The sequence below is a fragment of the Manis pentadactyla genome, chromosome 2 (assembly GCF_030020395.1).
Source record: "Manis pentadactyla isolate mManPen7 chromosome 2, mManPen7.hap1, whole genome shotgun sequence".
NCBI lineage: Eukaryota > Metazoa > Chordata > Mammalia > Pholidota > Manidae > Manis > Manis pentadactyla.
In genome coordinates this window covers 232,625,833-232,697,921 of record NC_080020.1, presented here as the reverse complement: position 1 = coordinate 232,697,921, position 72,089 = coordinate 232,625,833, and positions in this window count along the sequence as shown.

Here is a 72,089-nt window from a genome sequence, read left to right as displayed (position 1 = left end):
CTAATTTGTAAATGGAATCTAAGATCTACATATTTTGCCATAAATTCTCAAATCTGAGGGGATTTTTTTGTTAGCTTTCTAATAAGCACATGAACATTGGGAAGGTACAGTGTGGTCATACTCTTCTACACAAGAAAAAGATGCTAGACAGACCTTTACACTTAGTCACTGAGCCGAGTGTCCACTTTGCAACTTCTGTCACTTGATCTTAAAAGTGATGCTGATGTTCCTGGAAGAGCCTGTGTGTCATTCTTCCATTCCCGCTGAAGACTATGGGTTTCTGCAGAGGGAAGGCTCTCACCCTCCTGGATCTAGAGCCCAGGGTCCAGGTGGACCACAGGCTGCACCAAGTGCTAACCCAGGGGAGGAGGCACCGTCAGAGATGCTATGCATATTGTTCAAGAGCTGCCATAATTTCTCTACGTGAAGCCCAGACTGACCACAAGGAGAGAAAAACCACCTTCGTTTTCAGGGACAGCCTGTGCGCCAGTCGGAGTTGTCACGCTAACCCTGTGTGCCGATCGGAGTCGTCATGCTAGCTGGTGCCTTTGGAGCCTGTGCTCTGTGCCAGGCAGCCCGTGTGTAATGCAGACCATGCCCACCCCAGTCCTGTCCGCAGGACTCACTGCCACGGAAACCGAGGCACGCAGAGGCTGCGTACCTGGCCTCAGCGGGCCGAGTAGGGCCCCGGGAGTCTGGCTCCGGGCCCAGTTCCTTTCCTCAGCGCTGAGCCGAGGTCTGCTCCGTGATGCCTGCTCCGCATCCCTGCAGAACTCTGTGATCCCCGCTGATATTCCTGAACATCCCTTGGGGAGGCTGGGCAGGTACCATCTTCCGTCTGCCGTAGGTGAGAAGACCAAGGAGCAGAGTCCTCCTGGGCCTTGTCCCAGGCCCCTTGGGTTTGGAATCGTGGAATCAGGGTCAGAGTCCCAAACAAGGACATCCTCTGCATGGTCACTGGGAAATAACCGCATGTCTGCCTTTTGCTTGGTGTTTCCCAGCTCACTTCCTGGACTTCCCTCTTCATGCGCTGCAAGCAGGGCTTCAGTCCTCTGATGGAGCAAGTGGTCCAGGCTACGCCCAGGGCTGGCCGTCAGAATGTGACCCGGGGCAGCTGTCCAGAGAAGTCCCAGGCACAGAAACACCCGCATTACTGACACTGTCCAGCGGATTTCACGCCTGAATGCATAATGATTATTTGTTAAGTAAGCAACTGAGCTCCAATTACAGGTGGATGTTAAGGGAGCACAGAGATCAATCTAGGGGCCCCTCTGCAGGAACCCGGTCAGCCAGCCCCACAGAACAGTCCAGCCAGCGCAAGGGGGGTAGGAAGGAGGACGCTGCTGCCCTAGGTGGCCCAGACCCACCGAATCAGCTCCTTTCTGAATGAGAATATGAGGCTCGTGCGTTAGAGCGGACCCAGCCACTGAGAAGATGCTGTGTCGGCTCTGGACCCGGCACCTCTGGTGGGTGAACCCTGAGGCTGGAGGTGGGCAGGCTGACAATACCAGCTCTCTTGTCCTGAAGTCCTTCAATGCAGAAGGCACAAAGTTATCCCCAGAATTGACACCAAAAAAGATTGGTCTTAAAAGCTATTGGTCAAATGCTAAATAACCATGAGGTATTTATCATACACCCACATGCATTTTAGAGTGTTCTGGACACGCAAATGAGATGTGCACCGCTGCTCTTCCCAGGCCCCGGGCGCCGTGGAGCGCTCCCCGCTGGCCAGACAGCCGCGTCCTGCCTAAAGCCGAGGCCGCCAGGGTGTGACTGTGGACTTCGCATCCAGGAGGTCCCACGAGACAGGCGACCTCCCCAGTGGGGCCTGTGAGTCAGGCCGCAGTCTTTCCTCCAGGGGCCCAAAATGTATTTTAAGTTTGTTGTACCATGGTGCACTGATTGAGAATAAGGCCCGTCTATGCCTCTCTCTCTTACTTTGTAACTGCATAAAACGAAGCACATAGAATCTATACGATTCTTTCTGTATTATTTTTGGCTTTAAAAATACACAATGTCACTTGACAAGATTTGCCTAATTACACATTCTTTTGAAGTTAACATTATCTCCAGAGGGAGGTCTATATGTGTGTGTGTGTACCATAAGTATTATGTGTATGTACATATATGTATGTATGCATGCAGACACACACGTATATATGAATATATGTGTAAATACACACACATGTGCATAGATGTGTTATTTAAACCTGGGCAAGTCAGGCAAATCTGGCTTGAGAAAAGTAGTTCTCCCACGTAAAATCCTGTAGTCACTTAGTAAATGGATAATGAGCAACTGAAAGCAATACCTACGGCGTGTCTGAGAATTGAGAATTCAGAACTGGGCAAATATAATAAAGACACTAACACTATTAATACTATAGTCTTACAAACTCATTTCTTCCTTTGACTTACAAGTTACATACTCTTATTGACCTGTGACTTTGGAGCCAACCTCAGATAACGAAAAAGCAGACAGGCAAGCGTCTGCGTCCCGTCCTCAGCCGCCTCTCTCCTGCTGGCTGAACGGCATCCCGTCCACATCGCCAGCCCGGCTGCTCTTGGCATGGTTTCCAGACCCACCTATCAAAACCGAACGAAAGTCCATTTTCCTAACAAGATGGACCCCAGAGTGCTGGACCAGAACCCACTGGGGCCTCAGGTTCTGACCCAGCAACTGAATGTGTCTGTGGGTGTTGCTCTCTCTGCTGGGCGGCCCCCTCCCAGACCCGTGAGCGTCAGCCTGGCCTCTGCCTGTCTGTGTGAGCATGTCTTTCCTGCTCCTTCGTCCCCACGTGCCTCTTCGTGTCGCACGGCCTCCCTTTTGGCTTACATCCAGATGCTGTCCCATGTGCACATCCCTCCCTCCTTTAGCCTCACACCCCCTTGCATGGGCTCCCACCAGGAGGCCGCCTAGGTCTTCACCTTGTCAGGCACTCCCTGCTGGACGCCTCTTGTCTGCTCCCCTGCCCAGAAAACCAGGGCACGGATGCTTGTGCAGCAGCAAGACCCCGCCTGATGCGGCCCAGCTCCCCAGGCCTTGGCCAAGTGCCCCCACCATCACCCCTGCATCCAGACAGCAACTTCTGTGGCTCAGTGTGGAGCAGCTGTGGGATCGGTGAGCATCTTCATGAGCCTTGCTTTGAACCCCTCACCTGGCAGACGGCATATCTCCCCCTCCTTTAGTCCTTTCTCAGAGGTTTTCTCTTGTTCTTTCATTTGGAACACCTTCCTTTGTCTCCTCACTTTGCCAAACTCTCTGGTTGTTTCTCCATGTTAGATGGTTTGCTCAGATGTGCTCTTGAAGAAGAGCACTGGACGGGGCCGCCCTGTCCACCTGCCCCAGGTGCCCCAGGAGTGCACTGTAGTGTGTGGGCTGTAGCTGGTCATGATTGGTGCAGATGCGCTGGCATGCAGGGATGTCTCCTGGTAACTGTCTGTGAGGTCTGGCTGCAGCCTCTCTGGGCACGCGGGTGAGCGGTCTGGTGCCCGGTGCAGCTGGCTGCAAGGCCCGCCTTCAACACCTGTGTGCATCCTGGCAGGTGTGCAGCCTCCTCAGAGCCACATCTCTCAGCCTCACCTCTACCGACCCTGTGGGCGGGGCAATTCTTTTCTCTGGGAGCTGCCCTGCACACGGCGGGCTTGGCAGCAGGACAGCGGGCCTGGCCTCAGCCTGCTGCCACCCCAGCACCGCCCCTCCCCAGCACCGACCACTGACAATGACTCCAGGGGTCCTTGAGGTACAGGAACAGTCCGCCTGAAAACCACCACCGCAGAGGTGTGATTGCTCATCAGCCACAGCACCCTTAACTGAGTAACAGCAATAACAAAGACACTTACTAAACTTGGAAGAAAAGTAGATGCTGGACTGAGACTTTAAAATTATTTTTCTCAGTGTAATATTCACAACAGCTACAGAAGTTAGTTTTTGTTACTATCCCTGTTTTACCAACAAGAAATCTGAAGTGCAGTGAAGTTCAGCAAAGATACAGAGCTAGTGATAAAAAGGTTTGGCCTCAGACACTAGGCTCCTAGTCCAGACTGTGAGCTTTGCCGTGAAGCCTAGCTCCAATAGCATTTTTATTTGTAAAGTAACAAAACGACACTGCAGAATTCCAGTCTTCCAATCTTAGCTCATTTGAAACATGGCATCAGTCTTACGACTCAACTCCATTTTCAAGTAAGAACTTTGCTGCTTAAGTTACAGACCTTTGGGGTGCGAGGGTTGGATGTGTGCTCCGGGTGAGGCAGCGATGGTAGTAGGGCTTCACGTGTAACACTGGGACCAGAACGAGCTTTGTCTTTCTCTCTGCTGAGATTCTACTAACGTTCCTGTGCCAGATGCTACCGTGTACATGAGAGAGCAGAGTTAGGAGGTTCTGGAGTCACTGGATATCCACTTCAAAATGCTCCCGCTCATCACTTCATTATCACTTTTTTTGTTAATATATCGATAATGTTTGTTGACTGAATGGCAGTAGTTCTATTAGCCAGAGGAAATGCAAGACTATTAATACATTTTCCTCACAGTCTGTAAGTGCAGGTGCCAGAACTTTTGCTTATGATAATTACAGGAGTAGAAATCTAATTTAGAGCAAAAACAACAGTGATAATTATGCAAGTTCCTTTTCTGAAGCTCAACACTGCATGAACACATATCTGAACATTAATCACTGAAATATCTTAATTCATCTGAGGGAATAGACTCTTTGATTCATTTTTGTGATTTTAACAAATAAATGATTAAAAAGTTCTCAGTGCATATGACTATTAAATAATGATATATTGTCTATGTTTTTCAAATGACAAAAGTTCATTAGAATGCAACCTGCATTCACAATTTTATACAAAGTGAAAGAAACATCAGTAAGATTTGGTCAGTGAATATCAGTGGATACCTGGACGTGTAGACCCAGACTTCCATACAAGCACTTACCAAGATTTTACAGTGTACATTTAAATACCTCTCTTTATCTGCTTAGCCTCTGTTTAGTGTCTGTATTTAGAACAGTGCCAGCTTTCTAAAACCCAGATTTGATACAACTAAACAAGGCTGTCAGACACTTCTGAACTCCAGTGCCAGGCATTTGAAACTCTAAAGGATATTTACTTTTCTGGTCCTTAGTACCAACTTCTGCTCCTGTCCCCTGCTTCCTTACCCACTGTGTCTTCACAAAAACGAACAAAATACTGAGTTCACAGAACTTTGGCAGGCAATTTAATAATTCCATGTGTTTGTTGAAGTTCTTTCTAGACTTCTGACATACTACCAACTTCCATCCTGACTGTTGAAGAGCTGCTATCCCGTTTTTTAAGAATTATGGACCTGTGTGCCAATGACTGGTCAGACAACAACATTAAGGCTTAATGTGTGGCATCAGCTCATGTATTCTGTTGGTTGTTACTGTGCAGCGTTCCCTGCCTCTGCCTTAGCACCCAGCCAGAGGGTGAACCTTACCATCAATAGGCTCATCCTCCAGGGACTCCCTGAGGTCCAGGGGAAGTTTTACTCATCTCTTCACTCCCAGCATCACATGCCAAGCCTAACTCTTCAAAATTGCTAGTTAAATAGTAATGTCCTGAACTGAATTGAATTCAATTGAATTGAATTGAAACAAAATGGATTAACTGCATATTGTCTTCATAGAGTGGCTGGGAGAATAAAGCGAGTTAATGCATGGAAATTTAAATATCGACTCCATCTCTTATAATCTGCACAGTCTGGGCCAAAATACTGTTCTCATCTCTGCTCAAAGGTTTACATCTGTAAAGAGAAAATACTCATAATCACCTAGCATGGTATTCTGAAGGGCAAAATGAGGATGAGTCTAATAAACAGTCAGTTTCTGGCACATAGTGAATCTTAATATTTAAAGACCTAAAGCATCATGCATCAGGCAGGTAGAGGGCATGACTTACCATTGGATTGGATGTACCTCCGTGTTACCACTAATTTTTTAGGCAATGATCATTGTCTGCCATAAAATGTGCATTCTTGAATGGGGGTTTGGGGTTTAACATAGCATCACGTATAATCGTTTGTAAAAATATATTAACACCATTTGACATGGGAAAATTGTTTTCAAGTTGTCATTTAATTCTTTCATTGCCACAGTTGTTTTTAGTGAATTGAAAATATCCTTCTTGCTGACACAGGGAAATAGTGAAGCATTTAAATCAGAGAGAGACCTTCCTGCTTCAGTTCTGGTATGTAGGGAGACGGGGAGTCATCACTCCATTTTTACGATAAGAAGCAACCTAAGCAAATGGAAAATCAGCACTGTCTCTTAGGCCCTTCGGAGAACTGAGGTTGCAGTATAAGCTGCACTCTGAAATCTGGAGAGAAAGGGGACCACAGACGATCACAGCCAAGATCAGCCCGCCCGGAGCAGAAGCCTCTGGAGCCATTAGCGCGGGAACACGTCTGGCCACGCTGATGAATTGCTGGAGGCAGCGCAGGGCTAGCGCGAGAGTGGGGAGCTGCCGAAGGTGCTGCCTTAAGGGCCGCCCTGCATTCCATGGGTTTTACCGACAGGAACCCCTCCAGTTTCTCAGGGGGGATCAGAGAGTGCCGCGGTCCTAGCTCCAGGGGGCAGAGGACCAGTAACCATGGTGGGGAATGACCCAAGTGTCTCCGTGACAAAGGCCTGCTGTCTCAGGGCCAAGACTCTGCCCGCCTCCTCCCGCCTGGGGAAGCGTGCATCCCCCTGCAAGGCCCTCCAGCCTTCGGGCCCCACCCCACGTGGAGTAAGAGGAACCTAGAAAACACCTGTAAAGTTGCGCTAAATCCTGAGATTGAATCGTAAGGTCGCTCAACCTATGGTTAGAGAACAGTTTCCCTCCCTGGAACCTTCACCCACACCACCTGGCCTCCAGGATAATAATGGTGGATGTCAGCTGAAAAGGTGCAAGATGTGCTCTCAGGGAGGCCAGCAAGCCGCAGCAACAAAGGCGGTGGAGGAACCAGGGCCCACTGGCACCTGCGGGATTAGCAAGCGCCAAACAGAGCCTCGCTCCAAGCCATATGAACACAGAGCCTCACATTAAAGGCATGTTTGCCTTGCTTTTTATTACCTGATATATCATGTCTGCCTTTGAACAACAACAGCGAGATACAAGTCGTGAGAAAAGGCAGGGAAAAATACAGACAGAGGAGACAAAGCGAGTGTCGGGACTTGACTCAGATTCTAGAATTATCATGTAGAAAATTTAAAATAACGGTCATTAATATACCAGGGGCTGTAATGTAAAAACTGGACAGCATGTAGGAACAGATGGGCAATGTAAACAGAGTGACAGAAACTCTAAGAAAGTGTCAGTAGGAAGTGCTAGAAATGCGAACCCCTGTAGTGGAAATGAAGAACCATTCTGGTAGCTCATCAGCAGACTAGACACGTCTGAGGGGGAAAAAATACAGTGAACTTGAGATCAGGCAATAGAAAACTCCCAAACTGAAAAGCAAAGAAAAAATGAATTAAAAAATTGACAGATATGCCCTGTTTTTCACCCCCCTCATTTTATTGAGCATTTTATTCAATTCTATTGCATTTATTCTCTTAGCACAGAAGCAGAGGGATTGCTCCCTAACTCCAACTATGAGGCCAGCATTTCCTTAATGACAAAATAAGATATAGACATTATAGGAATGGAAAACTACAGACCAATACATCCCATGAACAAAGGCGCCAAAATCCTCAACAAAATTTTGGCTAACTGACATATAAGTGAGCAATTGGAATTTGAAATTAAAAACAAAATTACCATTTGCACTAGCACCAAGTAAATGAACAACTTTGGTGTAAATCTAAATATATATATTTATATCTACCTATCTTTTTTTTTATCTACACATAGACACACACAGGATGTATATATAGAAAACTAAAATAGAAGTAAAAGATATAAATAAATGGAGATGTATTCCATGTTCATGGATTGGATGACTCAATATTGTTAGATCAGTTTTTGCCAATTTGATCAGTAGATTCAATTCTCAATCAAAATCATAGTAAGTTAATTTGTAGATATTTATAAACTGATTCCAAAGTTTATTTGAAAAATTTGAAAGGCAAAATCTCCACACAACAATAAGAACAAAGCTGTGTACAGGACTGATAATCTGATTTGAAGAGTTATGATAATGCTATAGTAATTGATGCAGCATGAAAGTTAAAAAAAAAAAAAAGATAAACACAAAGGTAGATGTGATTAAACAGAATAGAGATCCCAGGAATAGATACACACAAATACAGTCACTGATCTTTGACAAAGGGACAATGACAATTCAATGGAGAAAGGATAATCTTTGCAACAAATGATGCTAGAACATTAGGATGTCTATATCTCAACTAATAATAATAACCTAGACATGGACCTATACCTTTCACAAAAATCATCTCCACATTGATTGTAGGCCTCAGTGTAAAACACAAGACTATAAAGAATCTAGAAGAAAAACCCAGGAGAGAAATCTATGTTACTTTGAGCTGACAATCAAACCACAGTGTGATCCATGAAAGAAAGCCTTGATCAGTAATTTTAATTTCTGCTCTATGAAAAATGTGGGGAGAACCAAAAGAACAAACCAGGCTGGAAGAAAATATTTACAAAACACACATCCAATAAAGGACCTGTATCCAAAATATACAAAGAACACTTAGCACCCAAGAATAAAAACAACCCAATTACAAAACATACAAGAGGTATGAACCCACACTGAAGAAGACATACAGAAGGCACATGAACCCCGGAAAGGAGGCTCTCCATCACTGGTCATTATGGAATTAAAACAATGATGAGACACCACTACACACCATTAAGAATTTAAATTTTACACACCATTTTAAATGTAAAATAAGAAATTAACGTGCCAATGGGTGATGCCTATTCAGAGCAATAGGGACTCTGATTCACTGACGGTTGGAATGCAGAGTAATACAATCACTTTTAAAGACAACTTGGAAGTTTTCTACCAGGCCGAACATAGTCTTACCAGTGGTCCACCGACAGTGCCCCCAGATATTTACCAAAACTGATTTGAAAATGTATCTTCCCACAAAATCTGCACCTGAATGTTTATAGCAGCTTAGTCACAATTGCAGAACACTGGAAGCAACCAAGATGTCTTTGAATAGGTGAATTGATAAACAAACTGTAGTAATCCATACATCGGAATATTAACCAGCAATATAAAGAAATGAGCTATGAGGAAAAAGACACAGATGAACTTTAAATGCATTGACTGAGTGAAAGATGCTCAACTAAAGGGCCACCTGCTGCATGACTCCAACTATATGATATTCTGAAACAGGCAAAACTGTAGCAATCGTCAAAAAAAAATCAGTGGTTGCATGGGTCCTGGGGCATGGAGGTGGTTGAATAGGCGAATGAAGCACAGAAGGTGTTTTTAGGTTGTGAAACTATGCTGTGTGATACTTAATAGTGGGTTCATGCCTCTCTGCATTTGTTGGAATGCATGAAACATTACAGCTCACAAGGTGAAGCTTAATGTATGCAAAGTTAAAAATCATTGAAGAGGTCAAGGATTCCTGGATGGAATGCAGGATGTGGCAAAACAATTCAACTGTATGACAAATGATACAACGCATTCACTGCAGGGGATGGGGTGAAAGGTGTTGACCTAAGTAACTTGGGAATAGCAGTGCCTGTAAGACTAAAGGCAAAAGAAACAGCAGGTCAACACTGCATCTCTATGACACAATTGTTTGCCATGGGGCTACATGTTTACAGTTCTGAAGTCACTGTAACTGTATATTGGAATTGAGCAATTAAGTGAATGGCTGGCAGTTGTTGGGAACCAGACTTTCAACACCCAGAGAAGAAAGTTACAGATAAACAAAGGAAAGGGGACTAGAAGAATCCGTGTAATAATGGACTAAAATTGGAGATTAATATGAATGCATATGTAGCTTATATAGACACAGACCATTACATATAAAACTATTTACAGGTATATGTATATACATGGTTTAGTATTCATATGTATATTTTTGGCTGTCAGCTAAAGTGGCCTAGATACAATAACATTTTAGTAGCAACAAGCACTCCAACCCAGAGGACCTTGACTTCTAATATTATTTTGCAGTAGAAGGAAACAGAATTTCCTGCAGAAATGGCTGATTCTATAGCTGGGGCAGCAAATATACAAAATGATCCTGGGCCATCTGACGGTTCCAGAAACAAAGGAAGCATAAAACAAGAACAGAAACAACAACGAAACGCACAATTCTGGATGAACGATAAATAGCCAACTGAAGAAGCTCCTAATGGGTTAAGGCTGGAACTCTGTGGCAGTGCTCCCAGTAGCCCTAACAGATGCTCTGACTTCAAGGCTGTGGAGCACGACTCTGCACCCTCTGGGTTCGCCGTGTAGGGTGACTGCCTTCCCAGGAGCACAGTGTGAAAAACGGGAAGATGTGGCAAACACGCCCAGAGCCAGCAATGAAGGCCAACATCAGCAGTGACAGGGCTGCACCCTTGCTAGCGTGTGAAGAAAATGGTGCTTAGTCTCTGGGGGTTTCCTCCCCAAACCCATGACCCCAGCTGATCATTACAAACGCATCAGAGAAATCCCGAATGAAGGGCATTCCACCAAGTGCCTGACCGTTTACAGTGGACATTCACGGGAGAAGCAGTTTGAACACTTACAAGAGCTTCCTATAGCCTGATTTTACCATTTTCTTATGTCTTCAGAGGCTTAATGGCCAATTTTTACAAACATAGAGGTACAGAGGGACAATGGGTAAGTCACTGAGCATCATGAAGTATGTGAAGGAATGTTGTCATACTGCCTTGAATATCCGCCTGTAACTTCCCCTGAGAGCAGGATAGCAGAGGGTGGCTCTGTGTGGGAGGAAGGTCTCAGGCAGTCGGTTAGAAATGGAAGAGGTAGAGAAGAGGGGAGGCTTGGGGAGAAGCCAGAAACAATCATTTTGGGGACATTACTTGACAGAGAAGGTGGGCTGTAGGACAGAATGCAGGAAGAGATTAATTCCCGGAAGGGCGATGGTGCCTTAGTGGAACCAGTTGGAAAAAGCCCTGGGCTACTGGTGTGAACGTCGGGCCGTCCTGGGCCCTGTGGCTGGGCCAGCCTGCCTGGCCGTCATACTGGCTCCCAAGATGGCCTCAAGAAAGGCCTGCGTGTCGGCTGACTCAGGCTCCAGCACACGGCTTCCTGTGTCTCCCTGTCCACCTCCTTGCCCCCTCCCGTGGTCACCCCGGAGCCTCCCAAGCGTTCCACGCCCTGATCGCCCGCCGTGAGGACCCACCGCTCTCGCGGGGCAAGGTCTGGTCTACCAACTTGTCTTTCTGTGGATCCAGCTCCTGATTTTTGAGGTCACCTGGTAAGAACTTGGGCTTGGTTTTATTTTTTTCTCCCCACGCTTTGGATTTTTGCCACCCTCCACATTCCTTGGCTGGACCAGCGGCTGAGATTTCCAGTCCATCACGGCTCCTCTCCTTACCTTGTTGGAGAGGGTGTGTCCACTTCAGACTGAACACACGGCCCCCAAACTCTCCTCTTAGTTTTTTGACGGCTATTCTTTAGGCATTATATACTTCCTGATGTCTTATTACAATGTCAATCTATTTCTGCTGCATGATTCTAGAACCTTCTCATAAGGAGAGATGAAAAGTTTCAAAGTTTGACAGCCTTTAGTAATGATGAATGGACGCATTTTCATAGCCAGCCATTTCATACCAAAAGAAAGAGACACATGGTTGTGCCAACTTCCTCAGCTCTGCTAAAGAGAACTGTGGGCTGTGAGATCTCCACTGCCCCTCCATGTGGGGCACACGGTGTTGAGCTGCCCATAGAAGCCCCTTGATAAGAACCTAACCCCGGGACTGGTTAGCGTCCGTCCTCATGATGTTGGGTTTGGTGTATGGCCCACTTCTTCAGGCTGTTGCTTCATTAAGTATTTGATGGCACATGTGTTCTGACCCAGGGGTGCATGGTCCTATTGCATAAACTCACTTCCAATTGCTGTTAAAATGCTTGCCACCCCCTTTGTGGTGGGTCCCAGTGCACGAACACATGGATCTCACATATGTCACTAATCTATACTTTGTCACAATATCCCCAAATCACATTTTTTCTTGAAGTTTCCTCTGATTGTTCTTATATGATGAGGTAATAAACAGACAGAAACTACACGGGCTGCTACTTTGCTACATTTATTGACATTTGAAATTACTTCAGGATATTACTGACCAAACCTACTAGACTATTAGACTAACTACCCTACTTTTCCCTCGATGGTTCTTCATTTCTTGCTCTAGTGAAATCCACATGCCTTACTTCGGGGTTGCTGTATATTCCCTGGCAGACATGGTTGAATTTCTTTAAAACACTTAAGCTGGGGACACCAGAGGGAGGGCTAACTCTAGGCAGAGTTAAGCCAGGTTTTCCTGGCTGCATTTGCTTATACTGAACATTCTACTTAACCAAAGATTGCCTCAAGGACCCCCCAGTGCAGGGGTTCTGCCAGTGAGCTCCCGGAGGAAGTCCTGGGAGGGTAGACACGAGTTCCTGTACTTCAAAGGCCTGGTAGAAGTGGAACGTTTGCCTTCCCTGACTCCAGAGAAGCTGTGTCCACAGTCAGATGCCCTGCTTTCTCTCCCTGAGGGTGGTACGTGATCTCTCAGCTTGGCCCCCTGGGAAACGGCTCTCCCAGCAGCACCAGCGACCAGCAGCACCCTCTGGGGTCACCAGCCGTGCCCCTCATGCCTGTGTCAGTCTCCCTCTCCTGATTCCTTCCTGCTCCTTCATTCATGAGGATTTAAAAACCCCAGGCCTGCCTTCTAGGCAGGGCCACTTGGCCTCCTGGATAGGATACCAGGCCTGGGTTTGGACTCCGTGGTGACCCCTCGGGGTTCGTAGTGCCCTTTACCTTGGTTGAGGCCCACCTGGGACCGCCAAGCATCTCACCACCGCCCCGGGGGCGTGGGATTTGGAGTTTCACATGCCGACTAGGCGCTCTGATGGGCACTTCTCTGTGGATTCAAGATTGAATGGGAAAATGAGCTTAAACCACTAGAATGCTATGAAATGATACTGTAGGATATGTTTTCCCAAACATGGGCTCCATGAGAAGGAGAGAAGAATTCTCTTTACTGAGAAAGTAGGAAGCACCGATCCACAACAGCTTCTCCTTTTCGGGGGTCCGAGGACAGAGATTCAGTGACAGGTGGAGCCTCCGCTCCGTGAGCCGCGGCACCGCAACGCTGGGACAGAGAGGCTACACTGCAGCTCTCAGGTCCGACCCCACGAACCGAGCATCATCACTAAACAAAGTGCAGAAAGGCAGAGGGAAAAGTCAAAAATAAACTAAGCAATGAGTCAGTGTATCAGCTGGCTTGTGGACTCAGTCCCTCCTGAGGGAAGAAATTCTGAGTCACCAAGAGGCAGGCCCCCAACCTTCTGGCCTGGCCTGTCGGCCCTGGAGGCAGTGTGAGGCTTGGGGCTGGGGGCTGGGGTGGTCCTGAGACTCTGGCCACCTCTCTTCTGAAGCAACACTGACAATTCAACGGACATCAGTGGGGGCTGGTGCCTCTTCTAGAACAAAACATTTCATAGTACAAAACTGAACGTGATTAAATCTATACTAAAGGGACTTGTGGCATGTCGAGAGCTCCCATATTTTCTCCCCCTGCCTAGGGAAGGGGGCTGTGGTTCTTGCCAGGGGTACGGCTTCGTAGGGCTCTACTGGCAAGGGACAGAGGCAAGGCAGCATGGCCGTCCTTACACCCTGCGAACAGCCAGCCAGGAAGGAGTATCAGGCACAAGTCAAAACACTGGGGGCAAGTCAGTGAGTCAGGAAACATTCAGTAAAGTGGGAAACAGAGTTCAAGCATGAGCCCGTCTGACGTGAGCCTCGCTGCCAAACCAGCCAGGCAGCCAGGGCGGCAGGAGATGTGGACAGAGCTGAAGAGAAGCGAGTCAGGGGGAAGGGGGCACTCACTAGCCTTTGCCGATGCCCAGGGAGGCCAGGAAGGAGCCGGGTAAACAGCAGGTGCTGCTTCACTGAAGCCAGCTGACAGTCACATCTTACCTCACCGATGCAGGACCTGAGGCTCTGAGAGGGTGAGAAAGTCCCTGGGATGGCACAGCTGCTGAGAGGCCAGGAGGGCACCGTTCAGTCACCAAGGTCAATGGAGCCTAAGAGGTGAGTGTGCGGTGGGCAGGACTGAGGGCATCTGATCTTAGGGTCTCTTCTCTTTAGGGTCCAACGGAAAGACGAGACAGACAACAGCCAGACAGGGAGGGGCGGGAACGGCCTTTGATTCTGGCCCTGGCGCTCGGCTGAGCAGGCGCAGTGTCCCCACCGTGGAGAGAGGCTCCAGGCGGCCCCGGCTGAGCGCTGACCCGCACTCTCCAGATTCACTCTGCACGTCAGAGTCCACATCTCCAAGACCTGTGCAACAGTCTTTACAGACTGGAGTGATGCGTACATTTTCAGGTGAAATAAAAATTGGTCTGGAATTGGATCTGGGGCACTCATACATTGCCCACTACGACGCCTTATGCCTTTCACTGTCACCTGTATTACATGGAGAAAGCGAAACCACAGAGAGTGAAGAACTTAACCAGCATCTGACCAGCTGGAAGCAAGAAGGAGCTGTAATTGGAACTGAGGTCTGTCTTACTCTAAAACCCACACTCTTCCCACCATACCTGCTAAGTGTCCATCAGAAAGTCCCTTTGAACCATCCCCTTCGTCCATTCCCATCGTGGACACCTCACCAAGCTCCAAGCACAGGCTGAAACGGGCCAAGAAGGCAAATGCCAGGGTGGTTGCCCACCTGCCGTTTCCTCAGAGTGTCTGTGCTTCTCTGAAGGCATTTTGCATGCATGCTTCGTTGTCTATTTCTTTGAACTTTGAGAACAACAGCAGAGAAACCTCTGGCAGTCTCGTAATTACTTACTTATTTTCCCATAGTCAAGGCAAACTCAATGCTGCTCATTGTCCTGCCTATCGTTTTAGACGTGCCACCAAGGACATCAGACGGGCAGTTGCGGGAACAACTCAGTCGCACCTTGCAGTACGCTTTGCCCGAATTTATTTTTCATGGCTTTGTGATTGTTTTATTTTCCATAAAATTGATCTCCATGTAGACTGCCACGGCGAATTTCACAACGACTAATACAATTACCCCCACATGGAGGAAGTGTAGCCCTCGTCCACCTCACTGTGAGGAAGTGTGCTCTTAGCCTGCACAGTCGGGGGGTGGGGGAGGTTGCACCAGATTCCAGCGTGGTCAGGGGCTCAGAGCTCACGCGTGATGGAGGCGAGAATTATATTGAGTATTCTTAATTAACAGTTGTGTTTGATCAGGGATTTAGAACTTAGCACCTGTGAAAAAGTGAGAATTGAATTCGGGATAGCCTACCTACCTAAGTAGCTGTCATGTTATTGGGTGGAGCTTGAAGCATTTGCTAGGAGATCAGTAGGGAAGCCAACGTGAGAGATGTGAGTCGGAGGCACATGGTTAGGTGTTTGTATTTCTGCAAAAATATTTACACATTGCATAATGTGTTTTTTTCTGCTTTGTGTGCCTGAAGAATCTGAGCACACGCTGGACATCCAATTTTTGTCTTAACTATTACTGTTTACCTACCGCTGAGGCATTTTGACCCACCAGAAGGGCATTACTTCTAGCTGGGCAGCCCAGGGTGTATCTGGCTATCATTTCTGCTGTATGAAATTAAGCCCGGCACTTTATCTCTCAGTTTCCCCATGGGTAAAATGGTGGTTATAATTAACCTAGCAAAGCTGATGAAGAGTCAATCTAATAAGAATCTAATGCATCTAACATAATGTCTAACACATAGGAAAAGCACATGTTTATTTAGTGTTCTTTTCTAAGATCTAGGGCCTTCTGTCCTAGGTAAACTAAATTCCTCATTATTACCTAAATGTGTATCTTGTTAACTTGGCCTCTACACTGAGCTTATAATATAGTTTTCACTTCGATTGCTTCTCTTTTCCTTTCTATCTCTTTAAATATTTCCCTCTTTGGAACATGCTTATAATAAAACTTACCCATTGTTTATCTCAAATTCAAATGTAGCTAAGCACTCTGCATTTTTGTTTGTGAAATCTGGCAGACCTGTGCCCAGAGTTCTTGGATTTCACTGCTTTAGGATTTCAGGGGAAAAGAGCATTTGTGAGTGCACACAGGCACAAGGACAGGGAGAGGGGGGCCCAGGCCTGTGCAGGCGCCACCCGCCCCCAGAAACAGACCCTTCCCTGCACCCCCTCTGGTGCTTCTCTGACTCAGACTTTTCTGACTATTCGAGTCTTGCACGTGAGTGCCACCTTTCAACTGTGCTAGTCTTTGGCTTCAAAATGCCTTTTCTACTAATTTCTCATTTTAGATTATCTGTACAACTTTATAGCAATATTTTGATGCCAATCTACTTCTATCAGTCTTCACCATTCAGTTTATTTTGAATAACTTCACTGTCTCTTTTTTTTGCCTTTAAGCTTTATACATATCTTCAACTCTTCTCAAAAGCAGACTTACCTTCCTCGTGGACTCCACATTCAGATTTAACCTACCTAGAATCTCAAATGCCTCCTCATACTGCCTGTCTTTGGGATTCAAGATCATCAAATATTGTTTATAAAGTTTTCCTAGATTATCTCTGCTCACTATAATCAATCACTTTTTGGAATATCAGGAACACTAAAAAGCTATTCCAGAAAATATGCCACTACTCCTGTTTAGGTATCTCCTATTATTGTTTGAAAATAATAATTAGGTTTTATTAGATTTTTCAGTGTGTGGTTTGCAATCTTAGGCACTTATGTAGGCATTATGCAATCATAGGGAATAGTTACTCTTATTATATCCATTTTACTCACTGAAAAAAGTTATAAGTAGGTTTGAAATCACGTAACAGCCAGTAGTGGAACTGAAGCCTAGTTCTGGCTAGAAAAGTAGCCTAGCCCTCTGCAGAGTCATAACTTAAGTACTTTGTGATGAAAAAGGTGAAAACCCTCTGCAAGGACCCTGATCAGCCATGTTCGCACTTGCTTTATTATGCATTTTCTTTTATTTGTTTGAACTAGATTCTAGCACTCTCGGTTCTTAGTATATTTTAGTCATTATGGTTTGTCAGTAAGAGTTAATTCTCATGGATTTTGTAATTAGGTGCAAAATTTCCCAGAAGAGGACATGCTTATCCCAGTATTTATACTCACTGGCAAATTTCAGTGTCTAGAACCTTAAACTACAGAGTGATTGATTGTTCTTTGTGTGGAGCCAAGATGACCCTAATTAGTGATTTCGCTAATAAACTCTGCTTATAAACAACAACTTGCCAATTAGGCATTCATTTCCATCTGATACAAAATATATAGTCGGAAAGAATCTCTTTTGTTCCTCAAGCTTACTTCCTCATCATTTACTTAGCTGTCCATTCACATGTTATTGATTAGTTATTAATAAGGCGGTCAGGTGGGTCGTCAGTGAGTCAAATACACTGAATGAGCATCTACTCTGTGGCGGGGGCAACCAGGCCTGCAGCAGTTCTGTGGGGAGAGAAATCAGGAAGCAAACCAAACAAAAGAATATGCTCGTGGCGGGTGTCTGTGCGTGTGTGTACACGTACATTTAGATCAGTGCTCTGAAGGGAAGAAATTCAAAGAAAAATTCGTAGGCTCAGTCCTCTTATTCCTGTGGTCTCTTAAAGAATAAGGTGGCTCACATTTTCTCAGAAAAGGTAAGGAAGTTAAGTTCTTATAACTGAGTATTTGAATCGCATGATGGTTATCCCATTCTACCTTATGTAATTGTTACCCGAATCTCTGTGTTGAATGGCCAAGAACCAAGACATGATTGAACAGAGTTGGGTTATGAATATAAAAACATTTTGGTGGCATCTTTGCAGAGCCACAACAATGTCACAGCTCAAAGTTGTACATTCTTCCAGAGCCACTTAGGACTGTAAAGAGTTCCTGTAATGTACACCTCGGGTGCTGTGTTCCACGTGGAGATTTCCATGCCTGCAGGCCGTGTGTGGTTATCTGCTACAGCCCTCTGTGATGTATTCTCCAGGAATTTGCCCCAGTAAAGTGCTGTTACTGAAGGCCTTTTTTGGGCATTCACTATTCTGTTCCAAGGGAGTTACGCTGAGAGCATCTTCTGATTTACATTTTTAAATTTAAATGATAATATGTTTCTCAAATAATTGCAAATAGTTGCCTTTGAGGAGTTAAGAAGTTAAAAATCTAACAAAATGGTAGCATAAAAGCAAATACATGTATTTGTAATAGGTGAAGATATATATATATATATGCATGTACATGTACATACAAATTTGATTTTATGAATTTCCTTATGTAAATTTTTTAAAACAGTATTGCCACCCCCTTTTATTTCTAAGCAGGTAACATTTCAAACTTCTACAATGCTTAGGGGCCAAACTTTAATAATGCCTGGTCTGGACTAGTCAGCTGCTTCTTGGGTCCCTTCTCATTAGGAGAGGGAGTGGAGAAAATCTCTCTGCAAATGTGCAAATAACCACAACTGACTCCACAGATCAATTTCTTCTTCAGGATCCAGGGACAAAGACTCCATAAATCTGAAAATTGAAAGGACCCTGCACTTTATTTAATATTAAATTAACGTAGCATTCCCATTGAATGATAAATGAATTTTAAAAAATAAGTGAATTAGATAATTTAATTTCTGGAATGTGGTAAACAGAGAAATGGCTACTGAAGAATATGCCCACACATACATCAAACACTATATTCCTTTCTTTATTTTAATGTAACAGTTAATCAAATGACACATGACTTTGGCATTTAATGATTTCAATTTGTCATTGGTTTTGTGAATCATGGTAAGTTATTTAATCATTAATATTAAAAATACAGTAATCTTTTAAAATACACAGAAAAAAGAGTAGCATAATAGACTCTGCAAATCACAGCTCCATAAAATACACACCTTTTCCTTAGTGATCTTCAGGGAAGCAAGAGTTGAATGTTATGAACCATTTTGAGATCAGACTTAGGGTGATTAGAGCACAGATGTCAATACTAACATCTGCATATCTGCAAAGCACATCCCTTTTGACTTCAAATACATGATTTTTGTGAAATAATGGAGTCTGTATGGATTTCACAGAAAACCAAGCCAGAAGGGTGCCCACAGCATAGAAGGAAGACGGGCCCAGAGAGTGGGTGCGCAGCCCCTGGGCAGGTGTCCAGACGCTGAGACCAAGGAAAGAGAGAGGCAGCCGAAGGGAAGAGGGTGTGTAGAGGAAGGCACAGAATCTCTTTTGCTACTATGGGCCAGCACACGACGTGGTCATTCTAGGGAAAAGAATCTCTGCTCTCAAGGGTATGGAAACCCAGCCAGGAGATAGATCACTGAAAATGACCTCGGCACTGGATCTGTGCAGAGGTGGCGATGAGCCCACCTCCTCAAATACAGGGACCCTCAAGAGCAAGGGAGGGTGAAGAACAGAGATGAGAGCAAGGAAGCTCTCTTGTGAGGTCCAGGATCAGACAGCTTGGGTGACGCCTGTCCTTCTGTGGCCACATGAAGATAGTTTTGGTAGAACTTGGGTTTTGGTTACTGTCTCCAGTCTGAAAACACTGGTTCAGTTCTCTCCTTCAACATAGAGGACAGAATTAACTCCCCAGTCAATGCAAAAGTTAACCAGAACTTAGCTCCCCAAAGGCAGGGAGTTGTTCTGGCTTACTTCATGTGCCCAGAGGCTTGTACATTATAGGTATTTAATAAACATTTGTCGTTGACTGGCTGATACCCTTGAAGATGGGCCATCGTAGTGGGGGTGACTCATTTCTCCTCCACATGTCATTTGTCCCTAGCCCCAAGAGGCCAGGGAAATGTAGAAAAGCACAAATGTTCCTGGAGGTCTTCCCTGCCCATTGGCCATCTAGGTAATCTTGGCTTACCCCTCACCCCAGCGGGCTGTTGATGAGGCACCAACACCACTTATGCAAATTCCTGTGTTTCCTTATTGAGAAATGGAAGCCAAACAAGAAGCTCTGCCCATTCTCAGGTTTTCACAATGCACACACATAACACATACACATGTGCAAACATGCATACATGATACACATATACATTCACCCAGAGCATCCATGTATTTGGGACATTTATTAGTATGTTTAGGATTGGCTATGGCGAGTGGGGTTGAGGATATATGTCATCAGGCTTCTCCAAGCTGTCTCTGAGTACACATGGCCAATAACAATAATAATAATAACAAACGACTCATGTTTCTGTAGGATGGACCCCTGCTTTCATGGGCTGTGGTATGTTTTACCTGCTATAGCATTAACAGAATTGCCTTCTGTAGCATATTCCCACCAAGAATTGCTGGAGTGCAGGGAGTCTCACCTTGCTCAGCAATCCTTCTCCGACTTCTCTGCCTATTTGCCTTGTGAATGCAGCGTGTCCAGAAAGCAAACCATTTGATCTCTGGGTCTTACCACGGCCACGAGGCCCTGCCCTTCACTGGAAGGCTAGAGCCAAGCCCAGGCTGGTCTGTCATCAGGATGCCTACGCTTCAGGCTTCTGTGAGGTTATCACTGAGCTAAATTACCCTGGAAGGAGTTAAACATTTTCAAGCTTTTTTATTGTTTGGATCAAGCCATTATTATCCAAATATTTTGACTCCTTAACCTTAAAAAAGATAAGGATGGATATTTTGACCCTCCCAGCTTGATACCAAGGATAATATTGACACTACATGTCCATAAATACAAGTTGTTAAATGAAATTTGTACTGACATCATCTGGAAATATTTGCTGAGTGAAGACTGTTAATCTCAGTTAATTTCCCAGATCACTTTTACATATAACATATTTTCTATTTTCTTTCCATTGTGCTTTTATTGAAATGTTAGTAAAATTTGCTATTAAAGGACCCCATATGTAATTTGTAGTGAAGATTTATTAATATTTTTACCCACTACAAACTTACCAATTATAGGTGTGTAATAGACCAAATTGAATTTTTCAAGAAAATTTTACTGATTTTTGCATCTTCCAAGAAAATGTCACAGTTTTATTGCCTTATACACATGTGCATTTTCCTTTGTGTTGATTATTTCAAGCATTTCTAACTTTCTTTAATCAATTTTTGCAGTTCTTAATATTACATTATAAGACATAATGTTTAACCTACTAGGGAAAAAATGTCACAAACTGTGGTCTTTGCCAGTTTCTGTGGTGGAAATATTTCCACCATTGCTGTATTCAAGCCACCAATATAACTGAACTTGGAACTGGAGAAACGCACACTTCACAAGCTGGTGGCATGGGGCCCCAGCCACACCTGGGGGGTTGCTGAATTTCTGAATTACTCAGCACTCTGGGTGCTCATGAGCTGAGAAGTTCAAACAGAGGAATGGAGAATTTCCAGCAGCCGTCTGGAGCGAAACGCTGGCGAGGGGAGGTGCCGGGTAAGGTGATGTGGTCCTTTCGACTCTGGGATGAGCAGTCTAGGCTCAGCTGTACCTGGGACTGGTAAACTATGTGGAAAGAGGAAACCAAGCCTACTAAGCAGGGGAGGTCAATTTTGAAGTTTTAAGTATGTTTCTCAGTTGCATTCAAACTTTTCGTATAAGGATCACATAGGGACTCTTCTTAAAAGTGCATGCTTTCGGTTTTAACCCAAACTGAATGAGTCAGTCCTTGGAGGGAGACCCTTGAGAGATCATATTGCAGAAAATGGTATTGTGATTCTATTGATCAGGCAGGATCGGGAGACACAGAAACTGCACCTTGACTCAGGGTGTAATTATCTGAGGGAAGGAAAGTATAATGGTGTTTTTCAACCCTTACTGAGCACAGAAATACCTGGGGCAGTTTACAAATTCTGTTGCTTAGCCACCCCAGAGATTTAGATTTGATTTTCCTGGGGTGGGGAGGACTGATCATCTGCAGGGAAGAGTGTCCCAGAGACCTGTCTTGTAACCCTGAGAATGCAGATTGACAACAGAACCAGGGGGAAATCAACAATTTCAGCTAAAAATGTAATATCGTGACTGCAGCCTATAGCTTTACGTCTGTCTTTCTCAATAAACTACAACCTCCTCCAGCAAGAGGCGCAGGTCTGCTTCCTTCTGTGTCCCCTGTGTTCAGCCAGCGGTCAGCATATGGCAATCCCGCAATAAACGGTGAGTGAGTGACTGTCCTAATTGGCTTACCTCATTAATAACTGGGTGATCATTTGTTGATTAATGCATTATCTTATTCTGAGTCACATATTTGCATTTCTACAGGACCGTCTGCAGACAATGAGTTAACCAAAGAAATGCATCTCCTGCGAAGCAGGCAGGTGGGGGAGAGATTTCTTTCTGAGTTTTCTGTTTCATACAAATTGTATCATGCAGGCAGCTTGTTCCTGTTAAGTGCTGCTAATATCCTGGTACATTTTATTTTTTTGTGTGTGCTTGAGATATCGACTCTCCAGCTGGAAGGTACAGGAAAAGATTTTGGAATACTTAATTTAGTAAGAGGTATAACATAGATGCTATTTATATATGTAAAAGCAGTTAAAGACATTTTTGGGCTAGATAATGTAAAACTTTCTCAAATGTATCAAAATGACATTTTTCTCATATAAAAAGAAGGCATTTTCCTCACAGGCACAAAAGAATATCCCACAATTATACAAATGAAGGCACTGCAAAAGCATATTTCTCATTCTCAGTGTTCAGCTGAGCACAGCAACTGTCCAGGTGCTCTTCCGGCACCCACGGTCAACGGGTAAAAATGTGTGTGACTCTGCACTGCCCACGGTGAGGGACCCGTGCCATTTCCGCACCGTCTGCTTTTCCCATGTGTCTTACCTGTTCCCATGCTATTCTCTTGATTTTCCCATTGACAAGCAAAACTGTGTCCAATGGGAGTGAAGGAAGGGCTCTTCGCTTACTGTGACTGTGTCTGCTCTGGTCCCTTCCACGGGAACAGCCCTCTGACCTGTGTGCTGGGCCATGCGTTTCCTCGCGGGGCCCAGAGGGGAGACGAACCCCAGCTTTCTCCCCCTGGGCTCTGACGGGAGGCTCTGCCATGGAGGTCTGTCCCTGTATCCTTCTAGATCTGGACCACACATCTCTGGGGTGTCAGCCCGCCTCGTGGATATCTGGACACATTTTCGGTCGTCACGACTCAGTGAGACGGTGTTTCTGGCACCTAGTGGTGGAGGCCAAGGATGCTGAAAAATGCATCGTAAGTAACTCTACAGCCCACTGTGGGGGGCACCCCATCTGAGAGGCTGACGTCTGTCAGGATTCCTCTGGATTCTACGCTTGCCCACTGTGTATTTCTCAGGGTTACACAGACCTCGACAAGACATGCAGTGAGTCGTGTGCATCGCTCTCTCTGCAGCCTTACTGAATTCCTCAAGGACTGAGACAGTGGTCTGTGGTCTCTGTTCTGCCATGTAGCCCAGCACGATCCCTTACACACAGATGCCCTGTGAACGTTTTCTGAAATGAAATCGGAATCCAGCAGACTTCTTCTGTTCTGAGCGTCCCCCCCACTGGCTCTACCATCATGTGTAAAATAATTTCTTTTGTTTGGACCCTTGAAGGCTTCCATAGAAGTGGAAATGATACCTTAGGGGTAGGACGTGGTAATCCAAGCAGCCTGACTTAGGGCTTCCAGTCTGTCCAACCACAGACACAGCCTTGGGCCAGGGAAGGCACTCTCCCACCAAGACCGCACTGAGAACCTCCAGGCCCCTGCCTTTCCCACCCTTCCAACATTCAGTCTGGGCTTCATCAGGCGTGTTTCTCCTCTTCAGCATCTCACGCTGCCTGGCCGCTGGTAGGTGTTCAGTAAACGGAGATGGAGGGCCCTCAGGGCCGGCCCGCCCTGCCCATGCTCCCTCTCCGGCCCCCGGCCTCTGCAGACGCAGGACAGGACTCACCTGCAGGCCCAGGACGCATGTGCCTCTGGACATGGGCACTGGCTGTGTGTTCTGCGAGCGTGTCCACTTTCCTCCTGCTTACTGCCTCTTCGGCACCCCAGCCCCGGGACAGGGCTCAACCCTGTTCCACCTCCTGGCGAGACTGGCCTGCGGTCCTGGGCCTTGGGTGGTGCCTCTGCTGCCAGAGAGCAGTACACACACATCAGTCTCTCCCCCTGGATCCACTGCACCACCCAGCCAGCTGCCCAGGACTGCAGAGAGTGACACGGCTGTGGCATCTGTCATCTCAGTGAGGGACAGAGTGGCCTCAGCAGATTTGATCTGGCCCAAAGAGAAGTCCACACACACACACACACACACACACACACACACACACACACACACACACACACTAAAAACAAAATCTGGCCTGGCTTCTGAAGGCCAGAGACCATATAGGGAAATGAATCCATGGTCTGAATTACATGCAGTTTTTCTGTGGAACCCACCATGGGTCTCTAAGGAAACAGCAATTGTTCATGTATTTGTTAACTACATTTTGTCACACAAGGACACTATTAATCAAGAAGCTGGGAGGCGGAAGGAGGAAGGAAAACTCTTGCCCGACTCTGGGTTGTGATCAAGAGCAGGAATTGTCTGCAGCTCCCACACTAACAGCATCTTGGAAGAACGCTTTGGAAGCCAGAGAGAACCCTCGGATATTGCATGTGGCCCCAACCTTGTAAGAATCCAGTGAGTCAGTCACACCACTTCACAAATGTGGACGAGGTGAGGAGCTGAGAGATGAAGGGAACTCAGAGAGCCTCCTTGGAGAGCCGGGAAAGAAGCCATCCCCTAGCTCAGCCGTGGCCCGCTGGCTGGAGGAGAACCAGCAGCACGTTGGGTGTGAGACTTAGAACATAGGCTGGCTCCACTCCCACGTCACCTCGCCTTCCACCCAGTCCTGGGGTCACTGGGCGCTGTGGCGGCCACATGCTTACATGCGGAGCACCTTTAGAACGCTTCCTGCACTGACCCATGTGAGCTACTGTACTGCTGACCACTATCATTTGATTGCCATGTGAGAATGGAGGAAAGCGTGTTTAAGGCGAAATCTGATAGCAAATCAACGGTTCTTCCTTGGGTGATGTTACCCCCCTGCTCCTCTAGGGGGAACCGGACAAAGTCTGGAGACTTTTCTCATTGTCACAACTGGTGGGTGCACTGGCACCATGTGGGTAGGTGCCCCGGATGCTGCTAAGCCCCAGCCCACAGGATGCCTAGCCCCAAAGGCCAGCAGTGCCAGGGGTCAAGTGGAGCTGGTAACCCAGAGCTTGGCTCCGAGCGGGGGGTGAAAGGTCACAGCCTTGCCCTCCGCCACACCGACATCACATCCCACTGGTCCTGGCCGTTATCACGCCTTGAACGCCACTCTGTTTCTGGCTTTGGGCTGACTTTCAGGGAAACAATGCAATAAAAACCAATTTGATGGCATCAAACTGCTTTCATGGAAAGGCTGTCTGCTGCCTGGCAGCAGGGCTCTGTCTTTCTTTTCCTCCTGCTGCCAAGCCAGCTGGGGAAGCTCAGCCCTCCTGAGAGCAGCTGGGCCCAGGGGGCTGGCCATGTTGGCGCCAGAAGCCGGCAGGGCCCGGTCCCCAGAGGGCCAGCAGCCGTGCCCCGGGGCTGCCAAGTGCAAATAACCTCCAGCGAGGGAGCGCTCCAGGAAATCCTGCTCCTCAGCTCTCGCGGGCCGGGGCAGAGCATCCACACGCCTGTCCTGGCTCCCGGCTCCCCCTCTGCAGGCTTCCTGCGCAGGGCCTGAGGGCTCCATCGCTGGGGAAGGGGAGTAAAGTGCATAAATACGTTAAAAACATCCCGGGTCTCCCACCCTGGAAAGAGGCAGATGTGGCTCAGAAGCACCCGGATGTCGGATGGTGCCCTGCCTCCCAGGGCTCGTTGATGCCACTGTGAGTCCTCCGGGGGTGGGGGGAACACACGGCCCGGCTGCAGGGGATGGTAGCCTGACCTGTAACCTCTCCAAACTTCCGTGTTAAGCTTCCAAGGACATCCCTTCCTGGAAGAACCTGTGAGGCGGACAGGCTTCCTGTTCAGAGACGGTAATGGCGTTGACAACAGTAGTCAGCACTCAGCATGGGCCGCGGGCCTTCTGCACGGACCGGAAAGGTCGCAGCCGCTGCTGAAGTGCGGCTAACGAGCTGGGTGCACTGAGATCTTGAGGTGAACATCCCTTGACGGTCATCTGAGGTCAAAACTAATGGGGAAACTTACAGGAAGTGCAGTTGAGATCGGATTCAAGAGGAAGCTTCTAAAAATCCAGCTGAGAAAGTGATGTTCTAAAAGTGACCCAGGGCTCCAGATTTTTAATTTCGTCAGCTTATATAGAGCCTGCTCTGCACAGTGTCTTACCGTGGTCAGCTGGGGAGAACCAGTTGAAATCGGAGAGAAGTTCAAAGACAGACTTCCTGACGGGCGTCCCCCAGGACTTGGTGAGGTTCCTGCCTGGTGTTGTCTGCAGGCTGGTTTCTGATGACGTGAGAATGATCTGCCCTTAGCCCAGGGTAACAAAAGCCCAGGGCATTTCATGCAAATGCTACTTTAAAAATCTCTGAAGGTAGTTTTATAAAGAATAAATAATTCTCCTATTTATTTGCTCTAAGATATCATGTTCTTTACTCATGAAATCTAGATTTATGGTTAGGAAGAAACCAAATGTTTGAGGGGGCTCCTCAGAACGCCTCCGCAGCCCTTCCTGGCTCCTCCTGCAGTTGTTCCCGTGTCTGCGGAGAACACAAACTGCTCTTTTTTGAGTCATTATTCAAGCAGGGCTCTGCTCTCCTTTATTTTCCGGAGAAAAGAGGCATCCAGCATAGGGTCCCGTGGACAAGATGCCACCAGTAAATATGTACTGGCTTAGGAGTACAAGGCTGAGTGGAAGCGAGGTAAGAAATTACGATTCGGGATTTGAAATTTGCTGCAAAATTGTAACTTCTCAGGAAAGAGGAACATTCAGGATCTGAAGTAGAAATTCAGTGTATATAATGCATGTGAATTGATCACATTTTTCCTCAATGTTCATGTCGAATGAATAAGGTTCAGGTGTTTTTGAATCCTCAAAGAAGCCTGGTGAAATGGGAAGGTTTTCTTTGGCAGGTGAAACCATGCCAGTGATTATGGCCGGTCAGCTCTTACAGTAGTGCCTTGGCCAGTGGGTGCTGTCTGATGTACACTGTGGCTGAAACAAAGTCCCTGTCAGAGTGTCTGAAATGAGACAGTGGCTTACAGCGACGGCCTATGAGCAACAGACATCCAGCACTCCGTCCGCACTGGCTGACTGCCGAGCTTCTAATGTCAAGAGATTCCTTGGATTTCTAACACATATATTCAGTATACTGGCCAGATACTGGGGAAAGGAAAACTTAGTGTCCAGAAGACATAGAATGATATGTTAACTGTGGGATTTTATAGACTTCTAAGTTGCCTGGTTTACAAAATAGTCTGTTAATCCATCTCGTATGAAATATGTCCTCAATTTAAGCATTAAGGTAGTGATACTTAGACCTAAAATTAGGAACATAAATGCAGCCAGGGACATAAAGGAATCACAGAACTTAGGTAGGACAACAGCACGACCAGATGCGGCTGAATGAGCCTATGCATCTATTCTGGGGCTAACACAGCAAGACACCAAAGCTCAGGGGGAGTACTTAGGACACAAATTAAGCTTCCAGCAACTATCGCTGTGTTGCATCAGTTAGCACTCAGGCTGACTCACACAAGCCCTGGGGCAACCGGAGCAGCACATTACAATAACGAGAAGGGTGTTTTGAACACCTGCAAAAAGATCAGGCCTGTGCATTTGAGTCCATCCCCACAAGAGGAACCAGGGTGGGCTGTGGGAGGCGGCAGAAAGCCTAGCGGGCCACTGGAGACCTGGGCTTTGTGGGCCTGGTGCCCTAGGCGATGCCTTGTGCACGCCTTGCCTATAAATTGGGGGCAGGTCTACATCATTGTTGTGATCCCACCAGTCTCCTTAGGCATCAGTTTGAGTCTGCTTGGCACTACATCAAATCATGGAAAATGGAATTAGCTAGAATCCACAAGCCCCTTTGGCACGTGCGAACATACCTGTGGACATCTTGTATCTTCCCGTGTGCGTCTCAGGAAGATCGGCTCAATCCCTTATTGATATTAAGAGTATCAACAAAGTGACAATAAAGATGACACACGGAATCTTTCTGACCAGTAATCCACTGTCTACGGCACATGCAACAGCTGGTAAACCTCACAAATTGGATCATTTAACCTTTACCAAAACTTTAAGAGTTAAATGTGTGCCAAGTATATAAATTAGAAAGCATAGCTTAGAAAAGGGAATAGCTTACCACAGGTCATGATAGTACAATTTAGAATTTTATTTATGTAATTTGTCATCATCCGATTCCAAACTCCACACCATCTCCACCTCCGTGCCATTTAATAAATGCTCATAATATGAAATGGTGTGGAAACATACAGAAGGAAAATAAACAGGGAAGCATGTAAAGGAAGAAGATAAGGAAAGAAACTACCTTCCCCAAGGGAATATAGATTTTTGCAGTTATTAAAGTCTTAAATTTTCAACCAAAAACGCAAAACAAAACAAGTCCTTCTGGCGGGAACATGTTGAGCCCTTTTCTGTACTTTTGCTGAAATACTGGGTACTCCAACTCGGTGGATAGGGCATGGATAGGTCGCCCATCGGCTCCTGCTTCCTTTCTGCTCTTCCTCTTTCACTTCATTCATTCACCCATCTTTTTTCAGTTCCTTTAAGATCATAACTTATTTGGGGAAATGCACTACAGGAAGGGAGGTGGTGGGCAGTGGGTGAGCAGAGTTCAAGAATCACGCAGTCTGGTGGGTAAGCAAACAGGGCAGGGGATCACCATCAGCTCAGCAGGGCGCACCTGCACTCCTGGGGCTCAGACGAGACTCCCAGGCCCTGGGCAGAGCAGCCAGTTTGAACACGGGCTGTCCACAGATGAGCCCAAAGGAAAAGCCGGTCCTTTCCATGGTATTCCATGAAAATAAACTATTCCCAAATAAGGGAACTTGTGCATTTTCCCTCCATTCTGTTTGAATAATGGTGGGGACCGTGAGTTCAGGGACCTTAAGTGACTGCTCATCATGAACTCCCGTCAGTCAGCCAGCTCCTGGATCCAGAGTAGATGCTTAGTACTTATTTAGAGAAGAAAGGAATATTTTTCTTTCTTTCTTTTCAGAAAATATAGTCTGAAAAGAAGCAATCCTTAGGGCATTTGATGGTGAAATGCAGACAAGGGAGGAGAAAATGAAAGTGAACAGAGATGTTAGAGAGATAAAAGCCCAAGCCCGCCTTCTCCCTGGTGTGGCCAGGCCCACCGGTGCTGTCTGAGTAAGTGTGAATGACAGAGGAGGTTAGGTCACCAAGGTCACTCTGGTGGGAAGAGAAGGAGCTGTGGCCGGAGCCCTGAGCTCTGGGATTCTAAAGCCCCTGCCCGGGACCTTATCAAATGCATGTTTGCAAGAGTTTCCCAAGCTTAAGCATCAAGTACATACTAGTGTGGCTGCATCTTGGAAATGTACGTGATGACCAGTAGAAATACTTGCATTTTTAAAGGATGGGAGGTACATACACAGAAGTCTTGCTGACCTTTGTTCATCCCATCCTTTGTCTACTGTTAAGTCTTGCTGACCTGGACCTGGAGGCCTTCCAGAGGAGCTCATCCCTGAACCTGCCCAGGCAGGGCATTCATGTGCTAATGTTCTTCTGGAACCAGTTTCCAGCCTCTCTGTCTGACTCTTGTATCCGCCGCACTCTCACTAGAGCAGGCTCTGATGCCTGGGGCTTCAGCTCGAGGGAAGAAGACACCATTGTGACTACATAAGGAGAACTCCACAAAGGGGGTCAGAGGGACGAGGACGCTGGCGTACGTCATACTAATACCAGGGCATGGGAGCCGAACTTAATGAAGTGGGGCTGCGCGGCATCGCATAACGAAGAACCAGGGGCCTGAGGCAGCCCTTAGTCTGCAGCCTATTCTGTCACTCCCCACCTGGGAGACCAGGTACAAGGGACTCCTCCTCCCTTACTGTCATTATTTATAAAAATGGCGACAGCCATGGTGATAAAGGCAATTCTTATTTCATAGAACTGTGTCGGCACTAAATGGGATGGCTCATACCCAGCTCTAAGTGTGGAATGCACCTTTGTTATCAGGTTTAAGTAAACAAGAGTGTATTGTAATGTTTTCACAACATCTTTATCTGATAATTAAGCTTTTACAGTGGCAGATCTAAAAAATAAGAACAATAAATGGTAGCTTCCCTTCCCTTACACTTGGCCCACTTGGCCCAGGTGCAGATATGTTTCCAAATGGTGAGCAGACCCAGTGGACCCTTTTCTCATGACGAGGTCAGTGATACTAGGCTCATTACACTCCTTGACCTCATGTTTAGAGGACAGGAAGAAGGGTCGGATGTGCTGGGTCTGCAGGGCTGTCCCGCTGTCCCCTGAGAGGGTGTGTCCTCCCTGTCCTGAGGCGCCCGTGGCTTTCTGTTTGGATCTCCTTTCTATATCTTTTCTTTACTCATGTTGACTTGGATTATTTTTTTGAAAGTGCCCCTGTTTTCCTTTTCTTTTCCTCCTTGGACATATCCATCCAAATCATTGGCACCTCTCAAAAGTATCTACCACCAAATTAGTGTTTTGTGAAATGGTCTCTATGGGTTGTTGGGGTTTGGCTGAGGTGCTGGAATTGGACATGAAGATGATGGCCATACCCATGTACCGGTGACCCTCTAGAGAGGGGTGCTCATCCCATCGCCCATAGCAGTACCTGGGGTGCAGCAAGGCTCAAAGGGCTGCTGACATGACAAGGTAAACAGGAAATGGTTGTTTTGACCTTGCACAGGCAGAGCTCAGAGCTGCAAATCAGTGTAGACAACTGGGGGAAGTGGTCCACTTGATCATCTTCTCTGTGCTTCTCTGTGCTTCTCGGGACTTGCTGTGCTAAATTGGGTCAAGTTATTATTTAGATGGTTACCTCTGGAAAGATTTACGATGGAAAAGGTCTCTACTCCCTGTTTCGTAGGGAGACAAAAATAAACCACTTAGAGAATAGACCACTTATGAAATAAGTCAAATGTGACCATTCTATAGGATAATCAAACCCTAATTTTTAATGTCAAAGCAGAAAATATTTCAAGCACTTTTCCTTTATCATATGTCACATTCTTATGTTATAAAAATGGCTTAAAAACAGAATAAGTTGAGCCTATGAAATGGAATCATAAACTCTTTACAAACTTGCATCTCTCTTTGATTGAGTCTAAGGTGCTGAGAAGTCACTTTGTGGTCTTTCTTTCTAGGGAGATATTCAAAGACATCAGATCTTCAGGTGGCCTGCATCTGGGAGCTATTGGGGCTTCGTGTTCTAGTGGATAATCATGTCTCACTTGTGCTTTGTTCCCAAAAGTTATTATAGAATTACTGATTGTTAGAATTGAGAGGAGCTTCTAAAATTGCTCAGTCCGGCCTTCATGTTTTATTGACAAATCGAAGTCCAGAAAGTCTAGCCATGTTACCAACAGTCTCACAGCTACGCAGTAGAAGAATCACACACTGGCGCTCCAGTCTAACACATTCAGCTCTCATAGGCTGGCTCTCTGTGACTTTGGAGCATGTCCTGAAGTGGAAAAAGCGATCTGATATTGTCAAAATATGTCTTTCTCTTTGTCAGGTTTCTAACTCATCTCCATTATTTATATTCACCCCTGGTATGAAGGGGATATTTAAGAGTGATAACAATTCTCTCCTTACAGATGATAAAAAAAAAAATAGACGAGAATAATATCCCCCACCTCTCTCTCAACGAATAATATTTATTTCTAGGAGTTGGAATAGTTATAAATTATTGAATATATATTGCCTTATTATGAAACTGGGACACCCTCATAAAGTTGGCTGATGTACGTGAATTTGTAAGAAAGAATTGTAATCATATGGTAAAAAAGGTATGCAATAGATTAAGGATATATATAAAGATTAAAGATATAAATGCAAAGATTAAAATTTACATCATTGTAAAACTAATGTGATTGTACAGATTAAATTGAATGAAAAAATTAATTTAATTGGTAGTTTCAAATATTCAAAAAAAAACAAACACATATTACTATAATAGAAAAGAGATTAAAATCTGTTTTTTATAACATGATTCATATTATAATATGCTTTTATGAACATTAACTTGCCAAATGCTTTCAAGAACTTTGGAATTTAGGAAGAGAAAATGTTAATATCACCTTTTTTCTAAGAGGCATTTGCAGTTCAGCAAGGATCTAGAGGTTTTCAGCAATTTTCACAGTCCAAGAATCTGCACAATTTGGCGTTTGTGTTGGCTTGCCCAAGATCACGCAGCAATTTAGTGATGAGGCTTTACATCACCTTAAATGAACTGAGAATTCTTTCCACAGACCTCAGTGGTTTCCAGTAAGTATTAATGTAGAAAACTTAGGGTTGCATGAATGATGACTTATAAAAATGTGGGGGAAAAAGGAATAAGTGAAAAGCTGTAAAAGCTTGTGAAAGCTAAAGGTTAATGGCAGCTAATAATTAATGAGATAAATAGAAGTGATCTCAATTTGTTCATAAACATTTTATAAAGTGAAAACAAAACTCAAATCAACCAATGTTTGCTATCTATAAGGAACTCCATTTGATGTTAAAGACCCAAAGATGTCTAAAGCACTGACTTCTAGTGATGGAAAATGACTTTAGAGTCAACCAGATAAGGAGGCTTGGATTATGGGAACTAAGAAAGACATTTTAACTATTGCACAGTTTCAATTAAGCAAAAAAGGCATAACAGGTTATTATTAATATTTAAAGAGCAATATAGAATATTGGTGTGCTAATAAAATGTTAATCACCTTTCGAATCTGATTTCTTAAAGAAAATAAGTAGGTTATTCTAAGAGCAAAGAGTTAATTTTGTATAAATCTAATTTAAATCAGCATTGTAATATTTGACTGTTGAATTAAATAGGTAATTTGCAATTAAGGATCACACCAAGTAGTTTCTGATTTAAGGAAAAACACACTTAGTTTATTGGATATCAGATTTTTCCATATACTATACAGATATAAAACTACAGTTACATACATATATGTCACAGATACATATATATATATATATATATATTTGTTTTTTTTTTGTAGATAATTATTTTTTATTGAAGGGTAGTTGACACACAGTATTACATTACATTAGTTTCAGGTGTACAACATAGTGATTCAACATTTATAGACATGATAATTCTAGGTACCAGCCATCACCATACCAAGTTGTTAAAATATTTTGACTTTATTTATTTTACAATTGAAAGTGTGTACTTTTTTTGTTTGTTTGTTTGTGAGGGCATCTCTCATATTTATTAATCAAATGGTTGTTAACAACAATAAAATTCTGTATAGGGGAGTCAATGCTCAATGCACAATCATTAATCCACCTCAAGCCTAATTTTCGTCAGTCTCCAAACTTCTGAGGCATAACAAACAAGTTCTTACATGGAGAACAAATTCTTACATAGTGAATAAGTTACATGGAGAATAGTACAATGGCAGTCATCACAGAAACTTTCGGTTTTGCTCATGCATTATGAACTATAAACAGTTCAAATATGAATACTCATTTGATTTTTATACTTGATTTATATGTGGATACCACATTTCTCTCTTTATTATTATTATTTTTAGTAAAATGCTGAAGTGGAAGGTAGATAACAAAATAAAGGTAGAAAACATAGTTTAGTGTTGTAAGAGAGCAAATGTAGATGATCAGGTGTGTGCCTGTAGACTATGTGTTAATCCAAGCTAGACATGGGCAATAAAACATCCACGTATGCAGAAGATTTCTCTCAGAACAGGGGGGGTGAGGTTCTAAGCCTCACCTCTGTTGATCCCCAATTTCTCACGTGATGACGCCCCTGCGACTGTGCCTGTCTTAGGTTGTTCCTCCCTTGAGGAATCTTACCCGTCTCTGGCTAACCAGTCATCTTCCGGGGCCATACAGGGAAATGTAGAGTTGGTAAGTGAGAGAGAAGCCTTCTTGTTTGAAACGGTTAGCTTTTTACTTCTTTGCATATATATGCCCTGTAGCTTCCATGCCCAGCATTTGTTTTGAGGTATCTTTACCACTTGGAAGAATTATGATACTCGGTAAATTTGATATGAGGCACGAATTCTATTTAATGGTTGTAATTAGGAAGGAAGAAGAAAAGCTATAGAAGTAGCAGGCGGAACAAAACATGGGAAGATTGATTATTTTTTTGACATATCTTCTTGTAGAGTAACTTCAGCATGTATAGGTTTTAAGCTACTACTTAAATTGCGCACACACATTAACATAATAGGAGTATAGTTACATAACCAAAGCATATCTGTAATTACCAGCCATCTCCAGTGAAACCAAGAAAACCAGTTAGGCACCTTAGGCATTTGTGAAAACTTATCTATGATATGGTGGATATTGTCCAACTGAACTTGAACAGTCTGAGAGAAATCAGACAAATTAAAACAACCCATTCCTGGGGACTGTTCACATCCCATATGTTCTTTTAACAGTAAATAGTCTGTAGTTGTAAGACTTTGGAGCGCTACAATTTGCACTTCTCCTAATTCTTGGTTGAGTTCCAACAGTATAGATCCAGTCAAATTTGTTGTTTTACTGTATGCACAGGCCAGCTTAGATATCTCCTTCATTCCCATGGCAAGTCCAGGAACTGGTGGGATGAGTGCATCTACAGCTGTAGCAGTGCGTGGATCGTTGTTGGGGTTTTTCGATGATCATCTGGCATGCATCTTCCAGAGAGTCATGATGTTGGAAGTTCTTTTTCATATCATATCTTAGTTGGTTTTCGGGGTAGCCCAATTAGGCTTTGATCCTCTGTATAAACACAAACAGACCCTTTGCCTACACTTTTATATGCCCTTTATACCCTTGTGTAGAACTCATTGGAGGTTACCACACAGAAACTGCCCTTTTTTTTTGGTATCACTAATCTACACTTACATGACGAATATTATGTTTACTAGGCTCTCCCCTATACCAGGTCCCCCCTATAAACCCCTTTACAGTCACTGTCCATCAGCATAGCAAAATGTTGTAGAATCACTACTTGCCTTCTCTGTGTTGTACAGCCCTCCCCTTTCTCTCACCCCCACATGCATGCTAATCTTAATACCCCCCTTCTTCTCCCCCCCTTATCCCTCTCTACCCACCCATCCTCCCCAGTCCCTTTCCCTTTGGTAACTGGTAGTCCATTCTTGAGTTCTGTGATTCTGCTGCTGTTTTGTTCCTTCAATTTTTCCTTTGTTCTTATATTCCACAGATGAGTGAAATCATTTGGTATTTCTCTTTCTCCGCTTGGCTTGTTTCACTGAGCATAATACCCTCCAGCTCCATCCATGTTGCAGCAAATGGTAGGATTTGCCCTTTTCTTGGCTGAGTAGTATTCCATTGTGTATATGTACCACTTCTTCTTTATCCATTCATCTATCGATGGACATTCAGGTTGCTTCCAATTCTTGGCTATTGTAAATAGTGCTGCGATAAACATAGGGGAGCACTGATCTTTCTCATACTTGATTGCTGCATTATTAGGGTAAATTACTAGGAGTGCAATTCCTGGGTCAAATGGTAAGTCTGTTTTGAGCATTTTGATGTACCTCCATACTGCTTTCCACAATGGTTGAACTCACTTACATTCCCACCAGCAGTGTAGGAGGGTTTCCCTTTCTCCACAGCCTCGCCAACATTTGTTGTTTGTCTTTTGGATGGCAGCCATCCTTAATGGTGTGAGGTGATACCTTATTGTAGTTTTAATTTGCATTTCTCTGATAATTAGCGATGTGGAGCATCTTTTCATGTGTCTGTTGGCCATCTGTATTTCTGTTTTGGAGAACTGTCTGTTCAGTTCCTGTGCCCATTTTTTAATTGGGTTATTTGTTTTTGTTTGTTGAGGCGTGTGAGCTCTTTATATATTCTGGACGTCAAGCCTTTATCGGATCTCTCATTTTCAAATATATTCTCCCATACTGTAGGGTTCCTTTTTGTTCTATTGATGGTGTCTTTTGCTGTACAGAAGCTTTTCAGCTTAATATAGTCCCACTTGTTCATTTTTGCTGTTGTTTTCCTTGCCCGGGGAGATATGTTCAAGAAGAGGTCACTCATGTTTACGTCTAAGAGGTTTTTGCCTATGTTTTCTTCCAAGAGTTTAATGGTTTCATGACTTACATTCAGGTCTGTGATCCATTTTGACTTTACTTTTGTATATGGGGTTAGACATTTTCCAGTTTCATTCTCCTACATGTAGCTGTCCAGTTTTTCCAGCACCATCTGTTGAAGAGACTGTCATTTCGCCATTGTATGTCCATGGCTCCTTTATCAAATATTAATTGACCATATATGTCTGAGTTAATGTCTGGATTCTCTAGTCTATTCCATTGGTCTGTGGCTCTGTTCTTGTGCCAGTACCAAATTGTCTTGATTACTATGGCTTTATAGTAGAGCTTGAAGTTGGGTAGTGAGATCCCCCCTACTTTATTCTTCTTTCGCAGGATTGCTTTGGCTATTCGGGGTCTTTAGTGTTTCCATATGAATTTTTGAATTATTTGTTCCAGTTCATTGAAGAATGTTGCTGGTAGTTTCATAGGGATTGCATCAAATCTGTATATTGCTTTGGGCAGGATGGCCATTTTGACGATATTAATTCTTCCTAGCCACGAGCATGGGATGAGTTTCCATCTGTTAGTGTCCCCTTTAATTTCTCTTAAGAGTGACTTGTAGTTTTCAGAGTATAAGTCTTTCACTTCTTTGGTTAGGTTTATTCCTAGGTATTTTATTTTTTTTGATACAATTGTGAATGAAGTTGTTTTCCTGATTTCTCTTTCTGTTGGTTCATTGTTAGTGTATAGGAAAGCCACAGATTTCGGTGTATTGATTTTGTATCCTGCAACTTTGCTGTATTCCGATATCAGTTCTAGTAGTTCTGGGGTGGAGTCTTTAGTGTTTTTTATGTACAGTATCATGTCATCTGCAAATAGTGACAGTTTAATTTCTTCTTTACCAATCCGGATTCCTTGTATTTCTTTGTTTTGCCTGATTGCCGTGGCTAGGACCTCCAGTACTATGTTAAATAACTGTGGGGAGAGTGGGCATCCCTGTCTAGTTCCCGATCTCAGAGGAAATGCTTTCAGCTTCTCACTGTTCAATATAATGTTGGCTGCGGGTTTATCATAGATGGCCTTTATTATGTTGAGGTACTTGCCCTCTATGCCCATTTTGCTGAGAGTTTTTATCATGAATGGATGTTAAACTTTGTCAAATGCTTTTTCAGCATCTATGGAGATGATCATGTGGTTTTTGTCTTTCTTTTTGTTGATGTGGTGGATGATGTTGATGGACTTTTGAATGTTGTACCATCCTTGCATCCCTGGGATGAATCCCACTTGGTCATGGTGTATGATCCTTTTGATGTATTTTTGAATTCGGTTTGCTAATATTTTGTTGAGTATTTTTGCATCTACGTTCATCAGGGATATTGGTCTGTAGTTTTCTTTTTTGGTGGGCTCTTTGCCTGGTTTTGGTATTAGGGTAATGTTAGCTTCATAGAATGAGTTTGGGAGTATCCCCTCCTCCTCTATTTTTTGGAAAACTTTAAGGAGAATGGGTATTATGTTTTCCCTGTATGTCTGATAAAATTCTGAGGTAAATCCATCTGGCCCGGGGGTTTTGTTCTTTGGTAGTTTTTTGATTACTGCTTCAATTTTGTTGCTGGTAATTGGTCTGTTTAGATTTTCTGTTTCTTTCTTGGTCAGTCCTGGAAGGTTGTATTTTTCTAGGAAGTTGTCCATTTCTCCTAGGTTTCCCAGCTTGTTAGCATATAGGTTTTCATAGTATTCTCTAATAAGTCTTTGTATTTCTGTGGGGTCCGTCATGATTTTTCCTTTCTTGTTTCTGATACTGTTGATTTGTGTTGACTCTCTTTTCTTCTTAATAAGTCTGGCTAGAGGCTTATCTATTTTGTTTATTTTCTTGAAGTACCAGCTCTTGGTTTCATTGATTTTTGCTATTGTTTTATTCTTCTCAATTTTATTTATTTCTTCTCTGATCTTTATTATGTCCCTCCTTCTGCTGACCTTAGGCCTCATTTGTTCTTCTTTTTCCAATCTCGATAATTGTGACATTAGACCATTCATTTGGGATTGTTCTTCCTTTTTTAAATATGCCTGGATTGCTATATACTTTCCTCTTAAGACTGCTTTTGCTGTGTCCCACAGTAGTTGGGGCTTTGTGTTGTTGTTGTCGTTTGTTTCCATATATTGCTGGATCTCCATTTTGATTTGGTCATTGATCCATTGATTATTTAGGACCGTGTTGTTAAGCCTCCATGTGTTTGTGAGCCTCTTTGCTTTCTTTGCACAGTTTATTTCTTGTTTTATGCCTTTGTGGTCTGAAAAGTTGGTTGGTAGGATTTCAATCTTTTGGAATTTACTGAGGCTCTTTTTGTGGCCTAGTATGTCGTCTATTCTGGAGAATGTTCCATGTGCACTTGAGAAGAATGTGTATCCTGTTGCTTTTGGATGTAGAGTTCTATAGATGTCTATTAGGTCCATCTGCTCTACTGTGTTGTTCAGTGCTTCCGTGTCCTTACTTATTTTCTGCCCGGTGGATCTATCCTTTGGGGTGAGTGGTGTGTTGAAGTCTCCTAGAATGAATGCATTGCAGTCTATTTCCCCCTTTAGTTCTGTTAGTATTTGTTTCACATATGCTGGTGCTCCTGTGTTGGGTGCATATATATTTAGAATGGTTATATCCTCTTGTTGGTCTGAGCCCTTTATCATTATGTAGTGTCCTTCTTTATCTCTTGTTACTTTCTTTGTTTTGAAGTCTATTTTGTCTGATATTAGTACTGCAACCCCTGCTTTCTTCTTGCTGTTGTTTGCTTGAAATATGTTTTTCCATCCCTTGACTTTTAGTCTGTGTATGTCTTTGGGTTTGAGGTGACTTTCTTGTAAGCAGCATATAGATGGGTCTTGCTTTTTTATCCATTCTATTACTCTGTGTCTTTTGATTGGTGCATTCCGCCCATTGAAATTTAGGGTGACTATTGAAAGATATGTACTTATTGCCATTGCAGGCTTTAAATTCGTGGTTACCAAAGGTTCAAGGTTAGCCTCTTTAGTATCTTACTGCCTAACTTAGCTCGCTTATTGAGCTGTTATATACACTGTCTGGAGATTCTTTTCTTCTCTCCCTTCTTGTTCCTCCTCCTCGATTCTTCATATGTTGGGTGTTTTGTGCTGTGCTCTTTCTAGGAGTGCTCCCATCTAGAGCAGTCCCTGTAAGATGTTCTGTAGAGGTGGTTTGTGGGAAGCAAATTCCCTCAGCTTTTGTTTGGGAATTGTTTAATCCCACCATCATATTTGAATGACAGTCGTGCTGGATACAGTATCCTTGGTTCAAGGCCATTCTGTTTCATTGATTTAAATATATCATGCCATTCTCTTCTTGCCTGTAGGGTTTCTGTCGAGAAGTCTGATGTTAGCCTGATGGGTTTTCCTTTATAGGTGAGCTTTTTCTCTCTAGCTGCCTTTAAAACTCTTTCCTTGTCCTTGATCTTTGCCATTTTAATTATTATGTGTCTTTGTGTTGTCCTCCTTGGATCCCTTCTGTTGGGGGTTCTGTGTATTTCCGTGGTCTGTTCGATTATTTCCTCCCCCAGTTTGGGGAAGTTTTCAGCAATTATTTCTTCTAAGATACTTTCCATCCCTTTTCCTCTCTCTTCTTCTTCTGGAACCCCTATAATACGGATATTGTTCCTTTTCGATTGGTCACACAGTTCTCTTAACATGGTTTCATTCCTGGAGATCCTTTTGTCTCTCTCTGTGTCAGCTTCTATGCGTTCCTGTTCTCTGATTTCAATTCCATCAATGGCCTCTTGCATCCTATCCATTCTGCTTATAAACCCTTCCAGAGTTTGTTTCATTTCTGTGATCTCCTTTCTGGCATCTTTGATCTCCCTTTGGAGTTCATCCCATTTCTCTTACGTATTTCTCTGCAGCTCTGTCAGCATGTTTATTATTTTTATTTTGAATTCTTTGTCAGGAAGACTGGTTAGGTCTGTCTCCTTCTCTGGTGTTGTCTCTGTGATCTTTGTCTGCCTGTAGCTTTGCCTTTTCATGGTGATAGGAATAGTTTGCAGAGCTGGGACGAGTGACGGCTGGAAGGACTTCCTTTCTTGTTGGTTTGTGGCCCTCCTCTCCTGGGAGAACAGCGGCCTCTAGTGGCTTGTGCTGGGCAGCTGCGCGCAGACAGGGCTTCTGCTTCCTGCCCGGCTGCTATGGAGTTAATCTCCGCTGTTGCTGTGGGCGTGGCCTGGCTCGGGCAGCTACTCCAAAATGGTGGAGTCGCGTTGGAGGGGGAGCTGCTGGGAGGCTATTTATCTCCGTAAGGGGCCTCCCTGCTCCCTGCAGCCCAGGGGTTAGGGTGCCCTGAGATCCCGGGTTCCCTACCTCTGGATTAAGTGACCCGCCCTGCCCCTTTAAGACTTCCAAAAAGCACCCGCCAAAACAAAACAACGACCACAAAAAAAAAAAAAAAAATTTTTAAATTAAAAAAAAAAAAAGTGGCCGCTGATTTTTCTTTGTTCTCTGGCGCCAGCCTCAGGCATCTGCTGACCGGTCTTGCTGCCCTGTTTCCCTAGTATTGGGGTCCCTATCCCTTTAAGACTTCCAAAAAGCGCTCGCCAAAACAAAACAGCAAAAAAAAAAAAAAAAAATTGCCGTGCGCTTTTCTTATGTCCTCTGTCGCCCAGCCTCCAGTGCCCGCTCACTGTTCTTGCTGCCCTGTTTCCCTAGCATCCCGGGCCCCCCGCGCATGCACTGTGTCTGCGCTCTGGCCCGGATGGCGGGGGCTGGGTGCTCGGCAGCCCTGGGCTCCGTCTCCCTCCCGCTCTGCCTGCTCTTCTCCCGCCGGGAGCTGGGGGGAGGGGCGCTCGGCTCCCGCGGGGCCGGGGCTTGTATCTTACCCCCTTCGCGAGGCGCTGGGTTCTCTCAGGTGCGGATGTGGTCTGGATATTGTCCTGTGTCCTCTGGTCTTTATTCTAGGAAGGGTTGTCTTTGTTATATTTTCATTGATATATGTGGTTTTGGGAGGAGATTTCCGCTGCTCTACTCATGTCGCCATCTTGGCTCCTGCCTCTCCTTCCAGATACATATATTTATATACATTAGTACATATATACACACACATACATTGATGCAGATGTAGATAAGTTTATATATATATATATATATAAATCAGAGGGATATAGGAGAACTATCATGACACATCACTAAAAGATGAATGAAACCAAGTAAGTTGCTTTTTGAATTTACTAAATATTGGACGCAACTAACAAGTCCTTTTTAATTTTTTATAAAACAGCTCACATTCATTGTAGAACTTTGAATAATACAGTATATAAGTTAAAAGTCCACTTATTTTTGCATATACAGACACTTTTAATGGAAATGGATCATCCTCTGAAAGTTTAATGTTTTTTTAAGTTCAAATTATTAATGTATTTCCATGTAATTAGATACTCTTTTGCGAACAGTTTCAAAGAATTATGTAACCAAATCTATACTATTGTTTAGTAGAGTTACTGCCAATGCTTTGCTCTTCTAAACTGTAAGTAAAACACTGATTGGCTGGGAAAGGGTCTGGGTAAATTCGGATGGAAGGGAGATGATATAGGAGGTCGGGGGGAGGAAGGGGTAACTAAGGGAGTGTCTAGAACTCAGGGAGCAGGACAGATGGAAAACGCCAAATTGTGCAGATTCTTGGACTGTGAAAATTGGTAGAAAACCTCTAGATCCTGAAGGAGAAACTTTCAATCCCAGTGTGGACAATATTTGTGCGTCCACTTGGTTGAAGAAACATTTCTAAATTAAATAAATATATATAAATCCTTAACTATAGTCTTTAATTGAATCTCTGACCATTGTCCTCAGTTCTTCTCCATAAATTTTATTTCTTGTCCTTGACAAGTTACCTAACATTCCTGAACCTACCCCCTCATCTGTATGGTGGATTTAATAATTGTTCCTGTAAATACTGTATATGTACCAAATGCTGGTATTCCTGTGTGCTACAGCAAGCTTAGGAGAAAGCACTCGGCTTTACAAAACATACCTTCAACCACAACAAATGTAATACTTTGCCTGCTGCACTTTATAAATGAACCAATAATTATTGATATTGATAATTATCTTAGTTTGTTGGGCCAAGCATACAATCTGATTACTTCATTGTGTCTTCCTTTCATCTCTCTTGCAGCCAGCTGCAGCTATATTTCATTATTTAGTTGATCTGTTTCTGGAGAAATGAACATTTGCTTGGTAATCATTCTTCTCATGGTGTCTGTGCTTGAGTCACTGGCCCCAATAAGTGAATGTCTTCGGCACTGAGAGGTTTTCAAAGAGCCTCTCGTGATGGGGAATGGCTTTTAGGCAGCAGTGAGATCATGCACAAATGGCACTAATCTATTCTGGATTTTCTCTTGAAATTAGCAAGTAAAATAAGTGACTGTTGTTCAAAGTTCTTAGACAGGTAAAAGAAGAGCAAATGCATCACCAGTGGCTTTTTGGAAACCCCACCTGCTCTGATTCATGCTGATTCTACATCGCCTGAGGGTGAACTGGAGACCACACTGCACCATAATCCCATATGCAATGTGCTGATAATTAAATCCCTCTGACAATTACATCATGCATTAGCAGGCTCAGCCCAGTCCATTACTCATGATCCCTATCTTGGACAAAACAAAATGGGTACACCAGGGACCATCAGTGCAGCAGATGCTCCTATGGAAGGAAGCAGCCAAATTCTGTTTACGTAATGTGATCTGTGCAAGGCTAAAGTAGGGTCTCCTTTCACCTTCCCTAGTGAGAACAAGCCCGTACAGACAACGACACCCAGCCTTGCCAACCTTCTTGGCTTGGTGTCTTTGCCAACCTAACCAATGGCAAAGATCACATGGGTAGTTATAGATAGCACCAGCATATTCCAAAAAAATGTCTAGTGATTTTGCCACTATTGAGAGGCAGCCACAATCTATTATTGTTGCTTCTAAGCTACGGTAAACATACAAACATTACTCAAGGTTATTGTCATCTATTAGCTTAGGGAAGAATGTGAGTTTATATTTTTAAAGTTATTTCTAAGACAAACATAGGCTTAAGTCAATGGAAGAAGTCACAAACCTGGAGGGAAAATTTGTTCAAGCAGGTTCTTCCCAGTGGGCTTTGCACATAAATGCATGGAAGCCGCCTGCTGATAGTGTAGCCTTGCTCACGGGGGCCCCTCACTCTTCTTTGGTTCCTGGAGACTGAGCAGGTTCCCTTTCTGGGTGAAGCCAGAGGAGGTTTTGATCATGCATTTGACTGTGGGGTTAGACTAAGGTAATTTTAAGTACTGGCCTCATGGTTTCCTGACTGTGTGACCTCAGATAAGACATGTACCCTCTCAGGACCATGGCTTCTTCTGTTTGTCTCACTCAGTATGGGATAGGCTCTGCTGCTGCAATAAACAAACCTCGGAGTCCTGGTGGCTTAACCCAGTGAATGTTTGTCTCTTGCTCTGGAAAGCCCAGAGAGGGTCAGATTTCCCCACAGCGGCTACTCTCCGCATGGTGACTCGGAGATCCAGGCTCCCTCTATCCAGTGAAGCCGCTGTGAACACTTAAATCTTGAAGCTGTTCTTAGCTGCCATAGACTGGAGAGGGTGCACCGCACTTCTGCTCAGACTTCACCGACTAGCACGGCCCTCACAGCTTCACAGATGACTCTAGAAGAAGCTTGGAGAGCTTCCCATGCGTCTGGGATGTACCGAGTTAGATAAGGAGAGGACTAGTAACCCCACATACTATCTTACAAGGTAAAATTTGAAAAAATAGCATTTCCAAAGTTGTTGATATACTTCTTGGCATTTAGTAATGCAAGAAATGATCATAATTATTATTATACTACATAATTATTATTATACCTCAAAGGTGTAAGAAGCTCATGTTTCATGCCGTTTTGCATGATGCAGATGATGATCACATTGCCTTTCCAGGACCCCATGTTGACTGGAGAGCCACGTGCACATAAGGCCTAGATCAGCTGCCTACTTGTAAGGTACTTATGGCATCTAACAGGACACCCTTCTCCTTTAGCTGACCTGCCGAAGCCAAACTGTGACGTAAGTGATGATTTTTACCTCCATAGTTCAAACCTCTGACTTTGGTTCTGGTGACCTCATTCCAAGCCTCCCAGGACCTGCCACTCACAAACTCCTCCTGGCTTGCCTGCACCGTGCACCCTCTCCAGGAAAACTGACCCAGCCTTCTAGTGGCACCTTCTGTGTGGCTGGGAAGACAGAGTTCTGAAAAAAATTTGGAGCCTGTCAAAGAGCCTGTTGGAAGGTCATGCTGAGTTGGCATTCGCAATCTAGTGACAAGTGACCAGAAAATCATAAGTCTGGAGAAGGTAGAGAAGGCCCACCTTCTTCTGTCTGCAGGTTGGCATCACTGCTATTCTAGTAGTTTCTGAGTAGACTGTTAGTAGACAGTTAAAACTGCAACTAATGGGTTAATATTCAACTCTTCTCTCAATTCTAGTTGACTAGCACTTTGAGGAACTGCATCAATATGAGGTGACATGACAAGCTGGTAAGAGGAAATCTGGCAACAAATGGACAAGTTTTTAGAATTTCCTGGAAAGGAGCAGAAGAGCAAAGAAAGACAAGAAAAGTAAAATTGGAAAATGTGAAAAAGGAGTAATGAAGGGAAGGGGCATAGAAAACCAGCTTTGTAGGCATCCCCTTTCTTTTCCAAATATTTGACCAACTTCACTTCACACGAGCACGCCCAACTTAGGCAACTGTTTTTCCTCCCATCCCTTGGTGTCAACAGGGAGCTCTGGGGAATCATGGAATCAGTCGTTTGCTCTCTAAATGCTTTGTCTGAAAAGGTATATGTTTTAAGATCCATTTGCCTGGTTGCCAACTCTTAAATTTTCCCGTCCAGTGAGACTGTTTTAAGATGGGCACTGGACACCAATCTTCAGAATATAGTGGTCAGAACCCATATGCTACAGGGACTCCTATGGGTTTTACAGAACATTGTAAAATACTTGGTTTATTTCAAAGGTGAAATAGGATAGACAGTGTTATTTTAATGAGCTTTGCATCTGTCTGTCCCTGAGCAATCCCAGTGTTTATTAGGCAGTTTCTATGTGCTGGGTACGGTGCCAGGCAGCTTACATGCACCATCTTACTCATTCAACATATGAATCTATGGCACGTCTGTTATTTCGTCCCTACTGCACAGTTAAAGAAATAGAAACTCTTTAAATAAGAGAACTTAATGATCTCAAAATCACCCACAGAACTAAAAGTTTCTATCTTAAGTACTCTCAGGATTGTCACAATTCAGGCGCCCAACTCTTGGCTTATCAGTTAATTCTCAATTAATTGCAGGATACATGCAAGATACCACCTGCTCTTTCCTTTCTGTAAATAGAGAGTGTGTGTAAGACAATAGCAGACTGTTCACCGGAGGCTGAGGGCACCCCAGACTGAGCCAATGCCGGTAAGAACCCCAGGGTGGGTAGCCTGGTGGTGAGAAGGGCCCCCGCCAGTCTGTTCACAGACCCGACCACATCATAGATCCTACATGTACTTGTGTTGTTGTTCTTTTAATATTAAGGAATTGTGCCAGGATTTATCTCAGATGAAGATGGGGATGTTACTCTTACTGTCCACAAGAGGAGCTCTGTTCACGTTTCCATTGCTCAGCATGGGTCACGATATACACACACATACGCACATTGTCCGGGGGACAGAGCGTTCGCTCGGCCTCACAGCTGGCCAGCAATCTGACGCTTCCGGGCCCGTCTCCTGCCTCCTTCCTCCCTCACCGGCCTTCTTTCCGACAGGGTGACTGGGCCAGAAGCTGGGCCGGGACCTTCACACGTCACGCCTCTACGCCGTTCCTTATTTGCTGGCAACATGCTTACACTCCTGGAAACCTGGTTCCCACACCAGTTCCCCGAGAATGGTGTCTAAGTGCACCAGGCAGCCTTCACGCTGTGCGCCTGCTCCCTTGGGTGGTTCTCCTTTGGGGTACTTGCCCCGACTCCTCTCAAGGCTGTGGAGTCCTGGAGCCCTCGCGCCTGCCTCTGTGTCCTCAGCGACGGGTGTCAGAGCTGGCAGCCAGCAGTGAGCCCCCCTTAAATGCCAGCTGAAGTGAGCGGGAGAAGCCTGGCTGCAGGGCCGGTGGAATCCTAGTCGCCGTAACTGACTGCGGGCGGCCTCCCAGGTTAACGGTGTGTCGGGCGCTATCCTCGATCCTCACTGACAGCTGAAAAGTTAATAGAGGTGCTTTTAATGGGGTTAGGGTTCTATATATTGTAGTACTGAACCCATCTCAGCTCAAGGAGTATTCTCAACGTCGGGGTCACCCCCTCAGGTCAGCCCTCCTCCTGGCACGCCAACCGGCTCCCCCCAGAGGGAAACGTCCTTTCCGTAACAAGCTAACCTGAGAGCTTGGGACTGACACCAGCCACCTCTGGGTACAGCCTTGTAGACCTCTCTCCTCTATGTGGTCCCCCAAATCCAGACACCAGAGGGACCCTCCCCCACACCCAGTTCCCTCACTTAGTTCCAAATCCTATTCCGTGGGTCCCAGGTGATTTGACACCATGAGAGCTGGGTGTGCATGAGCCCTGGGGACTCCGGAGTCTCCAGAGGGGCAGCCCTGTCACTGCAGGCAATGACTCGAGCCAGCATTTAGGGAGGCCAGAGAAGGCGGCCAAAGCTGAATGAAACCATGAGCCAGGAGAGGTCCAAAGGAGCCTCTCACCACCTTTGCAAACCTGTGAAAACTGACACTGAAAACCTGCTGTCTTCTAAGTAAGCTGTCATCTCTTAGCAATCCAGGTAATGAATAGCTCTTGGGCTTGCAAAGATAACAGCCACGGTCTTTGGGGAGAGGCAGGCTGGTGGGAGCACATTTTTGCCCATCTGCTGTCTAGCACTAGCTCTGACTGAATTAATGGAGGATGTTGACGAGATATACAAATGACTGCCAGTATTTTCAATATGACAAGAAGGCATATGGGTGAGGACACAGGATATTCCTGTACTCATTTAGATAGAAAGAAAAGCCCATATGAAGTCTACTCCCCAAATCCCCAGTCTGCATCCTATTAAGTAACATTTCCAGTGAAGGAGAAACTACTGAAGTCTTCAGTTTCAGTCGTTTGACATATCTGGGAAAAGGAGAATTCCACATAAGTGAATTCCAGAAACCAGCACAAGTCCTGACTTGCACTTTGAAACATGCCGTGCAACTCACACCACCACGTGACTGGCATGCTTGTTCCTAAGCATGAACAGCTCTGCCCACACCCCCCGTCATCCCGCGTTTCACTGGCCGATTCCTCAGATCCTTGAAGACTCAGGTGAAATGAAATCCCTTAGCTGAAACGTCACTGATTCCAACACTGATTTCCAGATCTGGAAGGCCCCTGTGTTTGCCATATAAAAATGTCACCCATTAATTAAGTTGCTTGTCTAGGACCTGATGCTTTAGTTAGATGTGACCTCTGAGAGCACAAGACCAAGGACTCCTCTGTACCCCCCACATCTCCATGCGTAGCAGGCTGCCTTGGTGAATGTTTATCAAACACCCCTCAGGAGCGCCCCTATCCCTGCAGCCTGAGGCTGAGTTGATTCGAGTGCAGCCTCCTCATCAAAGCCCCTGTGGTCTGTCTAAAACAAACTTCTTTACAGTAGGGATTTTACTCAATATAGTAAGAATATCTAGTAAAGGCTTGGCTTATAATAAAGTGCACACCAGTAGTTTTTGTCTGAGTGGAAAGTAAAAGAAAGGAAGGAAGGAAGGATAGCAGGAAAGAAGAACTAAGGAAAGAAGAAAGAAGGAAATTTTGCCTGCGCTAATCAAGAATCAGGCATTTCCCCCGTTTCCACTGAGGAGCACATCTTGCATCGTTCATTTCATCCTCCCGGCTCCTCCTACCCACCAGCCCGATGATGTCACTGCAGGTAACTACTTCTTCCAGCTGTATCCAATATTTTGACCCATGATTATAGGGAAAAAGTCATGAAAGTAAGTTCTGTAAGATACTGAATAATCTGTTTTGATACAAAGGAGCCTGTATGTGATGTGCCTCAAATCTTTGAGACTGAGGGTAGCCTGGTGAGCAAATGACTGAAGTGTGCATGGACACAAGGGGCAGCGCACGCACAGACGCTGGGTGGGGCATTAAGAGCCTTGGTCTGAAAGCCAGGCGGGTCCCTCTGCACCCCGAGCCTCCAGTTTCCCCCCCAGTCGCCGCGCCTGCTCCCAGGCACGGACGCTCCTGACCGCTCTGTGTGCACTTTCACTTGGTCTTTTCAACATCCACGTTAGGTGAGTTGTATTATCATTATTTACATAGTCTCAAAAACGTTAAATAACTATCTGAGGTCACACATGGAGCTACACGCACACCCACAATTTTACCAAGTCAATCTTTTCCCAAAGTCCATGCTCCTGGGGGTTGTGCTAAGTGTCTAAGTCAGTTGGCGCTGCTGTACCAAAGTTCCACAGCCTGGGTGGCTTATAAGTAGCAGAGACTTATTCCCCAGAGTCCCGGAGGCTGGACACCTGAGACAGGGTGCCAGTGTGCTCGGCTTCCCCTTGCACCGTGCAGCCTGCTCCTTACGAGGAGCGCGAGGAGGGAAACGCTGCCCCATGACCCCAATCAAGGCGCTTACTGCATCTTGAGGGCCCCTCCCCCACGACCTCATCCCATCCTAATTGCCTCCCCAAAGCCCCAACCCCATATGCCACCACTTTGGGGGTTAGAACCTCACCGGATGAATCTGAGGGTTACAAACATTTAGTCCATGACATTACGGGATTTGAAGGAATTGCTACATATCTGCTCCTTACATCACGGGATCAAACCAAATAATGTGCTGAACGCTGGATGTGACCCTGTAGCTGCCAAGCGTTTGCTGTAATAGAGCTTTGCTTTCTGAGGTTGCTGCTGGAGAGAGTGTATTTGCCAGTGTGCTGGGCTTGTAAGATGTTCGGTGTTGGTTTTGGTCTTATTATTTTTATCTGTTTGCATTCATTGTCAGATTGTCGGCTATATTTGCTTTTTGCTCTCAGCCTTTCTATTTCTAGGTGCCCTTGTTGCAAACTGCTGAACTTAATCTTCTGTGGGTGGAAAATGACACCATCAAAAGAGGCACTGAGTAGATTTCTTAAGTATAGAAAACATATTATGAAACATATTTTATTTGTATTTGTAATATCTATTTTGATTACATAGAGAACCCCCTTCCTCTCCTTTTAAAATAAAATCTATATGCAGTTTCTTAACTGGAACATATACCCCATTAGCCACAGCATGTTCATGCAAATTTTTTGCATTAAAGATACTGTTACCTGTAGACGACATGGAACAACAGTGACTCATCTAAGGTGAGACCAATACCTTGATTCCACCCTAAAAACAGAAGACATTGTGAACAATGCAGAAAGGATTTACATTTTCTTCCACTGGAGATTACTGACAAACTAAAAATATAAATTGTGAAGACAAAAAATAATGACGGTTCTATGAAATCACTGCATCAACCCAAAATAAAACAAGACCCACATTTTCATTTCTGACATTCCAATTTTGTGCCCACTTTTAATTTGAGGAAATCAAACGGCACATTGGGACAATTGTACTACAATTTACTAAATGTGGCCATAGCTTTTATTCATTTTTGAGAATACTTTTGGCTTGCTCAGTCCACAATTATTTTAGTGCCCAATTGCCTATGCAAGTAATTGCAAATATCGTGTTACCAGGTAGATACGCTGGTAAATATCTGATGTCAGTCAATGCTAATGATTGGCCGATGAGGACCAAGAAATTTTGTTTGAAGGACAGAGCTGGCTCTGGATAATGACAGAGATGAATATTATTAACATTGTTAATAATCCAAAAATAGAATACAAGAAAGGTATTGTTGGAAAAAACAATGGAGTTCCAATTACTAGGCTTCAATGTAGATTTTTGAGGAGTCATGTTGTGTTTAGGGCTCGTTAGCCAGGGAGCAAGGATTAGCAGAAGAATCAGAACAGCTGTTAAGAGTTGTCTTTTATGAGGCATCCTGCAAGTGCATTTATAATTTTATAATTTTTAACACAGAAAAAATATGTTTTAGGAGCATAGCATGCTCTATTATTACTCTTTCAGGATATAATATGAATTTCTTAAACTCAATAATTTCCAAAGATATTGGACCACGGGACACATTTTTTCCCCCAGGGGAACATCCCTTAAATCATTTTCTGAGAACATAGTTTGGAAAATCAAGCTCCATGGTCAGGAAACTGTTCCAGTAGGTCAGTAGGTCACATCAATTTGTGCACATTTCTGTGTGCTTATGCCAGGGTTCATTCCTTCAGGCATCCTTGAAGTTCTGATTCAGATTTTCCGGAAGAAGGTCTACAGGAAAATAAATAACTAGGTGTGACGATGTGATGTGAGAACAGATTCTATAAATGTGCTGGTGTTCCTCTATGATGACCTCACTGGTCCCTTAGAACTCAACCACAGCTCTGCAGCCAGGTGGTAGTTTAGGATGGTCACATACAGATATCTCAGAATCTGAAATTGTGTGTAGAGGAACTCCAGAATATTTGACTGAGAGCTTTGGTCCCAGAACAGAAAGGCAAACGCTTAGAGATGGATGGGATACAAGCTGAGTGGAGAGTGGAGTCCTTTCCCTGGTGGTTAGTCCTCAAGCCTCGGAAATAGGTTACTCTGTTTCATGGTGGGGATGTATTTGCAGAGGATGTTACTTACTCCACCGCATACATTGCTTCTGATATAAAGCCCTACATGAGAACATTATTTCAAAGTCTGGTGACCAGGACCCCTGATGTGACATCTCAAACACAATAAAGGATAAGGAATGGACTGTGTTTTTGTATTTTACTTTGACTTCCTGGGAGCTCATAGCCAATTTCTATTAAAAGGCTTATATAGAATCACGTGGCAACTAGACTGTCAAGGCAAACTTGGCCAGGATGATAAGGGAGTAAGAGAGCAAGTCCTTTAAAGGAGACAAATGGCAGGAAGTTTAACCAGAGGAATAAATAGTTCTGCTTTGCATCTTCAAAAATCTAAGGAATGTATAGAATTGCTCTGGGTGACCCCAGAAGTTAAAACTCATATGAATGAGTGACTATTACAGGAAGCAGAACTCAGTATAGGAGAGAACACTGAATAATTGGAACTGCCCAAATGTGGACTGGAATGTCCAGTTGAGCGTGTCTGTTAGAGATAGTGAAATCTTGACGTCTTTCCTCCAAGCTGTGATTCCATATTCATAAGTCTACAAATCCTGTTCCCCTGACATTTATGCTACTCTGATCTGCCCGCTCACTTCCATCGGAAGAACAATACTCCTTCCTCATCTACCTTCTCTCTGAAGACTGACATCTACTTACAAGAAAGTCTAGTGTCAGAGTTCAATCAAGGGTGTTTGGCCAAAGGCAAGTAAGTGCCCATGCCTGTACCTGGCTTGTTAGGGGCTCCTGGTGTGTGCCATAAATTTTAAGAGTTATCTGGTGCTCTGGGAAGAAACCACTGCCATTGGCCTGTTGTGCTGCCATCCGCTCCTCCCACATCCTTCAGAAGGCTTTGCACCGTCATAGGCAATTTTGTTTTTATTGTGACTTACTTAACGGACCATGATAAATGGATTCTATTCTTGTTTCTCCAACAGCCACTTCCTGGTTCCAATCATGCTTATATGCCACATGAAAGGAACAGAGGAAGCTGAATTAGAGGGGCTCTACCTGAGCCCCAGAAACCACTGGAAACAGCAGAGACTGTGTCCGGATGGCCATCGCAGCTGAGGGTCCAGAAAAACCACACATCCTGAGCTGTCCCCAAACCAAGGAGACTGTTGGCACCCATACCTGCACAAATGTATGCATGAGAAAAAGGTTACAGGTTAGCTCAGTGTAAAAAGTAATACAAGTAAATGATAACAGCATTTAATGTTCTCCATAGGAGAGAACCTACAGCCCTTTGTAATAAGAATGATGTGTAGTGTGAAAATCCAATTAACAATTTCATAAATTAATACATGTACTTTTTCAAATAGAGTTTCCAAATATTGAGTGGACAGCTTTTGAGGGCACAGTGGTGAAATTCTATTTCTAGTAAATTAGATTGTTCCCAGAGTATGCTCTGTTATATGACACAACTTTGTGTTTGGTTCCAGTGAGAGAAAAAGTAATGTTTGGTCTGATTTAATGATTATAATTCATCAAAGTGCATTCAGAAGTGATTTCACCATGATTCAATGACAAGAAAAATTAAAATTTTAGTTAGATAGTAGCTGACATCAGAAACCACTTCTCTGGCACCACAGTTTTATGTGTGTACATTGTACTACTGATAATAGTGATAAAAACTAGCATGTGCATATTACATTGGAGTTTGAGACCTGTTCTTCACACATCCTCTCCTTTGACCATCCTGAGCACACTGAGGAGTAGATGTGCTCCACTCCATTTTCTAAGGGGTAGACTTGAGGCCCGAAGGCCTGGGAGGCAAGCCGCTCCCCCAAGGAGATGCCTCTAAAATGTGCCTGGCTGGAATTCTGGCCTCAGAGATGCTTTCCTTGCCATTTTCATCACGGTTTCTCTGTTCATTGATGACCTGCTTGGGATTCTTTTCCCCAGGAACAATTAAGCTCCTATTAACCCTACTCCATGGTATCACAGTTTCTGATACCTTTTAATTATTTTTTATAAACTGTGTAATGTGGAAATGTCCAAGAATATCCAAAATAGCGCTCTATCCAGCTTCAGTCCATGTCAGTTTTTGTTTTTTTTTAATCTTTCTATCCAATCCTTCACCTGTCTGTTGCTTGAAAGATAAGATATTTATGTTCCATAGATGTTGTTTTATGCTGAAATAATATGAGAACTTCAGACATCTGTGAATGCTTCAGGTTCCCCCCCCCAAAAATAGTTCGTTTCCATGTTTAACTAATAGTCACTCAACAACATCTTTCTTCCAGTGTGTCAGTTGTTCCAGGTGTTTTCAAAAGGTGTTCACATTTGTTCAAATGAGGACAGAAACCAGATTCTCACACTACCATCGGCTGATTTGAAACTGAATATCCTTCAGTCTATACTAGAGATCCCATCTACCCCCACACATTTTCTCCCATGCTTCTCATTTCTTGGGAAAATTCTAGAATTTCCCAGAGTCTGGACATGTACCACCGCATCTCGTGTCATTTCACATGCTCCTTTATCTTCATCCTCGTTAATATTTCCTCTTAGGTATAGAGGCTTGGTTCAGCTCAGGTTCCTTTTGTATATGTATGTGTTTGAAATATGGTGTCCAGCAGTTCCTATAGTATTTTATCAGGAGACTCTAACTTTCTTTTGGTTCCACTTTTGCGAGAGTAAGATTTATAGAGTTTAGATGCTGTCAGACTCATCCATTCATTCTGTCTTTCCAAGGACTTTATCGGATAGTGATGCTTCTAGATCCATTTTCATTAGGAGTAGCAAATAGTAATTGCTAAATTCTGTATTTCTTCTACATTTATTACCTATAATTATTTCTATTAGAAACATACCTCACCCATCAACTGTTTCATTTCCTGAAATGAAGTCCATGCTGGAAAAACAGGATGGATATTTGTGTTATTTTTTACTTGTCAATATTTGGCCTAATAAGTGAGTCTGGTAGCTTACCAATGACGTTATTACTCTTTTAAAACTATTACCATTATTAATGGGTTCATTCTTGACCTTTTCTATAGAGAGGTCCATGCTTAACCTGTTATAATTTCTGTGCTTTATACATTATCAAATGTCCCAGGCTCATTTTGCACTAGGTGAAGCCTTTGAGATTGCCAATATTCAGTCACTGTCACCTACCAAGGGGCAAGTTCAGACAGTTCAAATGGAAGCATTTTCTCCTCCAGTCTGGAGTCAGCCATTTCTCCAAGGAGTCCTGGTTTATTTTAGTGGGAACTGGGATTCAGAAATCATACATGGTAGGTGTGTTAAATGGTACTGGCTTGTCATTACTTCAGGGTATATTTCCTAGAAGGGGGAAAAAATGAGTTCATAATCAATTTCTGTAAAGATTATATGGTTTGATTTTTAAGTTCTCTGATTTTATGTTTGTACTTATTTTCCTGTATGTGAAAATCTTAATTCCTAATAGTCATAATACATGTACTTTTTAAATCCTATTTAAACTATGGTGCACATATGTTATAGTTTCTAAATAGCAAAATAGCAATATCAGTATTATTTATAGAACAAAATTTACATAACTGAAGTAGACTAAACATGTAATATAAGGTTTCTTTGTGTTTGGTTTTGCTCTGGGATATACGAGGTTTTAAAATCACTTAGTAATTTTTTGAGTCTCTCTGCCACCTACTTGATATGTTTTGAGAGTCATGTTGCCATTCGTTTTCTATTGTTAGAATTTTTTAAATTTCTTAATAGTTCCATAGCATTTTCATGTTTCCCCAGACCCTCAGCCCTCCTAATCATACCACCCTCCATACTGTTTCTGTTCTTTGCTGTCATTGTGTTTTAATGACAGTGCAGCTCACTGACAAGGAACTAAGAGAGGTCAGGTCCTTTGTCTATACGGCAAAGTATGTGGCACAGAGAAAGCTTTCTAAACTTATCCTCTGTGTGTGTGTGTGTGTGTGTGTGTGTGTGAATGAAAGAATGAAACAGTTATGCACTGGCAGGGTAGTGTCCATGTCTGGAATCTGACGTGTCTGTGCTGATGTCAGGATTAACAGGATAAAGTTTACTGTGGTGCATGTGGAATCACTGGGTTGGAGTGATTCCGGGGGGTGAAGTGACAAAATAATGCTGCCTTAGTTAAAATAAATGCATATTAATAGCTGAAGATGGGATGTTCCCTTTGCAGGTTTTCTACCAAGTAGAACTTTGCTGGTCAAGACTTATGGTTCTAGAGTTAGACAGACCTGGATTTAAACCCTAGCCCAGACTTATCCTGAATAAATACATAATCTTGGACAAGTTACCTACATTTTCTGAATCGAAGTTTCCTCTTGTGAAGTGGAGACAATAAAAATCCCTACCTCAGAAGGTTACTAGTAGGGGAAGCCAGTAATAGAATAAATACAAAGGGCTTTATTTATTCAGATAGCAGGAGAACAGAAATAGTCAGCACTCTGTAGCTGCCGCCCCGCCGTCACTGCGGTCATCAGTGGCGTCACTGCTAAAAGTCACCACAGCACGTTAAAATGGCCTCAGATTCATCGGTTATGGTACTAGTACTCAACCTTGGACATCCTGGAACAGGTTGGGAGCTTCAAAAACACTGACCTCTGGGGCCGCCTCTGGAGATGCCAGTGTAAGGCCTCTAGCGGGCCGAGCTGGGGTCTTCAAAGCTCCAGGTGACTCTATGTACCCCTGGGTTGAGGAGCACTGCTTGAAGCGTTTGGATTCCAAACGACCTCAGGAGAGGCTGTTTGCTGATGTCTGACATAGTGATTCAGAAACCTAATCGAGCTGCACAGTCTGTGAAGGCCAGGTCGTCGTTCCGAATCCCGTCTCCTTGAGAGGCCCGTGCGCACCCCACACAGAGTCGAGGAGAGCCCTGTTTCCCACCAGCACTCTTTGTCTGCTGAATATACATACGGGCTTTCATTATCAGCAAAGAAGCACTTGTGTCTAATTCAGGCTCAAATACCAGTGAATTCCACTCAAATCTATGAATAAAGGTAAAACGAGTCGATGCTCAGTGCGCTAACACACAGAGGAGTGGAGATCGTTGTACTTGGGAAACGGACACATGGCACACATCCTCTCCCCGTCCAGCCACAGCGCTTGTCTGCAAGCTTGCTAAATGTGCAGGATGGATATTTAAAAAAAAAGAGGCAGGCCGCTCGACCCATTCATTCTCAGAGTGAGCTGCATCTCCAGGCACCAGGGGCTGTGCTGCTCTTGTCTTATTCTTCTTGATGAATGTAGGATGTTGCTGCTCAAAATGTAATTAAGGGCAATAAATAAAGGTATTTGCAAACATCCCAGGCATTTTAAAGCTCCTATAATCACAACAGTAACATAATTGAATACAAAATTTTTAAGCATACAGCAGAACAGTCCTTAAGGCCTCAGTATGGGACCTTAGCTTCAGGAGCAGAGCCTGGCCTGGTCCTGACTATGTGGTTCGTTAATTTACTTGCAATTTTCACACAAACATAACTGGAGATGCTGAGCAAGTGCACAGCGTTGGCGTCGCTGATTCAGGCGGGCTGTGGCCGCGCCCGCCTCCACTGACCCCACGCGCCCCGCGGGATGGTAGTGACAGCACCGCGACAGCTTGGGCGCTTCCTTCAGCTCTGTTTGAAAGCGTCCAAAGTGCATGGTTTAGGAGGTTTTATGCACCTCCGATTTCTCCCTGGGCCACTGTGCACGCTTGTGTACTTTTAACTGTTAGCACTGTTAGAAGTCAAGCCTTCATTATAAACATTTCATAATCAATTTCTGTAAAGATTATATGGTTTGTAAAAATTGCAAAATGGCATTTTGTGTACATAATTATCTGCTTCATGAGTATCTTTGTGAGCTTTAATATTATTTTAAAATATAACCTCGTTGGTCATTGGCTTTGAATTAATAAGTGTGCCATTCCTTTTTCTGTTATCTCCCCTGTAGTAAACAAAAGTCCCTCAACCAATAATATGCTCCTATACAAGAATGATAAATCTTTAAGTGGTTCAGCAAACCAGCATCAAAGGCTACTTTAAGCTAATTCTTCTTATTTTTGGGTACACTGTATACAAAATGCCTTTAAGTGATCAGTTTTATTGACTTCACAATATTTATACCTGAGGAAAGTTACGATTTGTGTCACATTACAGTGGGTCTTTCAAAGACCATAGCTTAATGACAGACGTACGGGTGGGACAATTTGGGGGAAAGAAGGAGGGTGGAGAACTGAAAAGGAAGCAGGTCATCTGAGCCATACCTCTCAGCCTGAGGTGTTGACTTGAAACCACTGGGTCCCAGAGATGGCCGATTTGTGCACATACTCAGACCTGGACCTGACATTACGGATTGAAACAAAATGGCCTGGTGAGGATGAGGGACAGAAATCCCTTGGGAAATATGTGATTCTTGGCAGTTATTCAAGCTTTGGACCGCCAGTGTCAAATGCTCTGCTTCATCTCACCCCCTGGGAGGGTGCTCCCGACACGCCCTCTCCTCTTCATGCTTCGGCTTGCCATACTCCTCGTACTTTTCCAGAACTTTCCACCATCATGGCATTGTGCAGGCTCTCCACCTGCCGCCTTGAAATCCTCACCCTCGTTGTCTCCTTGGTGCTTCCTGCCATCTTTCTAAACAAGCCCAGGCTGCTCTGCGGCTCCTTCCTCAGCCCCCTTTCCCATCCCATCCCTGGTGTAGAGCATGGTAATGCTTGTGTGTCCATGCCGATCTCGTTAGAATTCTGTGAATTCTTCAAGAGCAGAAGCTATTTCTTTTCTTCTCCCCAATGCCTGCAAGCATCTGGTGGATGAGCAGCCACTGGAATTTAGTTGGTTAGACTGTAGACCAGTCATCCCCCTGCAGTCTGTGCAGGCACTTCAGTGCGCCTCACCCTGGCCCCTTGCTGCTTTCAGCCGGTCCAGGTGGAGCTTTACCCACCACGGGAGCTTAGACATCCCCAGGGATGGGTAACTGGGAGCTCTGAGCTGGTGCACTTGGCCAGGATGCTGAGAAGCCACGGAAGGACAGGGCTTACCAGGTGACGCCACGTGAAGCCCGTGAATACAGACCGGCAGCCTGGAACCTGGGGTCAGCGCTCTCACATCATAGGATGACCAGCCGGTGGAGTGGGGAGCCCAGCGGCCAGCTTATGTTCGCCATCAGTCAGCTTCCCTCGAACACCATCAGTTCACAGCTTAAAAAATGATCTAACGGGAAAGAAAATACTCCACAAAAATGTTCCTTGTTGATGTAAGTAAGAGTTACAGATAGTCTGTGGGGGAGAATTAGGCAGATAACAGAGGAGCAGTTTGTGTCTTGTGATAAATGCGATTTTTGTAGTTGGTTTTTTGTTGTTGACACACAAATCAGAAGGGATTTGTGTCCAGGAAATGATAAATGCAAAGGCCATATGTTTTCTGCATTACTATCACATTCTTGTAGATGTTCCTCTCATCAGTACACTAGAGGTCATGTTTGAAGGGGACTTTTGGACACAATCACTTACAGTATCTCTTAGACGACTCCCAGGAGTGCTTTGAGATGTTTTGCTCTTATTTCAGAAGCATTTATAAAATATATTAGAAGGAGCCATAGAATTCATCTGACCTGAGCATCTTCTCTGTATAGTTTCCTAAAAAGAATGGGGCAAGTTAAAGACAGATGATTATAAGGTAAAATTTTTTCTTTTGAAAATGCAGTGGAATACTACAGAGATGTAAATGCATGTGCATATTTCAGTAATGCAGAAAATTGCCAGTGTGCATTCACATTATAGCCTGATTGCATGCTCTGCACTTAGACGCCTCCCGAAAAGCTGTTTTTAAAAATAGGCAAAATGAGCCATTGAATACAGCAAATGATTTTCTCCATTGATTTAATTTTTAATCTGTTGGTTAAAACAAATTCCAAGAACACTTCTAGTGGGCACATTTTAAATGATCCATTTGAAGTAAGAAATTAAGGAATAGAAGCTGAATCATACTGAACATCTGTGAACTTGACATAAACCAGATACTTTACATATATACCTCATCATGTGCAAAGGGTTCGTGTAAATACAAAGGAATGTGGAGTTTTTCTATAATATTTATCTGTAGTCTATATAAAGTCTTTATAATCTACACTGAGTAGTAAAACTGAGGTTTACCAGTCTCAATTTGCCTAATACAGAAATTAATGGTAATTTTTGAATATTTTATGTAAATTACATGAACTAGCTACAATTCACTTTGCAATCAGTACTTCATAAAGAAATGAGGTAGAAAAGACTGTTTTCCTTTATAAGACACTATTATTTAGGCTACAGATCTTCCCATAAAAACCTAAACCAATTAATTGCATTTATTTTTATTAACAATGTATATTGATTATACAGGAGAACTCTTTGCATATGAAACATCCAGTGTTGGATGCACCCTGGGCTCAGGAAGAGGAATCCGCCCACGTGGAACAGGAACGGAAGGACCACAGAGGAAACTAGCCAGACAGCATGTCAGTGCCGCACCCGCACTGGGCTTTCAGACATTCCCAGGTCCTATGAACCAGTAAGCCGCCTACTGATTGGGAAGCAGAGCTGTGCCACTGTAATGTTCTCTCATGCAACGAAAGTATCCCCTGTGCGTCTGGGTGCCCAGTGGTTCATTAAATGCTACAGATGCCATTCCGTCAAGGCAAACACATGACTGTGCTCGGAGGTTTCATGGTGTTGTCAAAAAGGATTTAAACTCGGGGAAATGTCCCTAAAGCAATTGCAGAAACAGTAGTGAGTGCACAAGCAGATGGCACAGCTGGGATGCCCCAACCAGGGTGCAGGGCCCAGATGGGGTCCTAGGGTCTCGAGCTACCGCCATCTGCCAGTCCAGGCCCTGCTTTAACCAGGGAGACTTCCCTGAGTCTGAGCAGAGGGCCCGAGACGCCCTCCTGGGAAGGCAGCCACCGTGTGGGCAGCCTGGCTCGCCTGGAGGGTCTGGCCTCGCTGGGCTGCCTGCCAGGTTGGCGCCTCCTGCATCCCCTGAGCCTGACCTGAGCAGAACCATCCCTGTCTACTCAGAGGCCGCTTCTCTGGAGGCCCAAAGGAGAACCACGACTGGGCCTGAATCAGCTCTCTGAATTATTGCCCGGGCGGGGGCTTCGCGGGACACCCAGCTTCATCCCACTGCACAGGGCATGCTGACATCACCGCTGTTCTCTGACTCACAACGGGAGTACTTCTCACGAAGTAAGCTATCTTTGTCCTCAAACAAAGGGTCTGGGGGAAAAAATGTGCTTGTCAGTGTAACATGCGTCTCGTGCGTGGTAGAGGGCCGTTCCCAGAGGGCCGCTGGCTGCCCAGGAGGCTCGGGAGGCCCCCTGCGGTCAGGTGGCCCAGGCGGGCAGGAATCTCCAACAGCTAATGGGGAGTCAGCTAGCTGTGCGGAAGGAAAGATGAGTCCTGGAGGGACTCTGACTAGCAGACAGAAGCTCAAGCCCCGAATTAGGAGACACCTCGGTGAAAATAGCAGCTTCTGCCTTAGGCAGTGGGTGTGAAAATCAGAAGTGCAGAGTCAGTGACCAAACAGGGTCTGGGGTGGCTCGTGGGGTCTCAGAAGTGTCTTCAGGGAGTACGCAGCCCCCTGTTGTCATTGTCTCAAACTGAAAACTGAGGATCATCAAGTTCATGTTCTTTACAAGCTTGTTTATTTTGATCCTGGCTCTATTCCTAGGAAACATTTTATTATTCATGCATTATATGATTTATCACTCTAATTTCATAACAAGTTTGATTATATTCAAATATTAAAGTAATTAAATATTGTGTAACTGTTATGAAAATAAGTTGTATTAATTGAATATATTAATTATTGATTCATTCATTCATTATTATCATTTAGTATTCATTATTAATTATTATTTAAATAAATATTATCGATTGATTTTCATCATAGAACTATTATTACTAATGCATTTTTAAAGATTTTTAAAAAGCAGAGACTAAGGAAAAATACATAGTATATATGTGTGTGTGTGTATATACACACACACACATATACACACACACACACACAAGTTCTGTGGCTGGTCCCTGGAGGAAGCAGTGTTTACCAGGAGGTCTGTCTGAGCTCTCAGAATAATACAAACTACAGCAAAGACCCAGCAGCCCAGAATGTTTGGCACACAAGATGGTTTAACATATTTGGTATTCTTTTCTTCTACTTACATTAAAATAACATTTCAACTTCCCCGATCTTAGAAAATATTTGCTAGCAGCATTTCTTTCAAAATGTGCAATTTTCTTTAAAGTATAGATGATTTATGCCATTTTTAAAAATCTCCCTGGAAGAACATTGCTCTATTCCAGTGCCACTCCCTTGGATGCCCCTTGCTGCAGTGCTCACGGGTGCGGTCCCCTTGTGCGCTGTTCCCTATCTTTTTTTTTTTTTCGTACATAATTATGTTTTTATTGAAGGGTAGTTGACACACGGTATTACATTACATTAGTTTCAGGTGTACAATATAGTGATTCAACATTTATATACATGACAATTCTAGGTACCAGCTATCACCATACCAAGCTGTTACAATATCTTGACTATATTCATTACATCCCGGTTACTTATTATTTTACCATTGGAAGTGTATACTTTTTTTTTTTTTTTTTGTGAGGGCATCTCTCATATTTATTGATCAAATGGTTGTTAACAACAATAAAATTCTGTATAGGGGAGTCAATGCTCAATGCACAAGCATTAATACACCCCACGCCTAATTTTCGTCAGTCTCCAATCTTCTGAGGCATAACAAACAAGTTCTTACATGGAGAACAAATTCTTACATAGTGAATAAGTTACATAGTGAACAGTACAAGGGCAGTCATCACAGAAACCTTCGGTTTTGCTCATGCACTATGAACTATAAAGAGTCAGTTCAAATATGAATACTCATTTGATTTTTATACTTGATTTATATGTGGATACCACATTTCTCTCTTATTATTATTTTTAATAAAATGCTGAAGTGGTAGGTAGATACAAGATAAAGGTAGAAAACCTAGTTTAGTGTTGTAAGAGAGCAAATGTAGATGATCAAGAGTGTGCCTGTAGACTATGTGTTAATCCAAGCTAGACAAGGGCAATAAAACATCCACATATGCAGAAGATTTCTCTCAGAACAGGGGGGGTGAGGTTCTAAGCCTCACTTCTGTTGATCCCCAATTTCTCACGTGATGATGCCCCTGCGACTGTGCCTGTCTTAGGTTGTTCCTCCCTTGAGGAATCTTACCCGTCTCTGGCTAACCAGTCATCTTCCGGGGCCATACAGGGAAATGTAGAGTTGGTAAGTGAGAGAGAAGCCTTCTTGTTTGAAACGGTTAGCTTTTTACTTCTTTGCATATTTATGCCCTGTAGCTTCCATGCCCAGCATTTGTTTTGAGGTATCTTTACCAATTGGAAGAATTATGATACTCGGTAAGTTTGATATGAGGCACGAATTCTATTTAAGGGTTGTAATTAGGAAGGAAGAAGAAAAGCTATAGAAGTAGCAGGCGGAAGAAAACATGAGAAGATTGATTATTTCTTTGACATATCTTCTTGTAGAGTAACTTCAGCATGTATAGGTTTTAAGCTACTACTTAAATTGCGCGCACACATTAACATAATAGGAGTATAGTTACATAACCAAAGCATACCTGTAATTACCAGCCATCTCCAGTGAAACCAAGAAAACCAGTTAGGCACCTTAGGCATTTGTGAAAACTTATCTATGATATTGTGTATATTGTCCAACTGAACTTGAACAGTCTGAGAGAAATCAGACAAATTAAAACAACCCATTCCTGGGGAATGTTCACATCCCTTATGTTCTTTTAACAGTAAATAGTCTGTAGTTGTAAGATTTCGGAGCGCTACAATTTGCACTTCTCCTAATTCTTGGTTGAGTTCCAACAGTATAGATCCAGTCAAATTTGTTGTTTTACTGTATGCACAGGCCAGCTTAGATATCTCCTTCCTCATTCCCATGGCAAGTCCAGGAACTGGTGGGATGGGTGCATCTACAGCTGTAGCAGTGCGTGGATCTTTGTTGGGGATTTTTGATGATCATCTTCTGTCATGAGTCTTCCAGAGAGTGCTGATGTTGGAAGTTCTTTTTCATATAGTATCTTAGTTCATTTTTGGGGTAGCCCAATTAGGCTTTGATCCTCTGTATAAACACAAACAGACCCTTTGCCTACACTTTTATATGCCCTTTATACCCTTGTGTAGAACTCATTGGAGGTTACCAAACAGGAACAGCCCTTTTTTTGGTATCACTATTCTACACTTACATGACGAATATTATGTTTACTAGGCTCTCCCCTATACCAGGTCCCCCCGATAAACCCCTTTACAGTCACTGTCCATTAGCATAGCAAAATGTTATAGAATCCCTACTTGCCTTCTCTGTGTTGTACAGCCCTCCCTTTTCTCCTACCCCCCCATGCATGCTAATCTTAATACCCCCCTACTTCTCCCCCCCCTTATCCCTCCCTACCCACCCATCCTCCCCAGTCCCTTTCCCTTTGGTACCTGTTAGTCCATTCTTGAGTTCTGTGATTCTGCTACTGTTTTGTTCCTTCAGTTATTCCTTTGTTCTTATACTCCACAGATGAGTGAAATCATTTGGTATTTCTCTTTCTCCGCTTGGCTTGTTTCACTGAGCATAATACCCTCCAGCTCCATCCATGTTGCTGCAAATGGTTGGATTTGCCCTTTTCTTATGGCTGAGTAGTATTCCATTGTGTATATGTACCACATCTTCTTTATCCATTCATCTATCGATGGAAATTTAGGTTGCTTCCAATTCTTGGCTATTGTAAATAGTGCTGCGATAAACATAGGGGAGCACTGATCTTTCTCATACTTGATTGCTGCATTCTTAGGGTAAATTCCTAGGAGTGCAATTCCTGGGTCAAATGGTAAGTCTGTTTTGAGTTTTTTGATGTACCTCCATACTGCTTTCCACAATGGTTGAACTAGCTTACATTCCCACCAGCAGTGTAGGAGGGTTCCCCTTTCTCCACAGCCTCGCCAACATTTGTTGTTGTTTGTCTTTTGGATGGCAGCCATCCTTACTGGTGTGAGGTGATACCTCATTGTAGTTTTAATTTGCATTTCTCTGATAATTAGCAATGTGGAGCATCTTTTCATGTGTCTGTTGGCCATCTGTATTTCTGTTTTGGAGAACTGTCTGTTCAGTTCCTCTACCCATTTTTTAAATGGGTTATTTGTTTTTTGTTTGTTGAGGTGGGTGAGCTCTTTATATATTCTGGACGTCAAGCCTTTATCGGATCTCTCATTTTCAAATATATTCTCCCGTACTGTAGGGTTCCTTTTTGTTCTATTGATGGTGTCTTTTGCTGTACAGAAGCTTTTCAGCTTAATATAGTCCCACTTGTTCATTTTTGCTGTTGTTTTCCTTGCCCTGGGAGATATTTTCAAGAAGAGGTCAATCATGTTTATGTCTAAGAGGTTTTTGCCTATGTTTTTTTCCAAGAGTTTAATGGTTTCATGACTTACATTCAGGTATTTGATCCATTTTGACTTTACTTTTGTATATGGGGTTAGACAATTTTCCAGTTTCATTCTCCTACATGTAGCTGTCCAGTTTTTCCAGCACCATCTGTTGAAGAGACTGTCATTTCACCATTGTATGTCCATGGCTCCTTTATCAAATATTAATTGTCCATATATGTCTGGGTTAATGTCTGGATTCTCTAGTCTGTTCCATTGGTCTGTGGCTCTGTTCTTGTGCCAGTACCAAATTGTCTTGATTACTATGGCTTTATAGCAGAGCTTGAAGTTGGGGAGTGAGATCCCCCCTACTTTATTCTTCTTTCTCAGGATTGCTCTGGCTATTCGGGGTCTTTGGTGCTTCCATATGAATTTTTTAGTTATTTGTTCCAGTTCATTGAAGAATGTTGCTGGTAGTTTCATAGGGATTGCATCAAATCTGTATATTGCTTTGGGCAGGATGGCCATTTTAACGATATTAATTCTTCCTAGCCACGAGCATGGGATGAGTTTCCATCTGTTAGTGTCCCCTTTAATTTCTCTTAAGAGTGACTTGTAGTTTTCAGAGTATAAGTCTTTCACTTCCTTGGTTAGGTTTATGCCTAGGTATTTTATTTTTTTTGATGCAATTGTGAATGGAGTTGTTTTCCTGATTTCTCTTTCTGTTGGTTCATTATTAGTGTATAGGAAAGCCACAGATTTCTGTGTGTTGATTTTGTATCCTGCAACTTTGCTGTATTCCGATATCAGTTCTAGTAGTTTTGGGGTGGAGTCTTTAGGGTTTTTTATGTACAGTATCATGTCATCTGCAAATAGTGACAGTTTAACTTCTTCTTTACCAATCTGGATTCCTTGTATTTCTTTGTTTTGTCTGATTGCCGTGGCTAGGACCTCCAGGACTATGTTAAATAACAGTGGAGAGAGTGGACATCCCTGTATAGTTCCCGATCTCAGAGGAAATGCTTTCAGCTTCTCCCTGTTCAATATAATGTTGGCTGTGGGTTTATCATAGATGGCCTTTATTATGTTGAGGTACTTGCCCTCTATTCCCATTTTGCTGAGAGTTAAACTTTGTCAAATGCTTTTTCAGTATCTATGGAGATGATCATGTGGTTTTTGTCTTTCTTTTTGTTGATGTGGTGGATGGTGTTGATGGAATTTCAAATGTTGTACCATCCTTACATCCCTGGGATGAATCCCACTTGATCATGGTGTATGATCCTTTTGATGTATTTTTGAATTCGGTTTGCTAATATTTTGTTGAGTATTTTTGCATCTATTTTCATCAGGGATATTGGTCTGTAGTTTTCTTTCTTGGTGGGGTCTTTGCCTGGTTTTGGTATTAGGGTAATGTTAGCTTCATAGAATGAGTTTGGGAGTATCCCCTCCTCCTCTATTTTTTTGGAAAACTTTAAGGAGAATGGGTATTATGTCTTCCCTGTATGTCTGATAAAATTCTGAGGTAAATCCATCTGGCCCGGGGGTTTTGTTCTTTGGTAGTTTTTTGATTACTGCTTCAATTTCATTGCCAGTAATTGGTCTGTTTAGATTTTCTGTTTCTTTCTGGGTCAATCGTGGAAGGTTGTATTTTTCTAGGAAGTTGTCCATTTCTCCTAGGTTTCCCAGCTTGTTAGCATATAGGTTTTCATAGTATTCTCTAATAAGTCTTTGTATTTCTGTGGGGTCCGTCGTGATTTTTCCTTTCTTGTTTCTGATACTGTTGATTTGTGTTGAATCTCTTTTCTTCTTAATAAGTCTGGCTAGAGGCTTATCTATTTTGTTTATTTTCTCGAAGAACCAGCTTTTGGTTTCATTGAGTTTTGCTATTGTTTTATTCTTCTCAATTTTATTTATTTCTTCTCTGATCTTTATTATGTCCCTCCTTCTGCTGACCTTAGGCCTCATTTGTTCTTCTTTTACCAATCTCGATAATTGTGACATTAGATCATTCATTTGGGATTGTTCTCCCTTTTTAAAATATGCTTGGATTGCTATATACTTTCCTCTTAAGACTGCTTTTGCTGTGTCCCACAGAAGTTGTGGCTTAGTGTTGTTGTTGTCATTTGTTTCCATATATTGCTGAATCTCCATTTTGATTTGGTCATTGATCCATTGATTATTTAGGAGCGTGTTGTTAAGCCTCCATGTGTTTGTGAGCCTCTTTGCTTTATTTGTACAGTTTATTTCTAGTTTTATGCCTTTGTGGTCTGAAAAGTTGGTTGGTAGGATTTCAATCTTTTGGAATTTTCTGAGGCTCTTTTGGTGGCGTAGTATGTGGTCTATTCTGGAGAATGTTCCATGTGCTCTTGAGAAGAATGTATATCCTGTTGCTTTTGGATGTAGAGTTCTATAGATGTCTATTAGGTCCATCTGCTCTACTGTGTTGTTCAGTGCTTCCGTGTCCTTACTTATTTTCTGCCCAGTGGATCTATCCTTTGGGGTGAGTGGTGTGTTGAAGTCTCCTAGAATGAATGCATTGCAGTTTATTTCCCCCTTTAGTTCTGTTAGTATTTGTTTCACATATGCTGGTGCTCCTGTGTTGGGTGCATATATATTTAGAATGGTTATATCTTCTTGTTGAACTGAGCCCTTTATCCTTATGTAGTGTCCTTCTTTATCTCTTGTTACTTTCTTTGTTTTGAAGTCCATTTTGTCTAATGTTCGTACTGCAACCCCTGCTTTCTTCTTGCTGTTGTTTGCTTGAAATATGTTTTTCCATCCCTTGACTTTTAGTCTGTACATGTCTTTGGGTTTGAGGTGAGTTTCTTGTAAACAGCATATGGATGGGTCTTGCTTTTTTATCCATTCTATTACTCTATGTCTTTTGATTGGTGCATTCAGCCCATTAACATTTAGGGTGACTATTGAAAGATATGTACTTACTTCCATTGCAGGCTTTAAATTCGTGGTTACCAAAGGTTCAAGGTTAGCCTCTTTAGTATCTTACTGCCTAACTTAGCTCGCTTATTGAGCTGTTATATACACTGTCTGGAGATTCTTTTCTTCTCTCCCTTCTTATCCTCCTCTTCGATTCTTCATATGTTGGGTGTTTTGTGCTGTGCTCTTTCTAGGAGTGCTCCCATCTAGAGCAGTCCCTGTAAGATGTTCTGTAGAGGTGGTTTGTGGGAAGCAAATTCCCTCAGCTTTTGTTTGTCTGGGAATTGTTTAATCCCACCGTCATATTTGAATGATAGTCGTGCTGGATACAGTATCCTTGGTTCAAGGCCCTTCTGTTTCATTGTATTAAATATATCATGTTATTCTCTTCTGGCCTGTAGGATTTCTGTCGAGAAGTCTGATGTTAGCCTGATGGGTGTTTCCTTTATAGGTGACCTTTTTCTCTCTAGCTGCCTTTAAAACTCTTTCCTTGTCCTTGGTCTTTGCCATTTTAATTATTATGTGTCTTGGTGTTGCCCTTCTTGGATCCTTTCTGTTGGGGGTTCTGTGTATTTCCGTGGACTGTTTGATTACTTCCTCCCCCAGTGTGGGGAAGTTTTCAGCAATTATTTCTTCTAAGATACTTTCCATCTCTTTGCCTCTCTCTTCTTCTTCTGGGACCCCTATAATACGGATATTGCTCCTTTTAGATTGGTCACACAGTTCTCTTAATATTGTTTCATTCCTGGAGATCCTTTTATCTCTCTCTATGTCAGCTTCCATGCGTTCCTGTTCTCTGATTTCAATTCCATCAATGGCCTCTTGCATTCTATCCATTCTGCTTATAAACCCTTCCAGAGTTTGTTTCATTTCTGCGATCTCCTTTCTGGCATCTGTGATCTCTTTCCGGACTTCATCCCATTTCTCTTGCGTATTTCTCTGCATCTCTGTCAGCATGTTTATGATTCTTATTTTGAATTCTTTGTCAGGAAGACTGGTTAGGTCTGTCTCCTTCTCTGGTGTTGTCTCTGTGATCTTTGTCTGCCTGTAGCTTTGCCTTTTCATGGTGATAGGAATAGTCTGCAGAGCTGGGACGAGTGACGGCTGGAAGAACTTCCCTTCTTGTTGGTTTGTGGCCCTCCTCTCCTGGGAGAACAGCGGCCTCTAGTGGCTTGTGCTGCGCAGCTGCGCGCAGACAGGGTTTCTGCTTCCTGCCCGGCTGCTATGGAGTTAATCTCCGCTGTTGCTGTGGGCGTGGCCTGGCTCGGGCAGCTGCTCCAAAATGGTGGAGTCGCGTTGGAGCAGGAGCGGCTGGGAGGCTATTTATCTCCGTAAGGGGCCTCCCTGCTCCCTGCAGCCCAGGGGTTAGGGTGCCCAGAGATCCCGGATTCCCTACCTCTGGATTAAGTGTCCCTCCCTGCCCCTTTAAGACTTCCAAAAAGCACCCGCCAAAACAAAACAACGACCACACACACAAAAAATTTAAATTAAAAAAAAAAAATTTTTTTAAATTAAAAAACAAAAACAAAAACAAACAAACAAAAAAAAAAAAACATGGCCGCTTCTTTTTCTTAATTCTCCGGCGCCAGCCTCAGGCATCTGCTCACCGGTCTTGCTGCCCTGTTTCCCTAGTACTGGGGGCCCTATCCCTTTAAGACTTCCAAAAAGCACTCGCCAGAACAAAACAGAAAAAAAAAAAAAATGGTCGCACGTTTTTCTGGTGTCCTCTGGCGCCAGGCCACCGGTGCCCGCTCACTGTTCTCGCTGCCTTGTTTCCCTAGTACTGGGGGCCCTATCCCTTTAAGACTTCCAAAACAAAACAGCAAAAAAAAAGAAAACATGGTCGCACACTTTTCTTATGTCCTCCTGCACCCGGCCTCCGGTGCCCGCTCACTGTTCTTGCTGCCCTGTTTCCCTAGCATCCAGGGCCCCCTGGGCACGCACTGTGTCTGCGCTCTGGCCCGGATGGCTGGGGCTGGGTGTTCGGCAGTCCTGGGCTCCGTCTCCCTCCCGCTCTGCCTGCTCTTCTCCCGCCGGTAGCTGGGGGGAGGGGAGCTCGACTCCCACGGGGCCGGGGCTTGTATCTCACCCCCTTCGCGAGGTGCTGGGTTCTCTCAGGTGCGGATGTGGTCTGGATATTGTCCTGTGTCCTCTGGTCTTTATTCTAGGAAGGGTTGTCTTTGTTATATTTTCATAGATATATGTGGTTTTGGGAGGAGATTTCCGCTGCTCTACTCACGCCACCATCTTCCGCCCCCATGTGTTCTGTTCCCTATCTCTGGGGTTCTGAGTGTCCCCTGCTCCTGCCACTGCTTTCAGAGCTGGCCTCCATTGTGTTTCTGTGTGGTACTTGATAACTATGATTTACTTTGTCTTGCTGAGAATCTGCACCCAGCAGTGTTATCCCATTTCTTTGATTTTTCTTCATTGTCATCTCCTCATTAACGGATGCCAATATAAGCTAAACACCATCAGCTAAATGCACCATCCTGTCATGCAGAGGCAGAATTGCTAGAAGAAAACAATTGTGCACTGGATAGAAACATTGCCCAGTTCAATTTTTTGAAAGTCCTTCTCTCTTACCCGTAGCCAAGATTCTCAAGTTGCCAGCCTCTACCTCTCCTAACTATAGACATTTATTTCCAAGGGAAATTCATGAGGATATTCACAAACCACCAAAATAATTCACGAGTATTATCCTACTGATATCTTTATCCTTATCTCCATATTAGTTCTCGTCTTCAGTACTTTTTACTTAATCTCATCAAAGGCCAGCCAACTAAATTTCCAGCTTCCAGCATCAGCTTGCCTTTTCCATGTCCCGGGGGCCACTGACTCCAGGACTGGTGCCTGCAGGCGCTAGTGAGCCCACACGGCTCCAGGACTCAGTCATGTCTACCTAGTGGTTGGACAGAACCATTCACCCTATGTTTTGGAGCCAGGGAAAGCTGCATATAAATCCTGGAATCACCACTGAATTTTCTGTAAATTCCTGGCAATCCATCATTCTCAGCCTGATTTCTAAAATGAAAATGGGGATTACAATTCCCACTCAATAGAGTTATCATGAGGGTTAGCAGATAATTCCTAGCACAGGGTGATAACCCAATAGATGCAATTAAGTGTTTTTCAAAATTATTTTTCAGAAATGTTAACATGAACATCATATTTTAAGAGCTAAATTTAAGCTATTGATACCAATAGCCATTTAAATTACTTGGATATATTTGGAGACCCACATTGCAGGACACAAATAAGACTCAGTGAAATATATGTAACAGTATTTATATCCAAGCTTGTGTTAATATCTTATGTGCCTGAAAGTTCATTACAATGTGTTTTCACAAATTGAACAATAATTTAGAATTTTTTATACACTTAGCTTAATTTATTTTTTAAATCATTGCAAAAAGCCTATTGTATTTTAAGTTAGAGAAACCTACTAAAAGTTTTAAATATTAACTCATTCCCTTAAAAATATGTGTTTGGTCAGATAATTTAATTTCTCTAAAAACTGAGATAAGAATTTCATCACTGAATAACTCAGAAGACTAAAAGTATGCCTGGAGACTCAATAAATGGGTATTTTCTTTTTTTTCCCCCATTCTGAATTAAAATTCTCCTCAAACAGTTATCTATAGGTTTTCATGGAAAATGAATTGGAAAATACTTTGTAGAATGTAGTCAGAGGCAATGATAACTCATAGTAGATACCCGAAATTCCAATAAAAAGTAATTTTAAAAAATTAGTTTTATCAAGATTTCAATCTCTACTATTTGATTTTAATTATAATCGTTATTATTCCTTACAACTTAACCTTTCCATTATTTAGTTACCAAATTTTATCCTTATTTCAAATAAATGTACAAAACTGAATTGATTGTATCTTTTCCATTGTGAAGATGTTTACAAAAATAATTCAGTAGTAACACTTCTCCATTGGCAATGTCTTCTCAGTTTTACATGGTTAACAGCGAACATTCTATGTATGTGAATGTCGTTTTGATTCACTTGCAAAGTCACGTGCATCCAGGTAGCTATGCATCTTCTCTGTTAAAACTTGGGAAGACACACGAGTGATGTATTTGATACTCTATCCTCCAAACGGTATTTCCAGCAAGAGAGACGTCACTGAAGTTCTCTAAGGGATGCCTCCCAGCAAAGGACGTGAGGAGGCATGCGGGGGAGCGTGATCTCTCTGGTGCCGCCAATCAGGATCTGGTCAGAGGATCCCGGTGTGAGGGAAATGAACAGGAATCTCTACTGACACTGAGAATACTCTGAAGTTAACCTCGTCGGGCTCGCAGGGCTGCCCGCGCCACCTGCTTTGTCGGAGCGTGCTCAGAAGTGAGAGGCTCCTGGGACCGCAGAGGGCGTGACACTTGGTGGTGCAGCTCGTGTTTCACTGCAAGTTAGGCTCAGCCAAAGGCTGCTTAAATGGAAGGTGGGTGGTAAGAGAAACGTCCTTCCCAAACGGAAAGTAGAATATATCTGATTTTAAAGGAGACACAGACACTGGTTGAAAAATTAATACCTACTTTCTTTCCCAAAATGTCAGTACTTCTGGTGGATCAAAACATGCTCAGCTCTTGCAGAACACGGTCTCAGGGAAAACAGACTTTCGCAAAACAGATTCTAGCCCTCTGTTGTTTTTCCTGTCTATTCCTGTCATGTACTGTAGTTGAAAAGTCTGTGTACAGAGCTGGCATTGAAACTTACATATTGGAACCCAGTGACCTAATGGCACTCTAAAAATGGCAAGAGCCATCGACAGTGCAGAGGCACAGCGGTTATTTCCTACACACACGTCTGTGACTGGT